The sequence below is a fragment of the Myotis yumanensis genome, unplaced genomic scaffold (assembly GCF_028538775.1).
Source record: "Myotis yumanensis isolate MYYU_CA2020_CCGP unplaced genomic scaffold, mMyoYum1.0.hap1 SCAF_4, whole genome shotgun sequence".
Taxonomy (NCBI): Eukaryota; Metazoa; Chordata; class Mammalia; order Chiroptera; family Vespertilionidae; genus Myotis; species Myotis yumanensis.
The window spans coordinates 101525610-101581699 of record NW_027223755.1 but is presented as its reverse complement, the minus strand read 5'-3'; the positions used below and the strand labels follow the sequence as shown (position 1 = coordinate 101581699).

Below are 56090 nucleotides of genomic sequence, written 5' to 3'. Positions count from 1 at the left end.
CAGCAAGAAACTGTCCAGTTTGTTTGTCTTTCTGAGTCCCTGCAACCAGAGGGCCAGGGCACTACATGGGGAATGGGTAGGGAGCAGGCCTTAGGATGTGGCCACTTCTGCTGGTCTCTGGAGCTTACTTGATGAGGTGAGCTCAGGTGGACAACGAAGGCATACATAGGGGGGTCACCTTGAGGATGCCAACCTGCCTGCTATAATCATGACAGAAACTGTAGTTGTGTCCTGGTGACTGGGTTTTATCTGCGTGTCCCAGCTCCTTGTAGCTGGTGCAGCCATATGCCTGCATTCTAGGCAGTGATGTGGACGCAGAAGTGCCTGGCAGCCGCTGGGAGCTGTGCCCTCTTGCTCCTACGCTGCTTCCTGATGAAGCCATCTGGAAGCCTCAGCAGCCCTTGGAGCCTGAGAGATAACCTTGAGGAGGGAGGCCTGCACCTGCATGGAGCAGGCAAATGCAGTCTGACTCCGACAGAATGCCTGGACTGCCTTCTCTGGACTTTGTACTTGGCAGAGAAATAAATTGTCTTTTCTAAACCACTGCAATCTGGGATTTTCTGATGTGCTCAGCAAGCCTGCTGCAGTCTTTTCTGCAGAAGCTGTTCTTGTGGCCTGGGGGGTGGGGTCCCCTTGACTTGTGATCTACTGCCTGGCAGCCCTTCCCCACAGTGAAAGCAATGGAGAGGCTTGGCTTCAGCCCTGTCCCCCACTAGGGTCTCCCCACTCTTCCCACATGGCTGCCCTTTCCTTGTCAGAGCTCTCTCTAAGTTCTGGGGGCAGCTGTGAGGATGAATGAAGGTCAGTCCCTCTGTCCACTGCCTGTTTCCGTTGAGCCACACCATTGGACTGGGCAGGACTTTTCTGGGCCTTGCTCTCGGCCCTGATGTGGGTGTCTGTCCCTCAAGAGCCCCTGAGCAGGCCGCACAGGGCAGGGAAGGCAGGACCTCGTCTCCTGGGTCTCCTAACTGCTGTTGGGGGCAGGGCAGGAGTGGAGTCCCCCTGGAGGGCTATGCCTGCCAGATGTGACAGCTGTTTGGGACCAGCATCTCTAGGGACTGTCTGGGCCTGAAGGTCTAGAGGAGAGTGATAGGAATGGGAGGATGGATGGCAAAGACCAACTTTCTGCTGGTGGGGAGGGGAGCGTGATGTCCACGGCTCCTTTCTACACCCGTCTCCTGGGCTTCGAGCTGCCACAACTAAAACCAACCGGGACAGGGTATGTGTATGGTTTCTTAGGTCCCACTCCTGCTCCTTGACGACGCTCAGCTTCACACCAGGTTTTCAGCAGCTTTGTAGATGATTTGGGACACACTGGACCCTAATAGCAGTGCTCCTTCCTGCTGCTCCTGGGGTCCCTTCTCATTGACCCTCCCGCAGTTACCCAAGCTCCATGTGTGGGTGCTCCTCTCACAGACAGTCTTCTGGGCTCTCCCCCTGTGCTGTGCGCCTGTCCCTCTGGTCCCCACTGCTGCAGCTTCGGCTGTGCCTGTATCAGCCTTTCCACAGCTGCCAGGTCATCTTCCTAAGAAGGACCTCTGATTACGACTGTCTCCACTTTCATCCTGCCAATCTCCTTCAAATTAATCTCTGAACCTCATCTTCTATCAATGAACCCACCTCTCCCTGAACTGATGCAGTCTTGATTTCATATGTGTGCCTCACACACGTATTAAACATTCCTTCAGTCCTAAACACCTTTCCTCACATCCTTTTTTGTGTCATCAAAGGAGAAAAATGACACATTTCTAACACGTGGGCTTAAAAACAGCCCAGGAGCCCTGGCTGGTATGGCTCAGTTGGTTGAGGGTTGTCCCGTGCACTGAGAGGCGCTGGTTTGATTCCTGGTCAGGGCACATGCCCAGGTTTTGATCCTGATCCCCAGTAGGGAGTGCAGGAGGCAGCCAATAAATGTTTTTCTTTCTCATTGATGTTTCTCTCCCTCTCCCTTCCTCTTAAAGTCAGTAAAAACGTATTTTAAAATAAAACAGCCCAGGAAACCCTGCAGTAGGGTTGTCAAGTGTGGACATGCAGCCAAGCCGTGCTGGCCTCTACCCTCCTCCAGTGACCCAGCAAACTCAATATGGGCATAGCAACCACAGCTCCTGCCAACAACTGAGGCCCTTCCCGCAGATGTTTTTCGTTGGCCCATGTTTAGGACCACAGCCACCCCAAGGTTTATTTTTTATAACATGGAACTAAAGGATGATAGTTTGAAGAATTTTAAAGGGGAAAAAAGCTACTGGAAACCATTTGCAGTGTTTATAAACTTTGAGAGACTGATAAAAATGCAAATTTGAACCTGACCAGAATGAACCAGTGATGAAAACAAGTGTTTTCTAAAACTATAAATTCTGAGAGAATGTAAAAGGCACAGAGGTTCAAATAATGGAAAACGTAGAAAGCTGAGAAATAAATAGTACATAAATAAAAAGGGAGCTGATGCTGAAGAATAATCTGGAAAGTGGCTTAAAGCCCATGAGTGGCCCTGGGGCTAGAGGTCTCCTGTTCATGCACCTTCCTACACCAGCCCTCCACCTGTCTTTCCTCGCTGTAGACAAACATCTGTCAGGTGGCTATTTATATAACCTGCATTTGCACTTGTATTTTTGGCTTATTTCTTCACCTCATGACAGTGAGTTCTGTAAGTTTACTACATACTGGGAGAAATGGGCTCTTGCTTTTGTTTGTCTGAAACTTGACAAAGAAAGCTTGTGTTAGGACTAGGGGTGAGGTACTGGGCCCGTGACTCCCATCTTGTGCGTGACTCACAGACTGTGGTCATGTTCCCTTCCAGCCTTTATTTTCTGGACACTGAGTCACCATGTGTTCGGTGCACCCTCCACAGACGGCCGCTCAGTCCCTGCCTGGTCTCCTGGCTGGTGGCTTCCCGGAAGGCCAGCGTCTGGAATGGAGGATTGCCTTCCCTCCCTGTGCTGGCCGACTCTGGAAGTTACTGACGGGATGGTGCTAAACAAAGGGTCACATCTGCCTGGTGTTGTGTCCACACTCTGAGGAGCATGGACTCTCAGGATGCCCCCGGCTATCCTGGGAGCCAAGACTTTAGTGCCTCATCACAGCTGGCATCTCCCTCATGGATGGCAACAGGTGACCCTTCTGTCCATTCTGGGCAGCCTGGCGAGTCTGCTGCCAACTGTCCAGCCGGTTTCCCGTTTCACACCCAGAGAAGCTCTGTGCCATGTGTGGACATGGAGATGTCACTGGGTGCTCTCTTCACGAGCTCGTAGGGAAATTCACTCCCCGGGTCAGCTGTGGCCCCTTCCGGGACAAGCTCTCCCCAACCGCCCTGCAGCTTGCCGACACAGACCGGACCGGACCGGCTCTCGGTTGGGATCTTGACTTCTGGGAGTGGGGTTCGACAACCACCTTAGATGCAGGTGCTCGCATGCTGATTCCTGCTGTGAAGACACTGACACACCCAGTCCACATTGTGCCTTGATTTCATGTCCATCATAGAAAACAGTGATTAGAAATAAAGGTGCAAGATACGATGAACTCGGAGGGAGAGGACGTCCACCTGTGCTACCCCTCATCCCACCTCGGCCAGGCTCCTCACGGCCCCTCATCCTCGGCGGGTGGCTGCAGGTGGGCAAAGCTCAGGAAGACTTGCTCCAATGAGATCTGGCTCACAGAGTAGTCGTCCACTCCATACTTCTCCTTGGCCTTCTCCAGGACACCAAACACCTTTTGTGAAATAGACAAGCTGCTGTTAACAAGCCCAGGGCCCAGCTTCTCGGCTGGTCTGAGAGTCCTCTGGCCATAAGGGTGGTCTGGCCACAAAGATCCTACCCCTGCCCAGTCCAGCCCCCAGGGCATCCACAGGGAGTTGGCTTTACAGGGTGAGCCAAGATCCCAGAGGGAAGAGATGGGTTATGCTGGGTGAGCAGACTGGGGGACCGGGTGTCCTCCTGACTCTTAGAATATGACCTAAGGCAAGCTGTGTTCCCTCCCTGAGCCAGTTTCCTTTCTTGGACCAATATTTTTCCAACTCAAATATTTCAGGCATAAACCCCTAAACCTCGTCGATACTAGGGTGAGTGTTAGAACAGAAACTAAAGTGATTCCTCCTTGGAAAGAGCCTGGAATCACCACAGAAGGGGTGACTGTTGGAGGGAACTTCCCCAGCCCCTGAGGGGCTGGTGCTCACCTTTGCCCAACTGAGGTCATCACCAGGCAGGTGGTAATGGACCATCCCTTGGTGCTCATCTTCCAGGACACTGCCTGCACAAAGGAGAGACCGTGTCCCCACGAGGGCTGGGTGGGAAGGCGGGCCCACAGAATCTCAGCCCTCGTCCCAAGGGTCAGGGATTGGGACTTGGTAGGGGCAAGGCTCAGATGCCCTCTGTGCAGCTCACACACCTGGGAAGGTCAGGTCCACAAATGCCTTGAACTCCTGCAGCGCCTCCTGCTGACCATCACTCCTGACCTTGGCCCGCAGGGAGTAGCCACTGCCAAACTTGCTCTTGAGGTGCTGCGGGCTGCCCAGGCACTTGAACTGACCCTGCACCATGATGGCCAGCCGGGTGCACAAGGCCTCACATTCCTCCATGCTGGGGAGAGGCGGTGGAGGCCTGACTCAGGGCTGGGTATGCTGACACCCACCCTCTATGTGCAGATGGGGAGGTGTCAGCACCCAGATCAGGCTGTTCCTTATTCCCATGCTCAGAGTGTGGCCCACGTGCTAGAGCCTGGGGATTCTCCTCACAGATTTTGTTCCTACTGATGTCAGATCTCTCTCCACCCAGTCCCTCAAGCCCATCCCTCCCACAGCCCCCATCCCAGCTCATCCATTGACCCACAGAGACCCAGGCTCTACCTATGGGAGGTGATGACGATGGCCTTGCCAGATTCACGTGCTCTGGCCACAGTGTCCCAGAGCAGACGCCGGGCCACGGGGTCCATGCCAGTGGACGGTTCATCCAGGAAGATGACCGCAGGCTCTCCAAGCAGGGCAATGGCTGTGCTCAGTTTCCGCTTGTTGCCACCGCTGGGATAGAGGGGGTGCAGGAGGGGGCCTGTTACCCCCCGGGTCCCAATAGATGACAGGGCCCAATGGCCACAGAGGCCTCAGGTGAAGAGGAATGAGGGAGTGTGCCTGGAAAGCCGCCACCTCAGAGAGCCAGAGGCCCCAGAGAAAGCTGTGCCCAGGGGGTCAGTTCCCACCCCACATGGAGCATCACCTTCTGTCTGCACCTAAGGGGAGTCCTGACCTCACTGGAGGTTGGCTTTACCTGTAGGAGGCAGGAACCAACAGGCAGCGCCTCTCACCTGGGAGCTCTGGCTCCCGACCTGTGTGGCTGTCTGTTCAGGGAGACCCTGACCCCATCCTGGGAAGACCCCTGGGTCATCAAGTCATGGGGCGGGGGAGGGGCTGAGGCATGGGTGCACCTGTAAGTCCTGACCAGCTTGCTGGCATGAGGCTCCAGGAGCAGGCCCCGAAGTGTGTTCTCCACGTAGGCACTGATGTGGCGCTCGGGGATGCCCCGAAGCCGGGCGTACATGACCAGCGTCTCCCGGCCTGTCATGTGGTCCAGCAGGGCATCGAACTGGGGGCAGTAGCCAATCCGCTGTCGCACCTGGGATGGGAACACAGCCGAGGAGGTGACAGGTCAGAGGGAGGCTACTCCAGGTTTCTCTCAGCCAATTTGTCCAGGGTGGTCCATCAGCCAGGGCACAGGCCTGGCATTGGCACAGCCAAAGCTTGCCAAACAGCCCTTCAGTAGGGGGGCTTGGCTGGTTCAAGGATGCCACGAGTAGCCACACTGCCCCATAACAAGGGGTCAGAGAGGGGCCAGCGCCTCGTCCACTATGGGCTGGGTGGGGGCAGGTTAGTACAAGAATGTCGAGGTTATACAAAGTGATCACCACATGCAAATATCTGCTGGTGTATCATCCACTTATTCCTTCATCAGATGTTTAACAAACACCTAACGTGCGGTAGGACTTTTCTTTCTTCTCCCTCTAATGAAAGAGAAGTTTGGTGGCAACACCTTTGGGGTGGGGCATCCCCTGGTCAGATGGCCACCTTCATCAGAGCCAGGGTGCCCCACAGCCGCTGCCATCTGCCCCCCTACCTTCAGCTGCTGGCTGGGGACAGGTGAGCCTGAGGTCTGTGGATTCCAAAGATGGGGTTTCTTTTCTTTATCCTCTTTGGGATTTACTTGCACTTCCAGCATTTGTGTTTAATCAGTCTGGGAAAATTCCTAGCTATTACCTTGTCAGTGATTAACTTTCCCTTTTCTTCTTTCCTGCTGGAACTCGGATTAAATATATTGAGGACTTCTCACCTTCTCTCCACTTTCTGGATCACATCTATAGTTTTCACTTTCCTATAATTACAGTCTTATTTATTTTTAAACACAGTAAACACAACTGTTTTGTAATCTGGGTCTGGCAATTGCAAATCTAAAGTGGTGGGCTTGTTTCTCCTGCTGGGCCCTTGTGTCTGCAGGTTCTAGTCACAGGGACTGTCTTCTTTGTTTGGCTGTGCACTCCTAGGCCTTGAAACACTATCTGGGGTATTCTTTGAAGCCTAGGATGAAGGCCTTCCTCCAGAGAGGGGTGTGCTGTGGCCCGGCCCTGCTGCAAGTTCAGGAGACGCAGTTACTCCTGGCACAGGCTCTACTTCATTCCTTTTCTTGCTCTGCTCAGCACCCGGGGAACCTTCCAGGCAACCCCCAGGGGCAGGGAAGCAGGAGGTTGGCCTGGTTCATCCTTGCCCTGAGGGGCAGCCTCTGGGGTTCAGCCCCACATGGGGACAGTCTCCTATTACACCCCTACCACGGAGGCCCTGGGTCTCTGCTTCTGCTCTCTTCACTCAGCAAGGCCCCTGAACCCATGCCCATTGCCTAGAGCACAACGGCCCTTGTGCCTCTCAGGGCTCCTGGGTTTTGGTCTGAGTTCCTTACCATGCTGTGTGCTCTTCCATGTTCTTACCAATATGGTTTGTGACTAACATTTTATCTGGCTTTTGGTGTTTGGTGGGATGGCTGGTCTGAACAGCCCAGGGACCATTATTGTACATCACTGTGCACAGACTAAAGAGAGCCTGTTTTTTATTTTTTATTTTTGAGCAGGGCAGTGTGCTGTGAGCACCATGCCCTCCCAGGTCCAGAGAAATGGCTTCTCTGGGAGGGGCCCAGTCTTGGCCCCCAGCCAGGCCTGGGCTTTTCCAGTGAAGGGGGCCCTTATCTCCCTATCCTTTCTCTCTACCCCATCACCGGCTTAGCTCTGCCCACAGTCACTGCCTCATCCACTTCCTGAGCCAGAGATGAGCTGCATCCCTGCCTCCAGGGTGCCCCCTCTTCCCGTCTCCCTAGTGGCACCCACCTTCCCGATGTCTGAGCGGATGCTGTAGCCCCCAACAAAGGCGTCCCCAGAAGTGAGGGTCTCCTCCCCGGTCAGCATTTTGAAAGTGGTGGTCTTCCCAGCTCCGTTGAAACCCAGCAGCCCGAAGCACTCCCCTCTCTGGACTGCAAGGGAGATCTTGTCCACAGCAAAGAGGGGCACGCGCTGCTCATACACCTGTTAGGTTCCAGGGAGGAATCACAATGGGGAGGCAGCTCCAGGCAGCCGGGCACTGGGGACAGACCTGGGGCCCGAGGGGTGTAGCCACCTTACTTTGCAGAGCTCCTTGATGACCAAAGGTGTGTCCAGTGGGGAGTGCAGGCTGGGCGCCAGGATTCGGTTCCTTTCGTCCACCACATCCTGGTCCTCGGGAAGTGCTGACGGCCGGGTGTACACTTCCATCTAATTGTTCCGGAAAAAGACCGCAGCGGGTAAGTCCAGCCCGAGGGAGCCTTTTCTCTGGGAGGAGGGGCTGAGGTCTTTGAGACAGCTCACGTGTGTGGACTCGGGCCTTTCACAGGGAGAGCTGAGGGGGCCATAAGGACTGAAAGTAACACCGAGCAGACAAACTGCCTGAGAAATAAGGACGGTGCAGACCCTTGGGGAAAACCAGGAAATTTCACTGAAGGGTGCGAGATTTTAATACGTAAAAAAAAAACAACACACCCTCTTTTTAGAGAAGTCCTAATATTTTAGAGAAGCTAATTTGCCCTGGGTTAATCTGCGCATCCAATGTGGTCTCAGCAGGTTTTGTTTGTTTAGGGGACGGGATCTATGTGATAAACATGCCGCTGCCTGGCAGCACCGCCTCTGCTGAGATGAAGGCCCCCAAGGCTCAGGAGGACTGGGACCCGTCCCAGGCTGCGCGTCCTGGGTGCACGTACACCCTGGCCCCTGCTGGGTGCTGAGGCCCCCCTGTGTGCTGGCCTGAGGAAGCCTGGCCTCAGTGGGAGACCTGCCCAGTGCAGAGCTGCAGGAGCCACTCACCAGCCCCCGCCTCCTCCGGAAGGCACAGATGCAGGTCTTCAGTCTCCACAGCAGGTCGGTCTCAATGAGGAAGAGCAGGATGAGGTAGGCAAACCCTGAGGCAGCCAGGGAGGTCACAAACCTGCCGACCCCTGGGGCACTCCATGCATAGAAGTTTTCCTGGTACTGGATGTCTGTGTGAGCAAGGGAGAGGGTGCTGCTCCTGCATCCCCTATTCCCTCACTTCTCTACTGGGGTGCCAGCCCAAGTGCCTCTCTCTAGGCCCACCAGGCACTGCACCCCAGCTCTCTACATGGAGGCTGTGAAGGTCCACGGTCCACTCATCTCCCAAGGGTGCACACCATGTTTGCCACTGCCACCCAAGAGCCCCAAACACTGCCTGTATTTTGGGGCAGTTTCACCTTGCAAGGGGCACCTACGACAAGTGGCCAAGTTGTGCCGTCACCACTCACACATACATTCACTTCCTTGCCTGGGGACTGCACTGAGACATAAAGACAGGTAGGATGTGCCTCCCTTCCCCCAAGTTGGTCCTGTGAAGTAAGAAAGTGGTAGGAACAGAGCAGAGACGGAGCCTGCCAGGGGGATGTGCAGGGCTCTGTCGATGTGACAACTAAGCTGCCTGCTAAAGACTGTTCCAGGAGCAGAAAGGGTGTGTTGGGGGGATGAATCGTGGCCCCCAGAGAGACATCCAGGTCTTAAGCCCCCTAACCTGTGAATGATCTTACTTAGCAATAGCCTTTTTGCAGATATAATTATTAGTTAAGGTCTCAAGGTAAGATCCTGGATTTAGGGTGGGCCCTAAACCCAATGACCAATGTCTTTACAAAACAAAGGAGAGGGAGGTTTGAGATACAAAGAAACACGGAGAGGCCACATGAAGACAGAGATGGAGAGGGGAGCCCAACAGTCAAAGAATGCCCAGGAGTCAGCAAAAGCTGGAAGGGTGGTGGGAATGGGCGGAATCATGTGGGAGCTGGTCAAAGAAGCAGGGGACTGCGTGTGTGTCCGAGTGCTGCGGAGGCCGCAAGGAGTGCCCAGCCCAACTCCAGGGCTGGGCGTGGGAGAGCCTCCCCACCCGCCAGGAGAGGGACCACCTAGGCTGATCTTACAGAGATCTAGGGTCAGCCAGGCAGGAAGGAGGAAGCACACATCACTGGGCAGGGGCGGTGAGCACACATCTTCTGAAGACCCTTTTCATGCCTATACCCGGGTGTCTCAGACCTGGGACCAGGGACCTGCCCTGCCTGACACACCGTGCGGAGCCTCCCCAGAGGAGCCCTTCACAGGAACAAGGCTCCTGGGGATGCCCTGGCTGGTCTTGGGGGAGAGCCCGGAAAAGGGGCTGCCGACACTCACTGTATTTCCTGCAGTAGTGGGCGGCCACCTCCGAGGAGGTGCAGTACCTCCTGGTCTCGTAGTTCTCATAGAAGCTGCTGAATGCCATCCCCAGACAGTGGTTGGGCAGCACCAGGAATATGCGGTCCAGGGTTCTAGAAAGTTCTTCTAATTTTACCGCTGTGGGGAGAAGGCACAGAACAGTGAGTGCAGGAGGACACGCCACACCTGTCCCCAAGCTCAGATCAAATCAGGGAAGGCAGGTTCCTGATGCTCCCTATGAAGTGTGTGTAAGCCAGGGCAACCAGCTGGGTGTCCTCCCAGGGTGGCCCCACCCGCTCTGCTGCAAATGCAAGGGAAGGTGCTGCTGGAGTGTGGTCTGGCCCAGTGTCTGCACTGGTACCCCCCCCTACCCCCCACACCTCCACACTGGGGCAGAGGTTCCATGGGTGTCCGGGTTGTGGGGAGTAGGGGGCGGTCTCCAGGCTCCCACCTGGGATGCGCATGATGGTGACCATGAGGAAGGTGGCGATGCCTGACAGGATGTTGAATATGGTCAGCCTTGTGTAGGCAGTGGCCGCCCCCGAGAAAAAGAAGTTCATCAGATACATGAGGGGTATGATGGCCCAGCCGTAGAGCATGAGCAGCAGCAGGGTGTCGGTCACATGGCCGTCCCGTGTGAAGGCATGCACGTCAAAGGCTTTGAACACCACCTGCAGCGGCACAGAGAGGGTCGCTTGGTATGCCTGCAGAGGCCCATCCGCCCCCCAGGCCCAGTCATCCCCCACGGTGGCTTTCACCCTGGGATCTTCCCTGATGAGGACCCCCCATTCTCCCCTTTGCTGACAGAACTGTCACCAGGGCACCTGGCTCTGGGGCCCGGCCTACTAAAGGGGGCAGAAGCTGAGGGCATGGAGATCAATGAGGGGGTTGCCTGGCATTTCCAACTGTCCCTGGAGTCAGAGCTGAGCTGCCAGGGTGGGGCCCGGGCTGGTTTTGGTCTGCACAGGGGCCCCAGGGAAAGCCCCCCGGACATGCAGGGAAGGTTCCAGCACCAGCTGCGGCCTCACCAGCAGCAGCAGAGTGGGGATGAGGAAGGAGATGAGGTCCCACAGCAGAGCTGAGAGCCAGAAAGTGGCCACATGGACTCCACTCACAAACTGGACATGCTTGGCCTGGACAGCCCTCTCGCTGACCGCCAGGATGGAAAATGTGCTGGCCAAGAATGCCATGGCGAAGAGCAAGTTGAGGGCGATATCAAATCCCTTCCGGCCCCTGCGGGGGTGGGGGGACAGGGCAGGTGAGGATAGAGCACAGCACTTCTGGGCAGACGGGGGATGGGGTCCTTGGTAACCACCATTCAAAGCATGTGATGCAGGTTAAGGGGAAATGCCAGAGCTGGGGATGGTCCAGTATCAGGAAGATCCCCCCATCCCCGGAATAGCTCCTCCTCTGGATTCCCTATCTCCAGTGACACAGTGCCACTCTCCCAGCACTTTCAACCTGTGCCACCCACTCCCCACAGACACTCGGGTATCGCTCTGCCTTTCCCACATCTGAGAACGCTCTTCCCCTCTCTGTTCTGCCTTTGTCAGACCCCCATCACCGGGTGCCTGTATTGCTGCAGCAGCTCATCTCTCCCCACCCCACCCCTCTAGTGCATTCTACATTTAATTGCCAGTAACACCTTCTACACACTGGCTTTTATGGTTTCATTCTGTTGCTTAAACACATCCTGACCATTTCAATATATGATACTGGGACAAATGGATATCAATTGACCCAAAAGAGGAATGCAGTACTGACGCATGCTACAACATAGATGAACCTTGAAAGTAAAAGAAGCCAGTCACAAAAGGACACATCTATAATAATAAAAGCGGAATATGCTAATTAGACCAGCCGTCCTTCTGGACAAAGCTGGGGCTGTAAGGGAAGGAAGCCCGGGTCCTGGTGCCAGAGGGAAGCCGGTGCCAGCAGCCGGGGAAGGAAGGCCTATTCTTGCACGAATTTCATGCATCGGGCCTCTAGTATTATATGATTCCATTTACATGAAATGTCTGAAACAGGCATATCCATGGAGACGGAAAGTAGACTAGTGGCTGCTGGGGGATGGAGGAGAGAGGAATGGAGAGTGACTGCCAGTGGTCACAGGGTGTCTTTTCAGAGTGATGAAAGGTGCAATAAAATTATATTGTGGTCCAACAGGTGCATGAGAAGATGCTCAACATCCCTAATCATCAGGGAAATGCAAGTCAAAGCCACAATGTTTCCTTAAAAATTAAAAATAGAACTAATGTATGATCCAGCAATTCCTCTGGGTATTTACACGAAGGAAATAAAAACACTAACTTGGGAAGACAGCTGCATCCCATGTTCACAGCAGCATTATTTATAATAGCCAAGACCCGGAAACAACCTCGGTGTCCATCAATGGGGGAACGGATAAGGGAAATGCAATATAAATCTCAGTATTATTCAGCCACAACAAAGAAAGAAATCCTGCCATTTGTGACAACACCAATAGACCTGGAGGGACGATGCTAAGTGAAATAAGTCAGAAAAAGACAAATACTGTATGATCTCACTTATCTGAAAAAAAAAAAAAGCCCCACAAAACCCCAAATTAACAAAATTCATAGATACAGAGAACAGACTGTTGATTGTGAGAGGTGGGGCATGGGCGAAATGGACTAAGGGGGTCAAAAAGTACAAGCTTCCAGTTATTAAATATATGTCAAGGGGATGTCATGTACAGTATGGTGACCATAGTGAATAATTCTGTATTACATATTGTAAAGCTGTGAGAGAGTAAATCTTAAAAGTTCTTATCACAAGAAAAAGTATTTGAGCTCTAGCTGGTTTGGCTCAGTGGAGAGAGCGTCAACCTGCGGACTGAAGGTCCTGGGTTTCGGGCTCAACCCCCAGTAGGGGGAGTGCAAGAAGCAGCCAATCAATGATTCTCTCTCATTGATGTTTCTATCTCTCTCTACCTCTCCCTTCCTCTCCGAAATCAATAAAAAAATATTTAAAAAAGAAAAAATATTTGTAACTATGTATGGTGACAGATGTTAACTAGACTTATTGTGGCCAACCATTTCCCAATACATGTATCAATACATGTATCAAATCATGATGTTGTACACCTGAGACTAACATAATGCTATATTTCATTTATACTGAAAAATTACATTGTGATGAGGGCTCCATGACTCTGTGAATATACCAATAATCATACAATTGTACTACAAACAGGGATACTGTATATGGTAGGTGAACTATATCTCCTAAGCTGTTAAAACAAAAATTCCTGCTGCCTGGCCCACTCTTAGCATACTACGCTTGGTCCTGCTCAGCCTGACCTCTGGGTCTCCTAGTTTGGAGCCACCAGGAGGCAGCTGCCCCCTCTAGGTGCTCCAGCACAGCCCCTGCCTGCAGCTGCCGATGACCTGCCTGGGCCTGAAGGCCCCATAAGCCCGTCTCTTCCTGATGTCTCCATCAAGGGGAAGCCCCTCCCCATTGGGTATCATTTCAAAGCCCTGCCATCTGCTCCACCACAAGTATTTACCTTGTGCTGGTCTGTTTCTGATATAACAAGGAGAGCAAGTGACTACCACTGTGTCTCTTCTTTTGGGGTGAAAATGGGAGGTATCAGAGGGAGCGGAAGGCATGGTGAGGCCCAGGGCCCAGTCTAGAATGGAGGATGCAGATGAAGCTCCCTCCCCCATTAATAAGCTGCCCTGAAGTGGAGTGACTGTTCTGAAATTAACTGACTTTCTTGGCTTCCTCTGGATGGTCCCAGAGGTTTGGGGGCTCCGTGACAGGGATGCGGCTGAGAGTCTGACACACATGATGGCATGACAAGGCCTAAGGAGAGAAATGCCTCCTGGGCTCTCTGACTCGCCATCAAGAAGCAAGAATAGCCCTAACCGGTTTGGCTCAGTGGATAGAGCGTCGGCCTGCGGACTCGGTCAAGGGCATGTACCTTGGCTGCGGGCATATACCCAGTAGGGAGTGTGCAGGAGGCAGCTGATCGATGTTTCTCTCTCATCGATGTTTCTAACTCTCTATTCCTCTTCCTTCTTCTCTGTAAAAAAAAATCAATAAAATTTATTAAAAAAAAAAAAGAAGAAGCAGCAAGAACACTTGCTCTTGCTGCGTTCTGTTCTCCTGGCTCACACACACAGCCAGGAATGCCCTGAGCACGAGTGTGTGCTGGGGTTCCCTGGGGACAGTGGCTGGGAGGAGCGGGGTGCAGACTTGGGAAGAGGGCATGGCTACCCTCTACATCTTCAGGAGCTCCCTGCAGGGACCTCAGTGTGTGTGGCATGGAGACTCAACACCTTATCTGCTATCCAAGACAAGGGTGGGTAAGGGGAGCTGAGAAAGATATGGGGCAAGGATTCCCCGCCAAGAACGGGAAGCTTCCTGAGGGCATAAACTACGCTTCATCCACCTCCATGGCCCTTGGTGGCCCAGGCAGTGCTGAGGCGGTCAGTTCTGACGAATGGTCCTGACAGGAGGAGGCAGGGGTCTGACCTGATGGGGACGGAGTCCTGACGGGGCACAGGGATGGTGGGGCAGTGCACATACTCGTTGAACTGGTCCTTGGCGGCCTGAAGTGCACTCCGGGGCTGGGGGTAGTTGGAGGCTGTGATGGAGGCCTGGGGGCCGCACAGCAGCTTGAATAGGAGGTTGTCCACAATGGCCAGCGCGGTGGCCGGGGAGTGGTATGCCTGGTTGTTGAATAGGGCGGTGATGACTGTCCGCTCGCCGACATCTCTGAAGGATGCTGCCACCAGGCACCGCTCGTTAAAGCCTCCCCCCTCCACCGAGGCCCTGAAAATCAGGAACTCCTCCAGGTCACCTGGGGGACAATGGCAGAGTCAGCAGTGTGGTCGACTGGTGCCCACGGCCCACGCTCTGGGAGTTCTGAAAGCCTGGAGGAACCAAGGGAAAGACACGCAACCTTCCAGGCGCACAGAAACTGTCCACGGGCTGTTCCACCCTGCACACAGGCTGTTCCACCCTGCCCGCAGGCTCACTGCTCTCGTCTTGCCTCTCAGCTGTAAAATGGGTACAGTGATGACACCTATACCGCAGGACCCAAGGGTCAGCAAGGGGACAGGGACACATCAGTGAACCCTAGTACTGATATTTACATTGGCTTCCATCAAGGCCTGCTGTCATTACCTACGGTCAGATGTTTTTAAGTACAGTATAAAACACCACGCCGTGAGGTGGTCAGAAACTAAAGGCCCCACACTCCACGAGGGAGCAGGCAACTGAAGCTTCCAGATGGACTCAGGCCGGGGCATCTATGGCAGCGTCCTGAATGCCCAGAGCCACTGTGCACCATGAGAGCCCCACAGTCTTTGGGCCAGGCTGGGTGACAGCCAGAAAACAGGCTGGGGGCACATGGGGTGACAAAGAGGGGCACCCACCACTGTTTCAATGGGGCTAGTCAGGGTCACAGTCACTGGCGGGGCCAAGTGGGGACTCTGGGCTGCAGGAGCTCCTGCCCAGCACAGTGCCCAGCACAGTGCCCAGCACAGTGCCAGCCCATTCTCGCTGCCCGTTCACATAGCTACAGAATAAATTAATTCCTGCCAAGATTTGGTGACCATTCAGTATACTGAATCTCAAAGTAGCTGGCCAGGAAGTGGGAGGGGAGCAGTGAGGGGAGAAAACCTTCAAGCATCGTCCATGTCACTAGAGTGATGCCAGCTCCAAACCCAGAGCTGCGTCCAACTGCCACCCCTGGGGACATGGGATGGCTTTGGTTTTAGGATGATGGAAGAAAGCACTGTGTCACATTAACGCATACTGTGACCAGCCAGCAACAAAGAAAGGGCAGCGTAAAGATCATGGAAGTTTCACATTTCCTTTGAATGGGCCTAAGTATAAAACTTCAGGAAATGACCCCTTGGACAAAATTTGGCCCTAGAGATGCTGTCTTATGTCTTCTTCTGACTCAGTGCAACCATCTTCCCCCCCAGGGGAGACCTGGCATGTCTGGAGGCATTTCTGGGTGTCATGATGGGGTGGGGTGGGTGGGGGAGCAGGGGGCCTGTGCTGCACAGGCTAGAGAAGAACTACCTACCCCAAATCTCTACAGCTCTCTGCTAGTGCAGCTTGGGCCCTGAGCCCCAGGGATGCCCCTTACCCAGCACCTCACGAGGCTCCTGGCCCTCAGCCTGCAGCATGTCCTTCAGATGCTCAGCTAGCTGCTGGTCCAGCCGAGAGGTCCCAGGCACCGAGAAGGGCACAACAGTCCTGCCGTACTCGTCCAAGGTGAGCTTCAGGATGGGGTCGTCAAAGATCTCGGAGGAGTAGTTGATGGCCAGGAGGGCCAGGGTGATGGACATCACAGGGACCAGCACCTGGGCTGCCACCATCTTCCACTCCCGCCAGCTGTATGTGGCCTTCTTCAGGAACATGGCCAAGAACTGCTGGCAGTAGAGGGTGAGCTGCAGCAGAGGAGATGAGGTGACACGGCTGCCACTCGGGAGCCAGCATCTGACCAGCAGCCTGGGGGCCTTTGGCTGACACTGTGCCCTGGGGCCCCTGAACTTCTTGCAGGGCTCAGTCAGTGACATGCAGGACACATGTGTTCTCCCGCTGAGGCCTCAGCCTCCCCTTGCTACTGATATGAGGACACCGGCTGCGCTTGCAGAAAAAAAATAAGTCCCTCAGCTGCCCATATCCCCCAACTTCACCTCTTTACTGGCTTCCTAAGTGTGGGGAGTGTCGCAGGAACCAGTCCCCAAGTCTGCTGCATGCTGACCATGAAACCTTGGCTCAGGCCTGTTTTCTGTCCATAAAATGGAACCAGTGCTGCTTCTACCTCATCAAATGCTGGCACACGTCAAGATCTTGGTGAAGGGGGCACTGTCAGCATCATAAGCAAAAATTCACTCTTATTCCTAAATGGCCAAGTTAGAAGGTTAAGAAATTACAACTGCTCCACGTTTTCCTTCTCTTTGCCAACCCATGGGAGCACGAGCTGTAATCTACCCTCTTCCTGGCACACTGACCCTCCCGAAGTCCACATCTACCCTCATGGACCCTTAGCACGTGGGACTTCGGGGTCTCTCAATCCTCCTGCACTGCCTGGCTCCAGCCCCCAGCACTCACCCCTGTGTTGAGCTTGATGGCGGTGCAATCCTCAATCAGGGCGCCGATGCCGTCAGTTGGGTCCATTGTCCCACACAGGTTGCTGTCCAGTGCCCAGTCGCTTGCCCGCCTCTCGTGCTGGTACTGCAGGGCAGGCAGCTGGATGGCCTGGATGTCCATGCTGGTGTCTACCAGCTTACCGACCCTGCACCAAACACACAAGGTCTGGTCATAAGGGAGGGAGAAGCTATTGTTCCACGGAGAAAGGAAGCAGAGGTGGGGAAAAGAGGGAGATTGTCAGAGGCACTAAAATAGAATGCCATCAGCTTCCTTGGCTGGTTTGTGCATGCATTCATTCATCAGTAAATACCTCCAGAACACCAGCTATTGCAGCCAAGGAAAGTCCAGGAGAGAAAGACAAGCAGACAGGGACCCTGCTCATGGGGATCCCGGTCTCTTGGGGAGCCTGACCCAGGTCAGCATTTATAATCAGGGCTGTCCCAAGGGACACAAGGAGGCTTGGGTCATGACAGCTACATTGTGTTTACATCCACTTATTCTGTTGCCTGCTCTAGGTATGGGCCCTCAAGGAGAAATCCCTATCTCACATTCTATTTCTTTGCATTTCTAGTTCTTAACACTGTCAAATAAGCACTCAACAAATGTCTGATGCATGAGTCAGTCATATCGAGCTCACCCTGCAGTTCTGCAGGTCTGAATGCTAAACTTCACACCTCCATTAGGGTGGAGGCATGCTCTGGACTACTGTCTAAACCTGAGAGGAGTTTGGCCAGCCTGCTGTTGCCGGGAGAGACCCCAGGGGAAGCGCACACACTCCCAACAGGATCGGAGCACAGCTGCTCTCCGCTTTCTGAACTGCTGTGCGTGTCAGAAACCTCACTGAGTTCACGCGGTCTTGATAACAGAGTCATGATTCGAACTCGGGCTCCGATAGCTGGCCCACTGCCCTGCTTCCACCCCAGGCATACGTCCACCCTCAGATGGGTGTTAGAGATATAATTGAGAGGACTGCTTTACCATTCTAAAAAAACCACCCACTAACAAATTGTAATTCTTATTTCCGGTTCAACTCTACAAGATACTACAAACAATATCATTAAATAAGCAAATAGCAGTGGGAAAAATCATCCCCATTGCTGAGTCCTAGACACATTTACTGACCGTAAGAAGACTTCCTCCATGGTAGTCACAGAGGCCCCAAAGCTGGCAATGCCCAGCTCCTTCTGCTTCTTCTCCAGTTTAGCAAAAAGACTTTCAAACCTGAAAAAAGACCCGGAGTGATGAGTCCCTTCTCAATGACGTTCCAGATACTTCATTCCTAAATAATCACCTCCGTGTAGTGTGGGGGAGGGGCAAAAGAAGTGAGCTCCTTGAAATACCATTTCAAAAAAAAAAAAGGAAAGTCAGGTTTTGTTCGCTGCCTTTAAAAAAATTGACCTGAGAGAGAGAGAAGAGAGAGGGGAGGAGGGAGCGAGGGAAGGAGGCAGAGAGAGAAAGAGAGAGAAGAGAGATTTGTTGTTCCACTTATGTGCTCTGACCAGGGACCAAATCCACAACTTTGGCATATATGGCGATGATCTAACCAATTGAGCTACCCAGCCAGGGTTCCCTGACCCCCCTTTGTTTCCATGTAACGTGTACAAAGGCATTCTTTAATAGTATACACCTACATGAGATCATAAAACCAACCAAAAGCAATTGGTGAATATTTATTTGATTGCAGGGCAAGGACAATTATATCACAAGGGAGAAGATATAACCCATTAAATGTAAAGTAGCTGCCCTGGCCAGTGTGGCTAGGTTGGCTGGATTGCCATCCTGTGCACCGAAGGGTTGCTGGTTCAATTTTCAGTCGGAGTAAATGCAGGGATTGCAGGTTGAATTCCTGGTACAGGAGGAAACCAATCAATGTTTCTCTCTTTCTCCCTCCCCCTCTCCCTACCCCTCTAACAGCAATAAAAAAAAAACAACACATAAAATTAAAAAAAATAAATGTAACATATCTGCATGGGAAAAAAAATCTCACAAAATTAGGCAACTACAAAATTGGAAAAGTTGCAACAAAAATGGTTGATATTAATTATCAACATGATATTAATGGGTCCACTACAGGCAAATTAAAAAACAAAACATAGCCCTGGCCGGTGTGGCTCAGTTGGTTGGAGCGTACCCCGTACACCAAAAGGTGACGGGTTCAATTCCTGGTCAGGTTTGATCCCCAGTTGGGGTGCATATAGGAGGCAGCAGATTAATGTTTCTCTCTTATATTGATGTTTCTCTCTCCCTTCCTCTCTCTCTCTAAAAAAAATAAAAAATAAATTAAAAATACAGTACTATAAATGTATTTTCTCTTCCTTCTGATTTTCTTATTGACATTTCCTTTTCTCTAGCTTATTTTGTTGTACAAGTACAGTATAATACACATAACAGAAAAAACACGAGTTTACTGACTCTTTATGTTATCAGTAAGGCTTTTGGTAAACAGTAGTAGCTAAGCTTTTGGGGAGTCAAAATTTATATATGGATTTTTTAATGTGCAGGGGTAGGGGAATCAGTGCCCCTAAGCTTTGCGTTGTCCAAGGGTCAACTACATATAAAACACTCTGACTGATAAATAAGAAAGAGATATGAACACATAATATGCAGAAAAAGCAAGGCTGGAGAACCAAGATGGCGGCATAGGTTAACGCTGGAGCTTGCTGCCTCGAACAACCACTTCAAAAATATAACTAAAAGACGGAACGGACATCATCCAGAACCACAGGAAGGCTGGCTGAGTGGAAGTTCTACAACTAGGAGGAAAGAGGAAACCATACGAGACTCAGAGGAGGCGCAGTGCTGAAGTGAAATACTAAGGTTCAGAGTGCACGTGGAGTGGGCTGGCAGCGGAGGGCGCGGTTGTTGTCTTCAATTGGGAGGGAGTTTCAGACTCTGAGCTCCAGATCCGGGCGAGTCTCTAGGGACCCAGACTCAAAGGGGAGAAGCGGGAAGGCAGCTTTCTCTCCGAGGTCTGCAGCGGTTGCAGAGCCGCTGGAGACGGAACTGAGAGCAGCCATAACTGCTCGCTCCGCCCGCCCTGTAGATCCCCTGGGGACCTGCCCCGCCCAAGCCCTGCACAGAGGCATTTGCCAGGACCGCCCTGCCCAAGACCTGCACAGAGGCATTTGCCCGAGAGCCTTAGGCAAAGGCTAGATTAGCACCGCCCTAGAGATTCAGCACAGTAGCGCTCCCACTGCAGACATAGCTGACTCTCATAGCCAATTAGCCTGGAGGTCAATTCACCCCCGTATTGCTGAAAACAATCAAGGCATAACTACAACAAGACTGCGCACAAAGACCACAAGGGGGTGCATCAAGAAAGCATAAAAAATGCGGAGACAAAAAAACATGACAGAAATGGAGGATATAGAGCTAAAAAACTCACTTTTAAGGGCTTTCAATAATTTGCTAGAAACTGTCGATAAACTTGATGAGAGCCTCAAGAAAACTAATGAGACCCTCGATGTTGTGATAAAGAACCAACTAGAAATTAAGCATACACTGACTGAAATAAAGAATATTATACAGACACCCAACAGCAGACCAGAGGAGCGCAAGAATCAAGTCAAAGATTTGAAATGCGAAGAAGCAAAAAACACCCAAGTGGAAAAGCAAAATGAAAAAAGAATCCGAGGAGAAACCAGGATGGCGGCATAGGTAAACACCGGAGATTGCTGGCGCAAATAACCACTTCAAAAATACAACTAAAAGACGGAACGGACATCACCCAGAACCACAGGAAGGCTGGCTGAGGAGAGATTCTTCAACTAGAAGGAAAGAGAACAGCATACCGAGGCTCAGAGGAGGCGCAGTGTGGAAAATACAAAGGTACGGAGGTGCGCGTGGAGCCGGCTGGTGGCTGAGGGTGCGGTTGTCGTTTTCAATCAGGAGTGAGTCTCAGGCTCTGAGCTCCAGATCCGGGCGAGTCTCTAGGGACTCAGACTCAAACGGGAGAAGCGGGATTGTCTGGCATCAGTTGGAATGTGAGGGCAGCTTTCTCTCCGAGGTTTGCAGCGGTTGCTGGGGTTCTGAGAAGCAGAGCCTCTGGGAATGGGACTGAGAGCAGCCATAACCGCTCCCTCTGCCCGCCCTGTTGATCCCGTGCGACCCCGCCCCGCCCAAGCCCTGCGCAGAGCCATTTGCCAGATAGCCTCAGGTAAAGGCTGGATTAGCACCTCTCCAGAGGACAGAAGTTTTCCTACTGCAGATACAGCCAGTCGGCCTGGTGGTCAAATCCCTCTAGTATTAACTACAACAATCAAGGCTTAACTAGAACAAGACTGCGCACAAAGACCACAAGGGGGTGCACCAAGAAAGCATAAAAAACGCGGAGACAAAGAAACATGACAGAAATGGAGGATATAGAGCTAAAAAACGCAATTTTGAGGGCTTTCAATAATGTGCTAGAAGCTGCCAATAAACTTGATGAGAGCCTCACGAAATCTAATGAGACCCTCGATGTTGTGATAAAGAACCAACTAGAAATTAAGCATACACTGACTGAAATAAAGAATATTATACAGACACCCAATAGCAGAACAGAGGAGCGCAAGAATCAAGTCAAAGATTTGAAATGCGAAGAAGCAAAAAACACCCAACTGGAAAAGCAAAATGAAAAAAGAATCCGAAAATACGAAGATAGTGTAAGGAGCCTCTGGGACAGCTTCAAGCGCACCAATATCAGAATTATAGGGGTGCCAGAAGATGAGAGACAGCAAGATATTGAAAACCTATTTGAAGAAATAATGACAGAAAACTTCCCCCACCTGGTGAAAGAAATAGACTTACAAGTCCAGGAAGCACAGAGAACCCCAAACAAAAGGAATCCAAAGAGGACCACACCAAGACACATCATAATTAAAATGCCAAGAGCAAAAGACAAAGAGAGAATCTTAAAAGCAGCAAGAGAAAGAGACTCAATTACCTACAAGGAAATACCCATACGACTGTCAGCTGATTTCTCAACAGAAACTTTGCAGGCCAGAAGGGAATGGCAAGAAATATTCAAAGTGATGAATACCAAGAACCTACAACCAAGATTACTTTATCCAGCAAAGCTATCATTCAGAATTGAAGGTCAGATAATGAGCTTCACAGATAAGGAAAAGCTAAAGGAGTTCATCACCACTAAACCAGTATTATACGAAATGCTGAAAGGTATCCTTTAAGAAGAGGAAGAAGAAGAAAAAGGTAAAGATACAAATTATGAACAGCAAACATGCATCTATCAACAAGTGAATCTAAGAATCAAGTGAATAAATAATATGATGTACAGAATGAACTGGTGATTATAATAGAATCAGGGACATAGAAAGGGAATGGACTGACTATTCTTGGGGGGGAAAGGGGAGTGGGAGATGCGGGAAGAGACTGGACAAAAATCGTGCACCTATGGATGAGGACAGTGGGTGGGGAGTGAGGGCGGAGGGTGGGGCGGGAACTGAGAGGAGGGGAGTTATGGGGGGAAAAAAGAGGAACAAATGTAATAAACTGAACAATAAAGATTTAATTTAAAAAAAAAAAGCAAGGCTGAAAAACCAGGAAGGCCCTAGCCGGTTTGGCTCAGTGGATAGAGCATCAGCCTGCGGACTGAAGGGTCCTGAGTTCGATTTTGGTCAAGGGCATATGCCTGGGTTTCGGGCTCGATCCTCAGTAGGGGGCATGCAGGAGGCAGCCGATCAATGATTCTGTCTCATCGTTGGTGTTTCTGACTCTCTCTCCCTTACTCTCTGAAATCAATAAAAACATTAAAAACAACAACAAAAAACCCCACATTACTCAATAGGGCTTGTAGCAAGATTAAAAGTACTTTTAAGATTTATGTCCCAAAGTTTCAGAATGTGAATCAAATTTGGTTTTTTACCTCCCCACCCTGGTAGTCTGCACAGTTTATGAGGCATGTGTCTGCGACTCAAATTCTAAGACCAAGAAGACATACAAATTCGCAATTCCACAGAGAACTCTGGATGGGTTGCTGTGCATGCTTCACCCGGTGTGACCAATGCACTGAGCTCCCCTTTGATGAGTAAGACACTTTTGCTTCTCAGGTATGAGTGTGTTTCCCCAGCTCCACTGCACAGGGAGGCCTGGCACCCTAGGCCCAGCAAGCAGATGCGTCATGCTGACTGTGCTGACTGTCACAGGCCCAGGGCCTGAGAGATGCCCACTGGCCAGGCCTGACAAGTGCAGGGCGGGTGACTCTGAGCCTGGAGCCCTTACAGCCCACTGAGCCCCGTTCTCCGATCCGTACGTGCGCGCTCTCGGGACATGTACCTGTGCGTGCTCTCCTTGGGAAGAATGAACGACAGCTCTGCTCCGGCACTGCTCTCCAGGGAGGCGTTGGGGATGTGGTGGTAGACGAGCCGGGAGATGCTCTCTGGGTTGCAGTGAGGCTCCTTCACCAGCGTCATGTGGTAGCCTGCACCTGCACCACAGCGGAGCCCCCATGAGGCTGTCGCCCATGTTTCTTGGCCTGCCCAGGTCCTCAGGCTCAGGACCATGGCAGGCTCACAGGAAAGGGGGTGGAGAGCAGGGGTCCTCTCAGAACTCCTCAGAGCTATCCTGAGGGTTTGCCTCCTGCTCCCTAGCTGGGAAGAGATGCTGGAAAACATGGGCGCTGAGCATGATAAGGAGGTGAAACTAAGCCAGACTTCAGATTTCAAGTCTCAGAGGCTGTGATAGATACTGTCCCCAAGAACCTTGCTTTCTCAGTAATGGAACCCCAGGATGGAGGCCACCCTGTCCAGTCTCCACCAGCCTGATGGTGACTACACTGGGTCACCATCTACTTGACAGGACTGTGTGCTGAGCAGGGGGAGCCACAGAAGGGAGGTATCCAACTCCTGAGGTATCTTGTCTTCTGTCTTTGCTCCTTCCCACTGGCAGAATGTGGATGGGACCTGGCACACTGGACAGGAGCTGCCCTTGAGGAAAATCATGCCTACATAGCAAAGAGGATCCTGATTCCACATGCGACCCACCAGCCCTGGACCATGTCGTAGGCCACTTGCTGGTGTGAGAGCTGCAGTACTGGCACACGGCTTGGCCTCTCCAAGAACGCTGCTGCTCTGGGCAGCCCTGATTCTCAACTGCTATTCCATTCACCATGACTGGTTGTTGTTCTAATCCAATCAAGACAATCTGTCCTACTTCCCTCCCTCTCCACTCTTAAAATCTCCTCTGCCTGGGGCCTCGGGTCTCCACCCAGAGGTAGCAGACAGAGGTCTTAGGGGCCTATTACTCGAGGATATTTTTTCACTGATTTTTAGAGAAAGTGGAAGGGAGGGAGGGAGGGAGAGAGAGATGTGACAGAGACACATGGATTGGTTGCCTCCCACACGCACCCCTACTGGGGCCAGGGATCGAAACCCACAACTCTTCGGTGGATAGGCCAACACTCTAACCACTGAGAACGCCGGCCAAGGCAACAGTGGGCACTTAGTTCAGCACACTGGGTCAGTAACACTGGCCCCATATAGAACGGAGGCTGGTCTGCCCAGCCCACTTCCCACCCTTGGTCACTCACCATATTTCTGTTTGAGGAACAGCGAAGACCCGCAGCACTGCAGCTCCCCCTTGGCCATGATGGCGATGCGGTCCCCGAGCAGGTCGGCCTCATCCATGAAGTGGGTGGTCAGCAGGATGGTGCGGTCACTTTTCTGCTGCTGAAGGAGGTCCCAGATGGCCCTTCTGGAGATGGCGTCCATGCCCGAGGTGGGCTCATCCAGCATCAGGACCTGGAGGGTGACGCACAGCCTGGGAACAGGTCTGGGCCCATGCAGCTCAAGTCCACAAAGACACAACAGGACCGCCCTTGCCTAACTGCCCATACAGGTTGTCCAGGGCCAGGGTTTCCGAGCCACGGCTGCGGAGCCAGCAGCCAGCCCAGGCCGAGTGGGAGCTAGAGGGCAACGCCTCTGGACCCACTGCCCCAAGTGTGTGTCCATCGCATATGGGGGCCCTGGCCCATGTCCTTCAGGAGGTCGGGCCCGCTGCCCTGTACCTTGGAGCCCGCGATGAGGGCGATGCCGATGGACAGCTTGCGCTTCATCCCCCCGCTCAGGAACCTGCTCCGTGAGTCCCGCTTGTCCTCCAGACCGAGGATGTGCAGCATCTGTTTGACTTCTTCAGGGCACTTCTGGCGGGACAAGCCTTTCAGCTGAAATAGCAGGGGACAGAGAGTTCGACAGGGGCTTCTGAGGGGCCATCCAGTGAACCCCTTAGCCTTGGCATTGTCTCATCCTTTCATGTGTGGGCCTCCCAGTCCTGGCTTCCCTCCCACTTCCCCTGCTCCAAGTGTATGGGAGGGCTCCACAGAGCAGGTTTGGTTTGCCGGGAGGCTAAGGGCTCAGCTGGCTGCCTAGGGAACCCAAGCATGCGGACTAAGGAACAAATATGACAAGGACAACCTCTGAATCCCATGCCCTGCCGGCTCACCTGAGCATAGAAGTACAGGTGCTCTGCTACTGTCAGGTTGTCAAACAGGACGTCGTGCTGTGGGCAAAGGCCCAGGCTTTTCCGGATCTGAGCCATGTCTTGTGAAATTTCATACCCGTTGATATATGCCCGCCCACTGGTCGGGGGAAAAAGACCTGCGGCCAAGGAGAAGACCAAAGGCTTAGGTTCAGCAGATACCCTGCCAGCCAGCACGAGGCACAACGGCCTTGCCATGTCCTTGCAGTTTCGCCTCAATTCACCCAAGGACCGGCCTGTGAGCGGTTTGCTGGTCACCCCACTCCTGCCATGGTGGCCATGTGGCCCCTCACCTGTGAGCATTGAGAGGGTGGTAGTCTTTCCTGCACCATTGTGGCCGAGTAGGACAGTGATCTGCCCCTCGTACAGGTTCAGGTTCAGGTCTTTGACGGCTGCCTTGCCCTTGTTCCCCACTCTGAACACCTGCAGGAAAGGCAGAGGCGGCCCTGGATTTCAGGGGCCCTCAGGAACTCGCTCCATGGGTCCCTCCCACTCCCATCATCACTAGTCAGCAGGCAGAGAGGCGGAAGTTTCTGGACAGAGTGCTGACTGGTGGCCATGCTGCCTCCCGCTGTTCTCTGACTCCTCCACCCCCAACAGCTCCCCAACATCCCTGGTGTCTGGCATCAAAGGCTTGTGAGGCCAAGGCACCACTGTGCAGCCAGCACAGCGTCACTCACTGCAAAGCTGCTGAGAGGTTAAGTCTGAGCAGTGGCATGCATTACTGACTCAACCCCGCGTCTCCACACCCGGCCCTGGTGACACAGAGTCTGAGTGGTGGCCAGTGCCTGGGAGAGCTGGTCAGAGAGCAGCCCCGAGGATCCAGGAGGCAGCAGGCCCAGAGAACAGGCACCAGCTTGGAGAGAGCCATAGGCAAGGCAGCAGGTCTTACCACCTGTGACTCCGAAGTCCCCCTTCCCTGCCTGTCCCCACAGGGTGTGACACCTTGGATATGTGCTTGATCTTGATCCCGGCCACCAGGTTCTCTGGCTCAGCTTCAAAGTACTCTGTCTTGAGGGCTTTCTCAGGGTCGTGGTCTTCCTCCTCTTTCCCTAAAACCGTTCTTGGGTGCCCGCACCAATACGAGGGCTAGATTGGAAAGCAGACGGGTCTCAGATGGCTGATTCATGTCAGGTCATTGTGTTTGTGACAAATAGAGCAACAATTAACTGACATGCTAAACACAGGCAGCAGTCAGGCCTCGGTCTTCCCTCCCACAATGCTGCGCACAGGAGACACTGCTTAGAGCCTCAGGGCTGGGTCAGGATCCAGCATAGCCCCCACTCTCTACTCCTAGGAAGCACTCAGCCTCAGCTTCCTAATCTGCCATATGGCATGACGACAACTCACAAGCATATTGTCATATCATATCAACTCAGATGTGACAGGGAGGAAAAGCAAACAGTGACATTTAATACAGACAGGTTATTGGATGTTCCAGTCCAGAGTGATGCCCAGTCCAGAACATGAAGGAGGCTGTGTCTTCACACCCTCAACTGCACCCTTACGCACCTACACAGAAGCGCATGAACTATATAGGAGGAGCCAAAGGGCCAGGCCTCCCTCTGCTATGAGGAAGCCCCGCCCCGGCCTGTCTAGAGGATGACTCTCACCCTCTGTCTGGCTATCACAGGGACAGGCTGAGTGAGGGATAAGACTATAACCACAAACCGTACCCATACCCCACCCTCGAGGGAGGCCTGTGGGTACAGGTAACACAGGGCCACAGGTAAGGTGAGAACAGGGCCCTAGAACTCCCTGTAGAGGTAAGCCTTTGAGGGGAGACTTGGTTTAACCCACAGTTCTGTCCCCAGTGCATTTCCAATGCCTGGAATAGTTCTGGCACACCATAATCCACTGGTTTTAAACCACATGTTTTACGTGACTTTGAAATCAGACTGTGTCTTAGGAATCATGGTATGCTACAGTATTAAAATATTAACTGTATTTTTCTTTATTTATTTTCATTGATTTCAGAGAGAAAAGAGAGGGAGAGAAAGATAGAAACATCAATGATGAGAGAGAATCATTGGTCAGCTGCTTCCTGCGCCCCCCACTGGCCAGCATGAGGAGCGGGGGCATCCGGACTCACCGTGATGAAGAAGTACCAGGGCTGGGGCACACCAAACTGCCCCGGGAAGATGGCCTCCACATACCAAGTCACCAGGCCGTAGAGGACAGAGTCCAACAGCAGCATGCCTAGCACTTGCCCAAAGGAGAAGTCATCGTCCACGTTGACGGGACTCAGAAGGTCTCGCCACTGGACGCCAGTGCCTGGAAAACAGACCAGGAAATGGGCCTGACACAGCCTTGCAGCCCTCCTCTCCCCGCCAACAGCAATGCCAGCATGACTTCTCCCTTCCTGCTCTTATAGCCAATCTGATGACTCTCTTCAGGTCTGTTTTTTAAATATAATTTAAAAATATATATATTTTTATTTATTTCAGAGAGGGAGGGAGAGGAGAGAAACATCCATGATGAGAGAGAATCATTGATCGGCTGCCACCTGCACGCCCCACACTGGGGTTCGAGCTCACAACCTGGGCATGTGCCCTTGACTGTTATCAAACCTGGGGCCCTTCAGTCCACAGGCCAACGCTCTATTCACTGAGCCAAACCAGCTAGGGCTCTTCAGGTCTTGAAGGTAAGAGTAAGTTACAAAATCGATGTTATAGAACCAGCAAAAGCTCATTAACTGACAAGACAGGCTCAAATTTGATTGTGAGGCCTGACTGCTGCCTGTGTTTAGCATGTCAGTTAATTGTTGCTCTATTTGTCACAAACACAAACATATATACATAAACAAATATCCCTACATATAATATACATATACATTATGCACACACATACGCATACATATATGTGATTTGGGGTAAGCCCAATGTTGGATCAGTGTGCATTTCATATGTCCTTTTAAAAATGGGAAAATGCTTTGGACACATAGAAAGCTCTATTTAGTGGTGCTCATAGTGTTTTGTCTTCTCCTTGTTTTGCAACAGCACAGTCCAAATGATGCTTGGGTATCCTATGGAGCCAGACGACCTGTTGGCTCGAGAACCTCTGATGAAAATGGCTGCTCTCTGGCCTTGGTCAATGTTTACTTGGAAACAACGAGAAATTTGTCTGTTTTACAAAAATTCAGTATAGAACTTTGAAAAATGAGAGGTGTCATACAGTTATATTCTTCTCTGTAAATGGCTTTTTAAAAAGTATTTGAATCCTGAAAGGGACGGTGCATTAAAAGTCCACATTGTACTTCACACTACTAAACATGGAAACATATATTTAAAACGAAAGTGTTGGAAGACATTGTTGGAAGAAAAAAATTCTAAGTAAAGATAAAGCCACACTAAAAAGGAAAAGATAAAGCCACACCGAGGCTCCTGTGACTATCCACCTGCCTCCTTCCATAGACCTCCCCTCCCCGCAACCAGAAGCTACAACTAGGAATTGCGTGGTTGGAAGAAACGAGAGCATTCATCCTGAAAAAGAGACCATCTGGATGGGGCAGGACCAAGATGGCCTTAAATTGCACACAGGTCAGTCATGTAGAAAGGAGATTGCATCTCACTTCCTGCTGGTGAAGCCAGAAAACAATGTTCTGGTCTGTCCTTGTTTTTCCCTCAGGCCTCCTCACCCTCACTGCCAATCATTTCGGGTTCGGGGGCGGGAAAGGGAGAGATGCTAATTGTACCACTTCACAGAGAAGAGGCATGGATCAAAACCCATGGGCTTTGACAGAACAGAGAAAGACAAACGCCATATGATTTCACTTATACGTGGAATCTGAAAACGAGATAAACGAACAAGCAGAACAGAAACAGACTCAAAGATACAGAGAACATTTTGATGGGTGTCAGATGGGAAGGGTTTGGGGGGATGGGTGAAAAAGGTGAAGGGATTAAGAAGTGCAAATGGGTAGTTACAGAATAGCCATGGGGATGTAAAGTACAGCATAGCCAATAATATTATAATAACTATGCATGGTGTTAGATGGGTACTAGATGTATGGGGGTGATCAGTTAATAAGTTCTATAAATGTCTAATCACTGGGTCGTATAACTGAAACTAATATAATATTGTACATCAACTGTAACTGAAAAATAAACAGCTATTTAAAAAACCAAACATGGACTTTGAGACCTGGATGTAGTAATTCTGAATGCCTCCTGCTGCAGGCAGAGACTCGGGTAATCGAGTGCAATCCCACGTCCGCAGGTGCAGATGCTCACATCCAGTGTCTTCCTGCAGTAACAGCTGGTTCCAGGCAGAGCTTCGAGGGAGCTCAAAGCCAGGACTACACCATCCAGGTGGTGGGTGCCGAGACCCTGTCTTCCAAATGCATCACTCGCTCAGCTGTCCCGATGTGTCTATTACCGGAGTTGGAGGTGCGTCTGCTCAGACTCTCTTGGGTGTAACTGAACCAGCAAGGGCAGCTAGTGAAAAGGAAAATACTCACCTTTTGCTTCAAATTTTCCAATGAGCTGGGCTCCCATCGCCATGGCGACATTGGACAGGAGACAGGAGAAGAGCTTCTGGCTAAGGGTCATCCAGTTGTATCGAGGAGCAACGAAGAAGTAGGGGATGTAAGTGAAGAAGTACAGGCAGCCCCCGACGGCGGCCGCCATGTTGGCTACAGATGAAAAGAGAAAGGTGAGTGTGATAAAATCACGCAGGAGAGTTTGCATGAATGTGTCAGAAGGAAGCCCGTGAGCCTCAGGACCCCCTCTCAGGACCCAGGCTTGGCCTGCAGTCTTTTCTCTAGTCCGGGTGCCTGTGCCCTAGGGAATGTGATCCTGCTCAGGGCGGCACATGTCCTCTTCATCCTGGGACCACACATTGATTTTCCAGCCCTCTCCTACAGACTTCACCTCCAATTGCCTTGCCATTGGACACCTGACATGACTAACACTGAGCCCCTCACCACAGCCTTGCTTCTTGCCTGGTCTTCCCCTTCCCATTCACTCATTTATCTCACGGATAATCACTGAGTGCCTACCCTGTGCCAGGCCTGCTCCAGGCACCAGGGAGACCACTGCAAACAAGACAGACAAGGCCCCACCCCACGCCCACCCAAGTTTATAATCCCGTGGGGACACAGATAGCCAGCAAGACAAAGAAGGAGGACAAGACATTCCCTAGACCAGGGGCTGTGACTGTGACCAGGTGGCCAAGGAAGGCTTTGACGAGAAGGTGACATGTGGGAAAGATCCGAGAGAGGTGAGGACTGGGTCATGGAGGTGTGGGGGAAACAGTGTGGCTGTAGTCCATGCTGGCAGCCCTCAAGTGCTTTGGTCTTAAGACTCCTTTACTTCCTTAAGAATTATTAAGGACATCAAAGAACTTTTGTTTATGTGTTACACACACACACACACACACACACATCAATGTTGACTGCATTAGAAATTAAACTAAGAACACTTAAAGATATTTAAGAATAAAAATAATAAACCCATTACAGGCTAACATAAATATTTTTATGAAAAACACTCTATTTCTCATAATTTAGTAAGACAAGTGCAAGAGGTTACATTTTTGCAAACCTCTGCATGTTTGACTTAGATTATAGCTGAATTGTCATAGCTGCTTGTGTTACATTTTTTGGGTCAAGTGAATAAAGATATCAGCTTCACACAGATAAGTAGTTGGAAAAGAGAGGGTATTTAATAGCCTTTTAGATATTTGTGGGTATTCTTTTTTGACACTACACCATTCAATAAGTGGTAGTTTCTTAAAGGTTAGGTGCCATGTGGAATGAAATTAACCAGTGAACTTTCCATACCATTACACTGAAATCCATTGGTCTAACTTGCACTGTAAATGGATTAATCTTCTTGCATGATTTTATAACATGATGCCTTGGTCGTTTGGAAAATATTGCTTGAGTTATGCAGATCTAAATGTTAACACATTTTATTATACAACAGAGGGCCCAAGTAGATATTTCTCCAAAAAGGACACACAGATGGCCAACAGCAAATGCAAATCAAAACCACAATAAGATATTACCTCAGTTTGTCAGAATGGCTATCATAAAAAGACAACAAAAATGTGTTGGTGAGGATGTGGAGAAGAGGAAACCCTTGTGCACTGTTGATGAGAGTGTAAATTAATGTAACCACCATGGAAAACAGTAAGGAGAATCCTCAAAAAATTAAAAATAGAACTGCCATATGACCTAGCAATTACATTCCTAGGTATTTATCTGAAGAAAACAAAAACAATTATTTAAAAAGATATATGCACCCCTATGTTCATTGCAGCATTATTTACAACAGCAGAGATACGGAAGCAACCTAAGTATTCATTAATAGATGAATGGATAAAGATGTGGTACATATATACACAATGGAATATTACTCAGCCATAAAAAAGGAAATCTTGCCATTTGTGACAACATGTCTGAAACTAGAGAGTATTATGTTACATGAAATAAGTTGGACAGAGAAAGACAAATACCATATGATCTCACTTATAAGTGGAATACAAAAAACAAAACAAACAAACAAATAAAACAAAATAGAAACAAACTCAGAGATACAGAGAATAAATTGATGGTTGCCAGAATGGAGAGGGTTGTGGGGTGGGGTGGAAAAGGGGAAGGGGATTAAGAAGTATAAACTTCCCATCCTATATAATAAAAGGCTATATAATATGCAAATTGTCCCCTCCACTGGGAGTTCGACCAGCTGGCCAACCCCCGTCCCCACCGCATCACCTCCCCACAGCCCAATCGGCCCAATCAGGGAGGGCCAGCCGCACCCCACCCGTGCACGAATTCGTGCACTGAGCCTCTAGTTATAAAATAAGTCATGAGGACATAATGTACAGCATAGGGAACATAGTCTATAACATCATTATAACTATGTACAGTGACAGATAATGACTAGACTTATTGTGGTGATCACTTTGTAAGGCACATAAATGTTGAATCACTATGTTGTATACCTGAAACTAATATACTTACTGTATGTCAATTATAATTAAAAATAAATTTTAAAAAAGAATTAGTCAGGGATGTACTTCGACACCTAGAAAACTGAGTCCAAAGGAAGGTACAGATACAAAAACTCTTCAGTTTCTACTTATCACAAATGAAACTGCCAGGTTTTCTGGGGTTCTATCACCCCCCTGTCCTTGGTTCCCAGGGTCAGGAATACTCACCTTTGCTGAAGAAGGTGCTGACCATGAAGCTGAAGGAGATGGAGGAGATGGCAAAGCAGACCAGGAAGACCAGCACCAGGGAGGGGTCGCTGTGTGCAAGCACCGCCACGTCCTTCTTCACCTGCGTGGTGTGCCAACCCAGAGGTCAGCACACGCAGGTGACGGCCGGGAAGGTGGGGACAGGAAATGTTCCGGCCGTAAGTGAAATGGGTGGGGATTGGTGAAGGGGCTACACTGAGTGCATGACTATGAAACCACTGCTCCTCTCTACTGAGCCCAGGCAGACTCCCCTGAAATCTGCAAACGTGGAATCTTGGGGTCTCTATGGTGATACTATGCCCGTCTCTGGCTCTCCCATCAAATTGAATGCCTTACTCCTGACATCAGACCCCCTCTTGAAGCCACATATACCTTGACACAGAAGAGCAGGGTCATGAAGGAGACGGCGACGAGGAGGAAGAGGAAGAAGAGCAGAAACCATGCCGTCCAGTGCAGCCAGCTGCTGAGCCCCATCATGCGCATGTACTCCTGGGGGAATAGCGGCACGCACTCCGACACACGCCCCAACGCATGTTCTGACACACACCCCCTGACACCCCCTGCCCGACACCCCTGCCTGGGGCAAGTTCCCACCGCCTGCCATGCCAGACCCTGGTGCCTTCCTCACAATGATTCTCCTTAGAGCCTCTGTGTGTGTGAGTGTGATTGTAGATGGCGGTGTCGTACATGGGCCAAAAGTGGACATGGGCCACCTGGGCCACAGCCAAGGGCAGGAACAGTGAAACACACACTGGCCAGAGGCAGAAGACATGGGTCCCACTGGCGTGTCAGCCCTTGACCTTGGGGCACGAGAAATTTTGCCCTCTTCCTACCTTTCCCCACTCTTCAGTGCTACCCACCTGAGATGCCCTCTCTGTTCCCAGCCACTACTAGCCATCTTTCCTTTCACCTGGCCCTCTACTCGGCCATTACAGCCCCTTCCCCATAACCTCGTGCTTCAGTCAGGGCCTGAGGGGGGCATGCACGGTGTTGACTAAGCTAATGAACCCCCTCAGCAGTCCTTCATTCCTTGAAACAATCCCAAGCTCCTAGCTTGTGCTTCCCAGTCTCTTCTGGGTACCCAATTGCCCCCCAAGAAGCTGTGTGGTGGGGCAGCTGGCGTTGGGGCTTTGAGTCAGGAGAGCGGAGCCCGGCCCCTCCACTCTCTAGTACCAACCCCACTAATGCCCTTGCTGCAAAGTGTGGCGCCAGGGCTGTCTGTTCCAGAATCAGCAGTGGCTGTGGGATTCTTTAGAAGCCAGAGGCACTGCCTCCCCTCCTGCTATTCTGACATGAGGGGTCCAGACTATTGTTGTGAGGGGCAGGGGACCCTACAGGAAGGACAGGAGCATAGTGATGCTGGGGACAGGCCTTCCTCGAGGGTCCCAGTCAGGCTGTCAGGAGGTGTGGTGAGGAAACCAAGCTACCCCACTGACCAAACTGACCAGGGAGTCCCAGGACACATAAGGCTGTGATGTTTAATAGAGTGGCCAGTGGCCACATGTCAGTGGAAATTAATAAAATTAAAAATTTAGCTCCTCAGCTGTGCTAGGCACCAGTGCTCAGTGGTGACAGTACTGGACACAGGACATGTCCATCTATCATTGCAGAATGTCCCATTGGATAGCACGAGTCTGGAGGAGGGGATCAGCACTGATTGTCTCTTGTAAGCCAAGAGCCAGGCTGTTGATTTTCCAGCTTCTTCTTATGCCCAACTTCACAGCCTCAGAAAAAGGGGAGGACTGGTACAAAGGTCACTCACATACCCACCACTTAGATTCCATAGTCACTTAACATTCTGCCACATTGGTTTTATCTATGTATCTGCAGGTGTGCATGTGTACAAATATTATTTTCTGAACCATTTCTTTGTCCACTGCTAACTAATTAAACTACTCATTATGCCATCTTGTCAAAGTTATTTAAGGTGCCCAAGGAGATAGTACCCACCTCATCGGTTCTCCCAGCCCCAATAATCACAGATTTGGTGCCTGGGAGAGTCTTCTAAATGTCATTTCCCTGGCACTGCAGATATTGCCAAAAGAGAAACTTTAAATAAATATTTGGATACTTTTGGCAGTGTCATGGGTATGGGTTTACAGATGACACTATTCACTCAGGTGTACTCAATTGAGTCCATGATATCCTTTTAAAGTGACACTTCATATACTTGAATTTCCCATCCTATTGTGCCTGGCAGTCGAGAACTACAGTTGTCCTTGATTCATATGCAAAGTGAATTAGCTTTGTGCTCAGCCACATATTTAAGCATTTTGGCTCACTGCTGATCTAACTGCTAGAGCGGCTCTGTTCAACAGAAACAGAATGCGAGCCACATATGTAATTTAGAATTCTACAGTAGCCACAAAGAAAAAGTTAAAAGAAACAAATAAAATTAATTTCAACAATGTATTTTACTTACCCCAACATGTCCAAAATGTTGTCTTTTCAACATATAATCAATATAGAAAGTACTAATGAAACAGTTCACATTCTTTTTTTTTGTACTAAGGCTTCAAAAATCTGGTGTATGTTTTACACTCTCAGCATGACTCAGGTCAGACCAGAGACACCGCGTGTGCTGAAGCCCAAGGGCTTATGGCTCCCGTGCTAGACAAGGCAGCTCCAGAGACTTAGTATACTGCACACAAAATATGATACTTTCTTATGGTTTTTAAAATCTGGATATACCAGGGTTGGTTTCAAAGAAGCCCCAAGTAGGCTAAAGCCACCACTGGCGCCTGCCTCACTCTGCCCGCTCTGCGGCTCCCGCGTCCATGAGCGGCCCCTGCCTGATGACAGGGCCCGGGACACAGCCACACCACAGCGGCGCTGTGCCTAGAATCAACTTGCCCAAATGTTTAAAAGCCAAATGCAAATGGGGTTACCTTCAGTTTCCTCTCCTTTTCCTGCACGACAGCCCGGACGATGGTGAGTGAGGTGTAAATAAAACTCAGCATGAGCAGCAGCGGGAGCTGGTACTGAATGGCCACGAGAAAGGGGTCCGAAATAAAAGGCGGGTACGGGAATCTCTTGGCGATCACGGTGAGTTTCTCAAACAGCTGGTGTGTGGAGGCGTTCGTGTGGTACTGCATGATGGCTCTGTCCACGGCGTGCTGCACAGCCAGGAAGCCTTCTCGGATGTACCCTACGTGTGGGAGCACAGGACATTCTAGCACATGAGGTCAACACATGTTGGGAAAGCTGCAGCATGGGGTGCTGCCCCTCAGAGAGCAACATCCACTGAGCTGTACCCGGGTCTCCCCATTGAACTGGGCCGCAGAGCGACATCGCCCAACGCCCTAAGGCCTCTGCACTCTTCTAGTTTGTAGGGACCTCCATAATGCCCAGGCTTGGCCCCTCTCTCCCCCTTCAAAGCCACCTGCTGCCATCACATCTTTCTCTGACCCTCTCTTCTGCCTTCCTTGTCTACTACTTTTAAGGACCTAGTGATTTCAGTGGCTTCCTGGGATAATCGACAATAATCTGGCTAGCTTAAGGCTAGCTGATTAGCAACTTTAATTCCATCTGCCACATTAATTCCCCTTTGCCACGTGTCCTGGCATATTCACAGCTTATGAAGATTAGGATGTGGACATCTTTGGAGGGCCGTAACTCTGCCGGTCAGAGAGCTCTGCCCTTGAGTTACCATCTCAAAAGGAGGCAGACACCGCAGCCCAAAGACCACTGCTGTAAGACCTTTGTGTACCTTGTGGTTTCTCCGTGCTGGCTCTTTTTGACTCCCCAAAGTGGTCTGTAATAAAATTCTTAAAGTGAAAGGGGCCTGGGAGGAGTGATAAACTGGGGATATGCTATTCCAGTCCAGAGCTAAGATAGGGAGGGACTGAGCCTAAGAAAGGAGTCGGCATGGTCACAGGAGAGAAAAAGGCAGCCTGAGCTCCTGAGGCCTGGGCCCAAGAAACAGAGGGGGAACATGGGGTGCAGGTCTGGGCACCCTCACTCATAAAATAGTGACGTTGAGAACATCTGTAACATGTGTCTCTAACAGAACTGTCTGGGTTCTGTTAAAAGAGAAAAGCAATATGCCAACCATACTCCCACATGTGGTTACCATACCTGTGTGTTTCCACTATTTCTCTTAGATTTAACTCTTTTTATGGTTGTGATCATAGTAGGTGCTCAATTAAGGTCACCCATTTTTGTGTTGGGTGGGGGTTTGATTCTCATCTTTGCAACTAACCAGCAGAGGAGGTAACGCTATCCCCGCTGAGCAGATGGGACCAGAGACCCGGGCAGTTGAGGCACACACCTGGTAGCAGGGCAAAGGTGAGATGGGACCCTGGTCTCTGGACTCAAAGCCGGTCTTTTCACAAGATCACACCACCTGCCCCACGAAATATCCTGCTTGCCTGCTCACACACCATTCTCTCGTGAGGCTTTGCCATGCTACCATATGCTCTTCATCTTCCTGACTTGTGTGGCTGCTCAACACTCTGAGGAACGATGCCATCACTCTGTAATCAGTCATTTCCCACCCACTGCTGACATTTTTGTGGCCATAAGTAAAGCTATGGTGAACGTATTGGTGCATGTGGATCTTCTTCTCTTAGACGATTCCAGGGTTAAATTCTTATCAGGGGAATCAGTGAGTCTAAGACATGGACCTCTACGGGTGGGCTGGGGAGGAACACTGGACTAAATGTTCCCAGTGCCTGCTGCGTGCCAGGTTCCCATCCTTCCCACACTGCTCGAGGCCTTCATGTTTTTCTAACTGCTTTATGGGAGTCCTTTAGATAACAAGAAACATTTACCCTTCGTCATTTGCTACCCAAGATCCAACTTCTAGAAACATTCCACTGACTCAATTAAGCCACAGATCATTAAACAACCACAGAGCTTAAAGAGCCTGTAAAACTGTATACAGAGGCGGCAACGAAGAGAAGGAAAACATGCAAACTGAAGCTCCCTAAAAACTGAAATATAAATGTTTCATTCAAGAGCACATGTCTTCTCAAACAGGAAGAGCCTTCGCTGTTTTCAAAGATGATTTTAGCCTTACAGAAGACAGTTTTACGGGATGTCTTCTTCCTTCTCCTACAAAGAAGATAAAATATTCCTAAAAAGTATTTCTGCAGAGAAATGCAAGGTGGGCTCCCCATGTGATTGTCAGTCACCACTTGGGGGGTAACACCACCCGAAAGGTGCTTCTCACCAGGTTCTCCGCCATCAGGGGATGCAGGTTCCCTTGGTCCTGGGTTTGGGAAAAGTGGGAAAAGGGAAGTGGTGTGCCATCCCTCTGTCTCTTTCACGAAAAACGAGCCTGTTTGGGTCCACATGTAATTTCTTCGAGTATAACTGAACCGTAAGTGATACTTCACCTGTGGAAACAAAGAGAAAACCAACTGCTCTGAGGGATCCAGAGGAACACACATCTGCACCAACTGAGAGAGGTTAGGGGACTCTTATTCTGTGAACTCACCACTCCCAGTGTCTTCCCCAATGTCAGAGCAAGTGGTCCTGCCCCAGGGGTAACAGGGAACCCCACAGGGGCACTTTGGGTGTTCTTTGCCACGCCTCTCTTACCGCCCACCCACATGAACTCTCAAAATAATGCTAGAGGGATTTGATGGTTTCCCAGTCTTAATCCCATCGGGCAAGCAAAAAACTTTTGGGGTGGGCTGTTTTAAATATGTAGCAGTAGTACTAATGCCATATCATACTTCAGTCCCAAGTATTTGCTACTTTCTTATCTCTCCTGTATGACTCTTTCCACAGAGGCCTAGAGACCAGTAACGCCTTTTATGAAATTAGAGGACATAAAGGGGCCTATAGTGATGGCTTATAGGCTGCTTTCTTCAAGCAGGTAAGGTTTCTAAATTGCTCTGGCCTGATGGGTTCAACTGTCCCCAGGGTTCCCTCAGTAGGGCCCAAGATGGCAATACTGGACCAAAAAAAGTTGGTTTACTCCCAGGCCGGCAGAGCACTTTTGTAGGCTGAATTAGTTTGGGGGTGGGGGGGGGAGGTAGGGAAGGACTCGGCTTTGTGGGGCTGAGTCCTCACCGCCAGGGGCAGGGGGTCCTTGCTGTGGTTGAAGGTGTGTTCGAACACGATGGCGGCCAGCACGTTGGAGGAGCGGTTGTCATACTTGATGTAGTCCTCAAAGTCCTTCTCCGAGGGAAAGCCGCGAACTGTGAAGAGCATTGGAGCTGAGTTGCCCAATCATCTGCCTCACTTGAAAAATCTAAATGATTCGGTCATTTGCAGATAAAAGACTGAAAACTTACACGTTTCTCTAGGGTTGTGTAAACCTTTCCTAAGACCAGAGGAGGCTTTTGTCTTTGGCAGAGAGGCAGGCAGAACCCGAAAACCACAGCCAGCCCCGGGGTTCTGCTGAGACTGCAGGCAGGGCTGGCAGCAATGCCAAATCCGTTTCCCTCCTCCATGCAGGCAGCCACCTGCCCGGGGTCCACTGCCAGGGGTAGTCCCCTTATAGCCTTACAGCCATGGCGGTGTGCTTTAAAAACTTGAGTAGACACTAACGTATAGCTTGTTAACTGATCCTCTATCACCCAGACCCCATTTCATATAAAGGGTTTTACTGTAATCACTCAGTGAGGGACCAGGGATCTTCTCCTAAGTGTTTGCTATGCTGAATTCAACAAGCCCCAGGAGGTGTATGCCAAAATCAAGGGGAGAAAAAAAAAGAGAGATCATACTTTTTATACTGAAAGTAAAGAGCTAGAAAAGATGACTAGCATGTGTTTATTGGGAGTATACCTCAACAGGCTTCCTAACGACTCATTTTTCTCTTTTAATCCTCATCTGATCTCAGAGAGAGAGAAAAAAAGAGACGCGGGGGGGCAGAGAAATATCGATCGGCTGCCTCCCACACTGCCTGCCCTCCCCCCCCCTCCCCCCACCAGGGATCAAACCCACAACCTAGGTATGTGCCTGGGAATAGAACCCACACCCTTTGGTGTATAGGATGATGTTCCAACCAAGTGAACCACCCAGCCAGGGCCTAATGACTCTTTTTTAATTTTTATTATTATTACTTTTTATTTTTATTTTTTAAAATATATTTTATTGATTTTTTACAGAGAGGAGGGGAGAGGGATAGTTAGAAACATCGATGAGAGAGAAACATCGATCAGCAGCCTCTTGCACGCCCCCTACTGGGGATGTGCCTGCAACCAAGGTACATGCCCTTGACCGGAATCGAACCTGGGACCCTTGAGTCCACAGGCTGATGCTCTATCCGCTGAGCCAAACTGATTAGGGCATTATTATTACTTTTAAAAATAATTCTTTCTTGTTGAAAGTATTACATATGTTCCCTTTTCCCCCCATTGACTCCCTCCAGCCCACCCCAGGCCTAATGACTCTTTTTTAGAACTGTCCTCTCAAAACCACATCCCAGAAAAGATTCTTGGTACCATATTCTCACACTACATCTACCCTTGTAATCAAAAGGGTTTCTTTGGGTATGTGGTCACCTATTTCCCCTGGGGGTAACTGGGTGCTGCTCAAGCTGCCACACATCAATTCATCTGGCCCTCACAACTCTTTATAATAAGACATGATACAAGCCCTGGCTGGGTAGCTCAGTTGCTTAGAGCATCATCCCAATATGCCAAGGTTGTAGGTTCGATCCCCAGTCAGGACACATATAAGAATCAAACAATGAATGCATAAATAAGTGGAACAAACAATGCTTCTCTCTCTCTAAAAAAAAAAAAAAATGTTTTTTTTAATCAATAAGTAAAAATTTAAAAAAAGGAGAGACATGAGACAGAGTTGGGGGATTTGCCCTGGCAACATGGCCAACAAGAGGAGATGCTGAACGGCCCTGAACCTCACAGAAAGAAGGGTCCCAGTGGACGTCTCACCTCTCATGTTGATCACCAACGCCCTTCTGGCCGTCTCTGTGATGGTCTTCACTGCGTCGCTCTGGGACGGGATGTAGGCCAGCTCCCAGGCGTCTCCTGGGGGAGGGAAGCTGAAGAACAGGGGCAGCTCCCGGACTGGCTGGCTGGGGTAGATGGTGGCCTTGGGCACATTCTCCGACTGGATCTTCAAGCGAAGCCAAATCAGGATCCCAGAGAACAGCAAGGGCAGGAGGAGTTCCAAGGCCGTCACCAGGACCTTCCGCTTCTGGAAGAGAATGAAAGCACATGCTGACGGATGGAGAAGCACAGGAGTGGCCTCATAGACCCCCGCCCCTGGGGACACCTCCCTCCAAGCTTCACTCTCTCCGCTGAGGCCCTGTCTCCCAAGGTGCCCACAAAGGGGCACACACTTCTTCTTGCCACGCCCCCAGAGTGGGACTTACCTGCAGCGTGTAGTTCTTCCAGAGCAGGAGGGACAGCTGCCTGAGCACTGCCATCCTCTCACCAGGAGGGACCCTCAGCACTAGTTACAGACCAAGGACAAAAAGTTAGGGTGTGCCATGAAGATGTGCTTTGTGTTTGGGGGAGCACAGGGGAAAGAGGGGAAGGTTGAGTCTTGGGACACATAACCTTCTCTCCATGTTTCTCTTCACCTTTTTTTTATACCATCTTCACCCAAAATAGCACACGTGAGAGAGAAACAACAGTTCTATTGCTTGTTTAAAGTACACTCTTTTGGGAAACGGACCTTCTTTCTTCCCGAAACTTAAGATCAACAACAGGCTTTTATGTGCAATGTAACTGCTAGAGTGGTATTTATAATTTGATAAAAAGCTATTCAGATGTTCTCTGTAGTTCATATGAATGTGCTATTTCTTAGCAAAATACTCAGGCTGATGGAATTCCTCTCCATGACTGGCTTTCCTCTCAACCAGCACAGAACCAGTGAAAGGAAACTCAGCTTAGTGTGCTGGCTTCGGGGTGATTTCTAAGTTTGGAGAGGAGGGAGTGGGGAGAAGCCTGAAATGGGGGCCCTCATTGGCCTTGTTGACTCAGGAGCGGGACACAGGGAACAGACACACAGACGGAATGATGGGATGTACCTTCCTGCCTTGAACCCTAAGGAAGTATTTCCTGCTTTAACTGAGCATTGGTATGTGAGCCTCCCACAAGAGTGGTCATTTTCGCCCTGATTGGTTTGGCTCAGTGGTTAGAGCGTCAGCCTGAGGACCAAAGGGTCCCGGGTTCGATTCCTGTCAAGGGCATGTACCTTGGTTGCGGGCACATCTCCAGTAGGGGGTGTGCAGGTGGCAGCTGATCGATGTTTCTCTCTCATTGATGTTTCTAACTCTCTATCCCTCTCCCTTCCTCTCTGTAAAAAATCAACAAAATATATATATTTTTTAAAAGAAAGAGTGGTCATTTTCCTTCAAAGAAAATCTATCCTGTGTCACTATGAATGTTATATTTAAATCTGGTACATAAACTGGGAAAATCTGCTGAGAGATTATGAAACACAAGAGATAGCAGAATGGATGGAACTGGAGAGCATTATGCTAAGCGAAATAAGCCAGTCAGAGAAAGATAAATATCGCATGATCTCACTCACTTATGGAATATAATGAACAACATAAACTGATGAACAAAAACAGATCCAGAGACAGAGGAGCATCGATCAGACTGTCAAACCTCAGAGGGAAGGTAAGGGAGGGTGGGGGTAAGAAGGAGAGATCAACCAAAGGACTTGTATGCATGCATATAAGCATAGCCAATGGACACAGACACCAGGGGGGTGAGAGCATGAGTGGGAGGGGGCAATGGGGGGGTAAGGACACATATGCAATACCTTAATCAATAAAGGAAAACATTTTTAAAAAAAGAAATAGCAGAAACAAGAGTGGGGTTTAGAAAGGCCTTTCTCGGCCCTGGCTGGGTAGCGAAGTTAGTTAGAGCACCATCGGATACACCAAGGTTGCAGGTTGGCTCCATGGGGAGGGCACATACAAGAATCAACCAATAAAAGCGTAAGTGAAACAATACGTCAATGTTCCTCTCTCCCCCCCTTCTTTCTCTCTCTCTCTAAAACCAATCAATAAATATAAATATGTATCTACTCTCAATTGAGGAAACCCATTGTACTAGATTTCAGGTGTGAGAAGTAGAGACACAGAGCTCAGAGTTTATTAAATGCTTACCTGCCAGAGAAGGAGGTGGTCACGTTCTGGAAGCTGCGGGCATGGAGGCTGAAGTGTGGAGCAGGCTGCTCAGACCTACGGTGGTCAGCAAGAATGGCAGAGGAGGGGAGGCCCCAGAGAGCTCCTGGTCACCGTCCATGTACCGAGGACGCAGGTGGAGCAAGAGGAACCCTTCACAGCTCACAGCCCTTTAAGTGGGGAGAAACCTCCGTGACTTACAGGGGAAGAGTTCTGAGTTCAATGAACTGGCTCCACATTCAGGGTGATACTAACCCAACACCATCCATCAAGTGGCCTACAATCACGCAGAAGACTCAAACGGCTAGTCAATCATTCATTAGTGAACACAAGCTAACACTGCTGCCTCAAGCATCTGCCTTCAGACCCAGTGTGCGCAGAATGAGAGTTTGTTTGCTTTTTAAAACAGCTAGTTTCACTTTGGCTCCAGTCAGTTGAAAATAATTTCCATTAAAGCCCTTTTTTCAAAGTAAGATCCTGCTTTAAAAAAACAAACAAAAACACACAAAACAACACAAGAAAAGATGTGTCCATAGTTATTCAAAATGTATGCTTTAAAGTGTAGTCAACAAATATTTTGTATATTTATAGACAACACAACTGCAAGAAGTTATTAATTAATGTAAAATATGGCTTTCGGTTAACTACATGGTTAAAATGTGAAGAAATTAAAGCTAAAATAGTATAAAGTGCCATTAAGTGGCAAAGTAATAAATTATCCCAATTGTTTTAAAATCCACAAGGTGGAAAACTGCCTTAAAAATCGGTTGTAGACAGGCAGTAAGAGAGCAGCGATTTAATGATATCCTGGAGGCCAGTGGTTTGGGAAAGATTTCTACAAGTGGGTTAGGCTAAGAGGGGAAGACAGGGCCTCCATCTGGGACCAGTCCTCCTGCGGTCATCTGGCCTGGCCAAGATGATCTTCCTTCCTCTATCTCCCGAGGGGAATGTAAAAAAAAAAAGGTCACAGTTCATAGAGGTCTTCTGGTCAGAGACGTTGACGACTTCCTTTTCTGGAAAAGTCTGTCCAAGGAAGGGCACATCACCAAGCCCAACCCTGTCCCTCTAGGTGGGAAGGAGGGTGGTGGTGGGGTGGGGCAGAAGGACAGACCCTCCACCTTCCTACCAGGCTGAACAGCAGTATCTGGGAACTGACCTGAGTCCTGGGAGAGGCTCCTGGCTACCTTTTCCTCCGGGGCTACGGGAGGACTGGTGGAAAGGAACTAGCCCTGTGCAGAGGGCTCTGGGGTGGGGCTGGCAGGGTGACCTTGGAGATCAGGAGCACTGAGGCCTCTTGGGACATTAGGAGGGGCCCAGGGCTCCCTGGCATGACTCCCTGGCACCTTTGGGCAAATGGAGGGTGCTAGAGAATCATTTGAAAAATAAACATAAAACATCCCTCACCAAGTTAGAAAATCAAAGCGCAAAGCAGATCGCAAGTATGTTACTTTAAAAAGAACAGAGCCAATAACAAAGAAATATGGATGTAGGAAAACAGAGATCAGACCGCAGGGCTGACTCTTTGTTCTCTCCTGCTACATTAAAAGATAAGAAGCTTTTATATTATATACTTTTATACTTACACAGTCTCTTATTCCAACTCTGGCTTCTGGTATCAGTGCCCTTTTATGGACAAAGAAACCAGGAGGAAAAACCTGGCCCAGGATCACACCACAAGAAAGCCACAAAGCCAGGGTCTGAACCTCCCAGTCTGCGTTTTTAACTACTACGCCACTACATCCTTGTGTGTCCTAAAGGCAGTAAACATCTTTATAAAATTTGTATATAGTGCCTCCAGAACATAACATTAGAAATCAGAAGAAAAATGTCCCTTGAGCCCCACCACCTTAGTATTTTATTTATTTGTCTCCCCGAAGCACCCAGCTTGTGGCTTTGTACACGCCAGGCTTTATCCAAAGTCTCACTAAATGCTGTATTTGTGTCTGTTCTGTTTGAGTAAAAAAGAATTTAAAGGAGGAAATTCCCGGAATTACAAAACCAAGAAAGCCTTCTGGTTACAAAAGCAAATGTACACGAGGAAAGGAAGCTAAAGTTCCTTAAAACACTTGACCCTGGTGGCACCGAGAGTCCCCAGAAGTGGAAATGGCCTCGATCCAGAACCACCCCAGGCGGGTTCTACTCTAAGGCAAACACTTGGCCACTTGCAAAGCCACCACCTCCGCCCCACAAGAGCATGTCCTCCCCCTGCAGAGGCTCACTTCACTCCTGCGGGGACAGAGCCAGGAAGGGAAGGGAAAACTTTATTTTCCTGACTAAAAGGCTTGTTTGCTCACTGTTAAAATATTAAACATTACACAAACTGTTGAGTATTTCAATATTTGCTTTTTAGGTGAGCAACTGAATTGGTCCAGAGTGAGTGCATACTGTGGGCTGCTAATTTCTGAGAAGTCTCTTGATGGCACATAGAATTCCCCTAAAAATGGTTTTTCCAGTAGCTATTGTTAAAGGGCTGCGGGGCGTGCCAGTTCACGAGCACCCACTGTTGTTCAGGGGCCCACTGCTTAGCAGCACAGACCACTGGTGGTCCGTGAGGTCCGAAAGGTTGGCGACTGCTGCTTAGTGCATCTTGAGGAGTCTAGACACTTCCAATTTTATTTATTTATTATTTTTAAATCCCCACCTGAGGATATTTTTTCCATGGATTTTTAGAGAGCGTGGAAGGGAGGAAGGGAGGGGGAGAAAGAGAAATATCCATTGGTTGCCTCCCACATGTGCCTGGACAGGGGCCAGGGATCAAGCCTGCAACGCAGACACTTCCACTTTTTACATTTGTGGGGATTTTCTTTTTCATTATGGGCTTAAATATGTCCTACATTTTATATATATGCCGGTGCAAAAAATAATGTTTTATTTCTGCATATATGGAACAGAATGGTGTCAAATGCTTCAAGAGAGTCACTGCTGAGCTATCCTCAAGACCAGAGAGCAGAAGTGGACAAGGCACACACCCTATTATGTTCCTGCCATATCCCAGGTTCAGTACATCTCCTTCCATGGAAAACTAACTCTGCACAGGCCTGGAGGGAGGAACAGGTGGGAAGAAGGGGTCTCCATAAAGCCACAGGCATGCCTCCTGGCAGAGAACAGACAACCATGGTTCTGCCCTCTTTACCACAAGTGTGGAACAGAGAGACGGCCTGGTTGGTGGTGCTGGCCAGGACTCAGCACTTTTCCTGAGAACCAAGGTGGATGAGGATCTATCTCAGCTAGGAAAGCCCTTCATCAACACGGGAGTCTGTAACAGTCAGCAGCATTAGGGGTCGACATGTGTACACACTGAAGAAGGCCTGACAAGTACTTAATTGATGTTTGCTGGTAGAATCTGTGGCCTTTTAGGATACACAAGACAAAAAAGCATTTATTAATCCAACAAACATTTGCCAAGTGCTCACTGTGTGATGGGCACTTTTACCAGGTAATAAGGATTTGGAAATGAAAATTCCAGCGTTCTTAATCCAAGGAGTTCACAGTCTGAATGTTTGCATGCACTATAATTGCTAAACCTGAAGCCAAATGAAAGCATCGTGAAATTCTGGAGAAGACAGAATTTGATGTGTGTACCTGTGTATGTGTGTGTGTGAGTGTGAGTGTGTGTGAGTGTATGTGTAAGAGAGCTCTGGGAAGGCTTTCAGGAGGAGGTTGCATGGGAGATGGGAGACTGGTCTCAAGCTTCTTATTTTTCCAATCTTATGTTTGGTTTATTCTTTTTTTAAAATAAATATATGCAAATTTATTAAGTTAAAAATTCTGTTAAATGCAGAAATACCTGCTTTAAATTAAAGTGAAATTGCAGAAATATCCCCCTATACAAACATACATAAATACACAGGTAGATTTATCCAAAAAACAAAATGTCTGATCAAAATATGCATGGCAGAACTGGTGCTCTCTGGATTCACTGGGCCACATTGTGCAGCATTTGGAGCACATTGGTCTCCAGTTTCTTGTTAGTTGGGGTGGGAGGGCATTACTAGATCACAGAGAAATGAAAGCGTGTGTGTGGGGAACAGCAAGTCGTGTGGAGTGGTGGTGGGGGAACAGCAGGGAATAAGCCAGAAAGAGAAGCCAACAAGGGCTTGGATGCTATGTCAAGAAGGGAGTTGGGGTGGGGCATGGAGGGAGAGGGTCTTCAAATGTGCAGTAATGCTGCTTGTGGGTGTTTTGTTTTGCTTAATCTTTTACCCAGTACATGATCCTTTTCTGGGGGCAGAGTGGACAGTAAATATGTGAAAATGTCTAATTCAATGAATTCTTCAGATGAAATGCCCATATAACAGTAAACACTGTCAAAAACAGGCTAAAACTAGCAGGCACATTTATTGAGTATGGTCCCTGCCAGTGAACCCACTATTAGTCTCCAAGTGTGGTGAGCAAGATTATCTGCTGGAGTAATGGAATGGTGAGAAATATTGTTTATGTTTCTTTAAAAATGAGAAAAATTGGCTTTACTAATATTTTTAAAAATATTTTCATTGATTTTTTAGAGAGAGAAGATGGTAGAGAGATAGAGAGATAGAAACATCGATGAGAGAGAAACATTATCGGTTGGCTGCCTTCTGCAGGGGATCGAGCCCACAACCTGGGCATGTGCCCTGACCGGGAATCGAACTAGTGACTTCTTAGTTCCTGGGTCAATGCTCAACCACTGAGCCACAACAGCCAGGCAGCTTTACTAATATTTAATACATGGACAGACCCTGGCACCTTTGTTGGCCTGTGTGTCAGCAGCCATGGGAACCCCGATGGAGGAGAGGTTCTGTGATACGGTGGTGACAGTAGCCCTTCCCACTAGTTTACTTGAAGCCTCTAAGATATGTTAGTTTACATACTTCAAGATAGCATGGTTGAAGGACCTTGTATGCATATATGCATGGCTCATGGACACAGACAATGGGACAGTGAGGACCTGGGGTGGGGGGCAGGGATGGGCTGGTGGAGGTCAGTGGGGGTGGGGGGAAGGACATATGTAATACTTTCAACCACAAAGAATTATTTTTTTAAAAGATATGGTCGTATTCAATTAAAAACAAAAACCAGACTCTTAAATAGCCGAAGCATTATAATACTTTGTAGTGACTCAGGAATACCTGTGAAGATCTTTTATGACACAGAGGTTCACTGGTTATCTTGTGATTTAGAACTTAAGGAGGAAATCTGCATTTTCTTTCATGAAAAGTTCCAAATCTGGAGACCTTTTTCTTTTTTTTTTCAAGGGCAAATGACTGCAGCAATGTGTCAGCTAAGCTTATTTCTTTCAAGCCAACATACTCAAATCAGTCCCTTTAAGGAAAAGGTGTGATTGTGTTGCCAAGGATGCTGCAAGAGCACCATTTCACAAACATCTACACCTGCACACCCAACGCTTTGGGAACTAGATTGCCAGCTTCTCTGATAGCCCATGAACATTTATCAGCCCAAATTCAAGAGCCCTTGCAGGATTGGTGAGTGGGATTGAAAAACAAGTACTGAAATCATAGCACAGTCTCTGTGTCTCCAGGAGGTGTGGTATCACATACCACAAGAACCAGGAACTGAAATAAACAGGACACAGAACCAGAACCAGACCTTCAAAGGCTGGAACACATATTTCACCATTTTATAAATGCGATGCAGACTTGATCACATGGTTTCTTTTAAAAACAGCATATGTTGGTGCAGTAGATTTTGTAGCATTAGCACATTGACAAAATTTAATCGTGTTCACTTTTCCTCTCACCCTTTAAAAGTTCTATATTTGTGTATATTTCTATGTCCATAATATCAGGACAGTAGTGTATAACTATAATTTATAAATAAATATAATATATGGGGGAAACATACTTAAATTCTTTTACACAAGTGCACAAAAAATAGTCTTTAGACAACTTATTCACACAAGTGGTCCTGGCATGAATGAGATGGGAAGAAACCCCTAAGGCTCAGTCATTGGCTGAGAGCAGACGCCTCCACACCTCTCCAGGCCGGGTTTGAGGATGTGGTCATTTGCATTGGGAGTGAGCGCTGAGGTGGAGACCTAGTGTGCTGGTCTCACACTCAACACTACCACCAGCTCTGTTCAGGGTTGGAGGCAGCCATCTCCTCAGGATCACATGGCTCTGAGTTTACAGTAAAGCTTCTGGTGGGAGTTGGTAGGGCATATGTTTGCCAAAGATGTGGCCCAAAGGAGGTTATTGGGAGAGAGTTTTATGAAATCTGCGCTGCTCATCCCTTTAAAACTTCTATATTTGTGTATATTTCTATGTCCATAATATTCATGACAGTAGTATATGGCTACAATTTATAAATAAATATAATATATGGGGGTACACACTTAAATTCTTTTACAAAAGAAAGTGCTGCCTGCTTTTCTAACCCCTGCTGTAGCCTCAGTCCCATTCCCAGTCCTGCTAGCTCATCTGCCACTCTGGGTGTAGAAAATGAAGTAATGGGGCAACGGGAATCCCCAGGGAGAGGTAACCATGGATCTTCTGTAAGGAGCAAGGCAGCAATTCATTACTCAGCTCCTGCAACGGTTCCTACCTGCCTGTTGACTCCAACTCTCTTCAAATGTGCAAATAACTCTGAGCCATTCATACACTGCACGAGTCCCCCAGGACAGGGTCTGACACACCTTACACTTTCCCACAGGTGTCTGGGCCTTCTAGGGTTTTGTCTGCTTGGAATACCATCCATCATATCTGTCTCCACCTTCTGAAATCCCACCTATTATTTCTCAGCCCAGTCCTAGCACCTGTCAATCAGCCACTGATAACCTTGGTTCAAGGGTTCTTCATCTTGGCTGAACAACAGAATCTTTTGGAGGAGCTTCAAGACAGAAACTGATGTCTGAGGCCCATCCCTGGAGATTCTGGACTCTGTTCTGGACATGGGGCTCTTTCCCAAGTGATTATAACATTCAGCCAGAGTGAGACCTTCTGCTCTTGCTGAAAGCTATCCCTCCACCTCTGGACATCTTCAGCAGCTTTTCTGGATGCCTCATGTATCATGTATCCTGTCCTGTCTTATGTCACAGTTACTTGTGAATAAGTAATCTCTTTAACGCTACCCGAAAGTCCCTCAGAGCAGGGACCATGTCCAGGAAATCTTTCAATCATTCACAGAGCCTTGCCCACATTTTCTTCGGAGTTCTAGAATGCTTTCCCCCTCAACAGACTCAATAGCAGAAGAGTCTACTACTGCCATCTCAAGAAGCAGGTCTGGAGAAGAAACTGTTAACTAGGGAGTATTACGTGGGCCTTCCCAGTTGAGACTAAGTCAAAACAGGGTCCTATGAGACTGCCTGGCACATGCACCATGGGAGGCTAACATCTTTTTTAAAAACAGCTTGAGCTACCCTCTGTTCCAAAAGGCTGTCTCATCAGAATGGTGGTAGATCACCTTAGAGAGGGAATGATGCCATCCTATTTGTCAGACAGAATAAGCAAGTGTTTATTTTTTTAATTCTCTAAGAAGTTAAAAAGATGGGGGAGGGGGAATTCTCATGGCATCCATTTTTACCTATTTTCTTTTTCTCTTACATTTCCCATGATGCAAACTTCCTAAAGGAAAACAACCTTCATCCTTTCAAGTTCACAAAGGCAGCATCAAATATACGGAATCAAATGGTATAGTTGCTCAGGAGCAAAGAGCATTAACTTTTTCACTTGAACCTTGTCTGAGTCTCCAGGCCTGGCATGTGCTGGGACTGCAAGACCAAACAAGAGCCAATCAGTGCCTTCAAGGAGCTCACAGTTCGAGAGGCAAAGGGACAAACAAACATAAATAATCCTATAAGGCAACAGCTTTCATTGGATCATGTCCAAAGAAGTGAGGAGAGGGCATGCATTCACGTACAAATAGACACTTGCCCTAAACCCTCCTGCAGGAGACAGGCCCTGCCCTCATTAAGCTTAGAGTGTGCTGTGTGAGGACAGATACCCGTGCAAACACAAATTATACCAAATCGGGACTGACCATGGACACCAGAAGGTTGTACTTCGGGTTGTTGAAGGCCTCTCTGCCTAGACCAGGAGTACCCTTCCTGCTGTCCCCCACACAACTCCCACCACCAACAGTGGACCCCCGGATCCTCAATGAACCCCGGTTCTGGGACTGTGGGGTTGGGAGCAAGGTGACTCCAGTATGGAGAAGGATTACCACCCACATTGGGACTCTGCACCGAGAGATGAGCCAGCAGCATTCCCGGAGGCCCTGCCTCGGCTGCCCAGCCTGGGACGCAGCAGGGCGCTACCAGACAGGTGTGGAGCGTGCCTGCTGGACGAATGCGGCGGGTCTCATCTCCGCTGGGCACAAAGGACTCCGCAGCTATTCTAATGTCCGGGAAGGTTTAGGTCTCTCCGAGGCCCGTGGCTTCAGCGACCTGCCTGCAGGGATGGGGACACGCCCAGAGAGGTTCGAGCGGTGAGGAAGCCTTAGTCAGGGCGGCCTGGCGCTGCAGGGAGGTGCACCTGCTGGGCGGGCGCGGGTGGGCACGGGCAGAGCGGGGCGGTGCAGGGTGGCGGGGCTCCGGGGCAGGTCGGCTGGGGCTGGGGGCGGCCGGGGCGGGGAGCGGCTCCGCAGCCGCGCGCGCATTGGCGGCGGGTCCTACGGCACTCACCGACCCTTGGCACCGGGGATGCGGCTGCCGGCGCTCTGCCCTCTCGCGGGGTCCACTCCTTCGGCTCCCAGCTCCGCTCCAGCCTCGCGGAGGAAGCCGTCACGGAGGGGAGGGGGCGCCGGCGACCCGCCACAGGACGGACCTGGCGGCTCAGGATCCTGCAGGGGGCGCGCCGGCCGGCTCGCGCGTGCGCCTTGGGCCGCCCCTGCGGGTGCCCCGCCCTCCCCGGGACGCCCCGCCCCGCCCCGCTCGCGCCTGCGCAGTGCCTCGCTCGCCGGGCCGTGGCCCGCAGGGGGCGTGCGGCGTCCAGCCCGGCGCGGTGTCGGACGCTGAGCAGAATTATCCCTGAAGCCGCGGATGCAGTCAGTGCCGGAACCTTGACCTTCGTTGGCTTCCTTCCATCTCCCCTGTAGCACTGTCTTTTGTTGGGTGCGGTGCCCCTTCTCCTCACGGACCTCTAGCTCGGCCTCACCCTCTTGGTGGGCAAGCTCGTCTTTTGGGTCGGAGACCCGGTTCGGCCTGGTGCTGACGGCTGCTGGGGCGGGTGAGACCCTGGGAGGGCCAGGAACTTTCTGGAAAACGGCCGTAGGGGTGGGCAGGGAGGCCGGGCATCCCGGGATGTGACCACCGTGACCGGGCGCAGTTCAACAGGGTGGGGAGGCGGGAGGGGGGGTCCCGAGATTGGGTCAGAATCACCTCAGGCAGGGGAGCCACAGGTTAGGGTTGGGGCCACCTCAGACCCGAGGGTTCCAAGGCTAAGCTGGGGTCACCTTGGGGAGGAGAGTAATGGGTCGGGCTGGACCGAAGGGGAGCGAGGTGGGGTCGGAGTCACGTGGGAACGATAGGGTCCCGAGGCAGGAGCAGGGGCCACCTGTGCAGGAAGGGTCGCTGGACAAGGGCAGGGTCACCTGGGGCTGGGAAGGTTCCGAGGCCTGGATGGGGTCCCCTGGGGCTGGAGGGGCTGGTGGCAGGGGTGGGACCGGTGAGGGTGGCCGGGGCTGGAGTGTGGGCGGCACGGCCAGCAGTCACCAAGGCCTGGCCCACTAGTGTCTGGGTCTCCGGGACTCAGGGTCCTCCAGCGGCCCGAGGGACACCCCCCTCCTGGCCTCCCGCAGTTCCTATCAGCGGTTGCGGGGCCGCCGCTGGCCGCCCAGCACCTGGGGCGCCGCCTGCTGGCCAGCCGGCTGCGGTTTCTGCTCCCAGCTCGCCCCCGGGATCAGGATGCCAGTGAACCGTAATGACCCAAGTCAGGGTTATTCTCCTGCTACCCCAAGACTCCTTATGGATTAGTGATTGAGCGTCTCCATGCCTCACTTGATTTTCTTTAAAAAAATTTTTTTTTATTGCCCTAACCGGTTTGGCTCGGTGGATAGGTCCCACGTTAGATTCTGGTCAAGGGCATGTACCTTGGCTGTGGGCACATCCCCAGTAGGGGGTGTGCAGGAGGCAGCTGATCGATGTTTCTCTCTCATCGATGTTTCTAACTCTCAATCCCTCTCCCTTCCTCTCTGTAAAAAAAAAATAAAATATATTTTAAAAATAATTTTTTTTATTGTTGATAGTATTACATATGTCTGCCATCCCCCCTTAACCCCCTCCATCCCCCATTTGATTGTCTTCATAGCACCTTTCATTATCTGACGTGGTATTCACTTATTTGTTTGCTTTTCTTCCCTCTATCTCCCTTACCAGAAGGTGGTCTCCATAAGGAAAGGCATTTTGTCTAGTTTGTGGCTATATCCCAGGGTACAAGAATGCCTGGCACAGAAGAGGCACTTGGTAACTATTTGTTGAATGAAAAAGTCACAAAGACCTGATTTTAGATCTTAATCTGACCCCTTAGCTAGTAGGCATATCATTTTACCTTTCTGAACCTCAATTTCTTATCCCTAAAATAAAAAAAAAATAGTAATAATACCAAAATCAGTGGTATTTTTTTAGGGTTGTTATGCCCAGATTTCAAGATTCCCAAGAAACCACATCAGGGAGCCAGCCAATCCGATGCAAAAGCATAAGAATCTGTATTTCAAGCTAGCTTGAGCTCCCCATCCACCAGACTCACCGACACAACAGCAAACCAAGTGGCTGAGAGACAAAACCCTGCCTAGAGACGGGTTTTAAAGGGGGGGTTGGAGTAAGGGTAGGAGAAAGGACTGTGCTCTGCCGATTGGCCAGGCGCAAGTCGATGTCTTGTTCCTGGGTGTGGCTAGCAGAGTCTTAGACTTCCGAGAAGAACCTTCTTGCCAAGCACGTGGCCAAGGTAAGATGGAGGACGTAGCCCTTACCCTGGGGCAAGATGGAGGGTGTAGCCTTTACCCTGGGGCAAGGTGGAGGGCCTAGCCCTCGCCCTTTCAGGGTCAAATGAGAAAATGCATAAGTGCTTCTTACAAAGCCTGGCACATAAATGCCAAGTAAATGGTAGTATAATGAGAGTACAACTAGAGACTTATATAGCCTGCTCTTTATAAGGAGCATACAGGGGAAGAAACCCACACAATTGAATGCAATTATGAGACAGGTAGGGGAGTGGATTATTATTGTGCTGTAAACATCTTACTAGTAAAAACCATCTCTCCCCATCAGTCCTCACAGACTGCACCCCCTCTTTCCAACCAAAGTGTCTATCAGAAAACTCTATAAGCCTGTCTGGCTGGTCCTTCTCTTCACTCTGCCTCTTCCTCATTCATTTTTTTTTTTTCTTTCAAGAACCAAACCTTGCCATTTCCAATGTAGATTGGTTACACCTTGCAGTTACTTTCCAGCTCTTTCTAAATCTGATCCTGGTTCTGCATAACCAAATCCCGAGTTGACTGACTCAGAATTTCCCCTGGATGGAAGGTGAGAGTGGGGGTACTGGAAGAAGAATGACCACACAGGTCAAGATAGACAATTGCAAAGAGTAGTAATTTTATATCTTTGTTCTTAATCATGTCAGGGTGTTTGCTATTGTAATTATTAATTATCATAATCATGATCAGAAAGGTGTAAAGGTCACTGGCAAAGCAAGATTGTTATGTGCAAAGAGTTCAGGTCTGGACTCCTGTTCAGAAACAACTGCCCACAGTGGGCTGGCCACTTTTGATGTTCCACAACAATCAAAATTTAATCAAATTTCTGCTTAGAGCTACTATTGAAAAAAGAAGCCAAATCTAGATGCTCCATCTAGTCTTTTCCCTCCACATGGAAGCCCAGGTTAGGGTCATAATTTGTTCAAAGTCACACCTTTTAGGTGAGACTGGAACCCAGTGACTTTCTAACACTTTCTGGTATGTAAATTACTCACATTCATATATCACGAATATATGCTGAGGAATTACATGGCATACTCCTTGGGGTTGCCATGGCAAAGGCATTTCTCAACATTGATAACAAAAGTTAAAGTGGATGGTGGTACATAAATTTTATGGCTTTACAAAAGGCAGTAAACCTAGTTGTTACAATAGTTGGCTGACATTTATAGATATATACCAGTACATAGCCACACTATATGTCTTTTTAAATGAAACCAATATGTCAGCTCCTATTTCTTTTCAGGAACACAAATACTATCTACCTGTCTATCCCAATATATGTTTGTTTTGGGTACAGAAGTGTCCAAGTTGTAATACCAATTCAATGCACAGCTTTAGAAAGGGCTCCTCTGATTGTTTCCATAGGAACAGTGATATAATTGGGGGATACATTTTAGATCAATGGCTGTACACTTACTCCTTCCCGCAGTGATTGAGAGGCATCATATTGTAGCGGTTAAAGCCCGTTATTGAATCTGACCACACAGCCTCAAATTGAATCTCAAATCTTAATGTCTTACTTAACCATTATGTGCCTTGGTTTCCTTGTGTAAAATGGGGATCACATAGTGCCCACTTCATAGAATGGTTGTGAGGATTCGATGCATCTAAACATTTAAAATACTTACAGAAGTACCTGGCACTTAGCAAGCGCCCAGTTTCCAGTCTCGGGGAGATGATGAGCAAAGCCTTCTGTAATCATTTGTGTATAAGTTCTCGTGTAAAAATATATTTTTTTACATTTGTAAATAAAAGTTATCATTTCTTCTTGGGTAAAAACTTAGTTATGGGATTGTTGGATAGTATGGAAGTATATGTTTAGCCATATAAGAAACTGCCAAAATATTTTCCCAAGTAGCTGTACCATTTTGCATTGTCACTGGCAATATATAACAGTTCCAGTTGCTGTGTATCTTTGTCAGTACTTTAAAAAAAATTAGCCATTCTAGTAGCTATGTAGTAGTATTTCATTGTGATTTAAGTTTGTTTTTTCTAATGACTAATGATGTTAAACATCTTTTCGTAGTCTTATTTGCCAACCATGTATTCTTTTTGGTGAAACATCTTAAATTTTTGTTTTAATTCATGAACAAAAATTGGGTTGTTTTCTTACCTTGAGTTTTGAGGGTTTTATACATCTGGATACAGCTCCTTTGTCAGATAGTGATTTGCAGATATTTTCTCCCAGTCTGTGGCTTTTCTTTTTATTCTATTAGCAGAGGAAAAGTTTTTAATTTTGGTGAAGTCCAACTCTAAATTTTTCTTTTATGCTTTTGATGGCATAGCTAAGAAATCTTTGTTTAATCCAAGGTCACAGAGATGTTCTATATTTTTTTCTAGAAATTTAATAGTTTGATTTTGCATTGAGTTCTATGCTCTGCTTTGAATTAATTTCATATAGTGGATTGAGGTATAGATCAAAATGGGTCTTTTTTTTTTTTTTACCATACATGGATTCCAATTGTTCCACCACCATTTGTTAAAAAGGCTATCTTTTTCTATTCAGTTGCACCTTTGTTAAAAATTGACTATATTTGTGTAGGTCTATTTCTGGATTCTCTTTTCTGCTCCATTG

General features: G+C 49.4%; 1 protein-coding gene across 2 annotated transcripts; it reads right to left on the bottom strand.

The window, feature by feature from the left end:
* Positions 1-2757: 2757 nt before the first annotated feature.
* ABCA3 (ATP binding cassette subfamily A member 3) lies at positions 2758-51368 on the bottom strand. 2 transcript variants are annotated; one of them, XM_070413216.1, is made up of 32 exons: positions 51225-51368; positions 42590-42777; positions 40838-40917; positions 40395-40659; positions 38566-38693; positions 37718-37883; positions 35433-35692; positions 32917-33033; positions 32506-32626; positions 29801-29974; positions 27434-27615; positions 26287-26430; positions 25635-25764; positions 25306-25460; positions 24872-25027; positions 24395-24605; positions 23143-23293; positions 17992-18090; positions 16831-17014; positions 15860-16163; positions 14287-14560; positions 10764-10968; positions 10187-10406; positions 9715-9873; positions 8356-8528; positions 7642-7770; positions 7351-7545; positions 5410-5597; positions 4838-5008; positions 4381-4571; positions 4169-4242; positions 2758-3705 (listed from the first exon to the last, which is right to left on the bottom strand). In XM_070413216.1, exons 3-32 carry the CDS (start codon positions 40889-40891, stop codon positions 3574-3576), a joined length of 5112 nt encoding a protein of 1703 aa, XP_070269317.1. In that variant the 5' UTR covers positions 40892-40917; positions 42590-42777; positions 51225-51368; the 3' UTR covers positions 2758-3573. The 2 variants fall into 2 exon arrangements, with proteins under 2 accessions (XP_070269317.1, XP_070269318.1); XM_070413217.1 differs by lacking the exon at positions 51225-51368 and adding an exon at positions 43764-43819.
* Between the last annotated feature and the right edge of the window lie 4722 nt (positions 51369-56090).

Bases quoted from the DNA above. Each gene is read 5' to 3' on its own strand.
- ABCA3 (XM_070413216.1), bottom strand. From the start codon at position 40,891: ATGGCAGTGCTCAGGCAGCTGTCCCTCCTGCTCTGGAAGAACTACACG. The intron at 37,884-38,565 runs GTGAGGACTCAG...TTGTTTCCACAG, and splicing joins AGGACCCCCTGCCCCTGGCG to GTGAAGTATCACTTACGGTT. The intron at 9,874-10,186 runs GTGGGAGCCTGG...TTCTCCCCACAG, and splicing joins CACCATCATGCGCATCCCAG to CGGTAAAATTAGAAGAACTT.